At 45.8% G+C, this 71,888-nt stretch overlaps 3 protein-coding genes across 7 annotated transcripts; all 3 read right to left on the bottom strand.

Moving 5' to 3' along the window:
* Positions 1-18,361: 18,361 nt before the first annotated feature.
* On the bottom strand, positions 18,362-19,590 carry LOC144509754 (E3 ubiquitin-protein ligase RNF186-like). The gene has a single exon (XM_078238539.1). The coding sequence runs from the start codon at positions 19,581-19,583 to the stop codon at positions 18,948-18,950; it is 636 nt and encodes a 211-aa protein (XP_078094665.1). The 5' UTR covers positions 19,584-19,590; the 3' UTR covers positions 18,362-18,947.
* Positions 19,591-34,058: 14,468 nt separating this feature from the next.
* otud3 (OTU deubiquitinase 3) lies at positions 34,059-58,348 on the bottom strand. Of its 5 annotated transcripts, none has more exons than XM_078238925.1 (9): positions 57,967-58,348; positions 57,112-57,592; positions 51,533-51,681; positions 49,964-50,076; positions 46,728-46,850; positions 45,792-45,938; positions 39,911-40,007; positions 38,847-39,034; positions 34,059-35,574 (listed from the first exon to the last, which is right to left on the bottom strand). In XM_078238925.1, the coding sequence occupies exons 2-9, from the start codon at positions 57,312-57,314 to the stop codon at positions 35,398-35,400; spliced, it is 1,197 nt and encodes a 398-aa protein (XP_078095051.1). In that variant the 5' UTR covers positions 57,315-57,592; positions 57,967-58,348; the 3' UTR covers positions 34,059-35,397. The 5 variants fall into 5 exon arrangements, with proteins under 5 accessions (XP_078095051.1, XP_078095054.1, XP_078095050.1 ...); XM_078238928.1 differs by having other exon boundaries at positions 45,816-45,938; XM_078238924.1 differs by lacking the exon at positions 57,967-58,348 and adding an exon at positions 57,809-57,933.
* A 12,548-nt stretch (positions 58,349-70,896) lies between these two features.
* On the bottom strand, positions 70,897-71,823 carry LOC144510258 (olfactory receptor class A-like protein 4). Its single transcript, XM_078239752.1, has one exon. The coding sequence runs from the start codon at positions 71,821-71,823 to the stop codon at positions 70,897-70,899; it is 927 nt and encodes a 308-aa protein (XP_078095878.1).
* Between the last annotated feature and the right edge of the window lie 65 nt (positions 71,824-71,888).

Here is a 71,888-nt window from a genome sequence, read left to right as displayed (position 1 = left end):
CCTATCCTCATAACCACATTTATTTACCCTGCTAACCTCTGACACTAAGGGGTATTTGAGCATGGCCAATCAACTTAACCCACACACCTTCGGACTGGGGAGGAAACCGGAGCACCCAGAGGAAACCCATGTGGACACGGGGAAAACGTGCAAACTCCACACAGACAGTGACCCAAGCCGGGAATTGAACCCAGTTCCCTGGCGCTGTGAGGCAGCACTGCTAACCACTGTGCCACTGTGCGCCCGAAATTCTAGAGCATGGATGATGATCGAAATCATTACTTTTTAAAAACAGATTCCACCTGTGGGGGAAGTTAAAGGCACTTAAAGAATGACAGTCACTTCACCCTGGGGCGGTTTTGAGCCCGTACTCTCCATCGGTGGGAAAGTCTTTCAGAAAAATCCTGAAAGCATGATTTGTGCCAGTGAGTTTCTGAGTTTCGATCTTCCTGATCCTTAGCCGGCGGAGTAATGCGAAACACACCACGGGACACCAGGAAGCTGATTTTGATACATTAGCATGTCATTAATGAGCACTCCCTCCGGGACCTCACCCCTCACCGGATATTCAGTGAGCGCCGATATGACATCACGGTGGCGTCATTTACAACAGGTTCACCGAGCCGGGAACTTGTCGTGGGGGTCGCCCTGGGGGGTGTAAGGGTGAGCATAGCCCCCCAGGGGAGAGGGACGTGGCCAAGCAGTGGTCTGGCAGTGACCCCTGGCACTGCCCCTTGACACAAGTTGCCACTGTCAGGTTAGCACCATGCCCATACCACCTGGCAGTGCCAACCTGGAAGTGCCAACCTGTGCCATGGAGGGGGGCATTGGGAGCCTCATGGAGGTGGGGGGAGGGGATTCATTCAGGTTTGGTTATGAGCTGGGAGCAGACGGAAGAGCAGGTGATGTTGGCCTTTTGTGGGGGGAGGAGGGGTAGATTTCAGCTCTAACTGCGGGGGGGAGGGGAGGCGGGGGGGGAGGCAATGATCAGGGGCCGATGATCGGGGAAAGCAGGGGGAGAAGTGTCAACTCTGATCGGGGGTGGGAAGGAGAGCCTCTTAAACCTCTGTGGTGGGCAGTGGGGCAGGTTTATTCCTGTTCTGATTGGGTGCCCGTTAAAGATGGCGCCCCGTTCTCAATGCAGTCGGGTTTTGCTGGTGTGTTTAGACCCCGACCCCCTGCATGATGGCGTGAAACTCACTGCCTTGATTTTTTTAGACAGAGTGTCGTATGATCTGGAGAGAAAATAGGTATGTTTCTCTCAATAGTCTGCCACTCTTTGGTAAGGTTTTCAATCGCAGTCACTTTACCCTGTGGAGAGAGTCATAGTCGTATCCAGTCTGCTGTGACTTACATGGTATAAGAATTCTTACCGGCAGGGTTACCACTTACCTGGCCTTTTGGCTAAGATCAAGCACAGGATCAGGGTACACTGCTTGCTCTTGTCAGCTTGGCTCTTGGGGCAGCACGGTGGCCCAGTGATTAGCGCTTCTGCCTCACAGCGCCAGGGTCCCGGGTTCGGTTCCCGGCTTGGGTCACTGTCTGTGCGGAGTTTGCACGTTCTCCCCGTGACTGCATGGATTTCCTCCGGATGCTCCGGTTTCCTCCCCCAGTCCAAAGATGTGCTGGTTAGGAGCATTGGCCGTGCTAAATTCTTCCTCAGTGTACCCGAACAGGTGCCAGAGTGTGGCGACTAGGGGATTTTCACAGTAACTTCATTGCAGTGTTAATGTAAGCCTGCTTGTGACTAATAAATAAACTTTAACCGTGTGTGTCTCTCTGGTGGACGTAAATTGGATTTAATTTGAATTTGAATTGTTTTTTGGAGTAAGCAAGGAGATGGAGTTAGGTTTGCTTCTCCACTCCAAGCGTTGGCTTTGAGAATGGAGTAAACTTAGAAAAACAGAGATTTTAGTCGGATACACGGGCGGTTCTTTGAATGCAACATGATCTATGTGGCAAACTTGAATATTATTACACTTTCCATAAGAACCATTTTGAGGTGTTCCTTCGATGTTATTGAAGTACTTCTGTATGCAATATGATTTGTGTAGAAAACTTAAATATCCTTGCACTTCTTGTGATGATTATTTTGAAATGTTTTGTCATGATTTTTCAGAGATTTTATGAATTAAGTATATTTGTGCTAAAATAAATTCGGTGTAACTCACATGTCATATTAGCCAGAAATCACAATCAGGGTCTTTTGTTCAGTGTGACTGGAATAAGTCTGCGGAGTCGGAGGTCCCTTCACTAAAATCCCTTTATTTACAAACTCTAACAGCAGTACACAGAGTGCTAGCAGTCAGCAGTCTACCTCCGGGGGTGTCGGAGGAACTGACACTCCCAAGTAAGTACAAGGCAAAGACTCCCTGATTGGCCCATCAATTGGATCCTTAATCAGGGAGCTCATACTCCAATAGGCCAACCTCAATGGTCTGACTGAAGTCATTACAGTGACTGTAAAGTCAATGCTGTTTTTATTAGATGGAATTCTGGGTTCTTTGCCAATATTTTGGGATCACCCTCTGCGATTTTATTTGTTTCCTTCAAGCAAATTAGGAACCAGTAACCTGGTTGGTCATCCTTTGACACTCCAATAGCTCGCTGTTTTGGAATGGAGTTTGTACATAATTGAGCGGATTGGACGTTCCCTCCAATTGCTTGAATCTATAGTTTATATGATGACTGAGGTGCCATCAGTTCTTGAAGTGCCACTTGCTGAAAGCACAGGGACACCAAAGACAGCTCAGAACCATTATTTCTGTCTTAGCCAAATGTTTGATGCAACTGTCGCCCCTTACTGGGTTAACATGGACCAGATTCCAGCCCCAGCCCCATTCTTATCACCAACTCTCTCCCAACCAGACCCTTGCCGTGTTATGTGGGTGTCTTATTTCATTTGTTCATGGGATGTAGTTATTGTTGACTGGGCCAGCATTTATTGCTGAGGGCATTTAAGTGTCAACCACATTGCTATAGGTCTGGAGTCACATATAGGCCAAACTAGATAAGGACGGCAGATCTCCTTCCCTAAAGGACATTAGTGATGGGCTTTTCCGACAATCAACAATGGTTTCATGGTCATCAGTAGATTCTTAATTCCAGATTTTTAAAATTGAATTCAAATTTCACCATCTGCCGTGGTGGGATTTGAACTCGGGTCCCCAGAGCACTGCCCTGTGTTTCATGGATTACTAATCCAGTGATAATACCACCATGTCACTGCCACTGTTAGTGTGCTAAGGCAGTTCCCAGGTCAGGTCAGAACAAGGAACTGTTGTATAGAAACCCTGATCACTTGGAACCTGAGGCACAATAAAACCACTGGATGTTTGGCAGCAACTCCATTCCCGTCATCTTCACAAGCCTCTCAATCTATCCTCAGGACTCAGGCTGGCTCCCCGTTCTGGTGTGAGCAACTGGGGTGGTAGCAGAAGCTCAGAAACGCCTCCTGGAAATTGTTTCTGTAAATATTCTATCAAAGTCTCCCAACAAGGGAACCACAAGGAGACACCTGCATGGGCATTGGACAACCCAACAATCTTTTATGACCATTATGTTCAGTCAAAAGTCACAGAATAATGACGGCAAGTCAAAAACACAGGTCTTTGAACAAGTCCATCGTATAGACTGAAGGAAAAATTAAAGCCAGCACCAACTAGAAACCCCTCAGGAACACTCCCTTTCCCCAATTCAGGAGAGACCCTTGAATCTTATCAAGAGGCTTCAGAACAAAATGAAGAGCAAATTAAAAGCATTGTTGAGAAGCTAACACTCTGGGCTTTGTAGTCAATTCTTCTGAAACTGCACTTTCTCAGCCAAGAGATCCAGGACACGTGTGTTAGTTAAGTTACCTGAGGTCAGTCAGGTTAATGATTAAGCGGAAATTATTGCATTTTGCGCATGTTTCCATTGAGAATATCTGTAAACAACTAGAGCTTGGTGACTGTTGCTGTAATCATGGGGAGGACTGCACATTGGCACAGTGGTTAGCACTGCTGCCCAACAGCGCTAGGGACCCAGGTTCGATTCCCGGATTGGATCACTGTCTGTGCAGAGTCTGCACGTTTTCCACGTGTCTGCATGGGTTTCCTCCCACAGTCCAAAAGACGTGCTGATTAAGGTGCTTGGCTTTGCTAAATTCTCCCTCAGTGTATCAGAGTGTGGCGACTAGGGGATTTTCACAGTAATTTCATTGCAGTGTAAGCCTATTTGCGATAGTAACTTTAAAACAGTGGACAGCTCAAAGCATTTGGAACTGGTATTGTTTATCAGGGAACATTGCAACATGAGGATAAAGGCAAAATACTGCAGATTTTTTAAAAATTCATTCGTGGGACATGAGTGTTGCTGGCTGGTCAGCATTTACTGCCCATCCCTAGTTCCTATTGTTCAGAGGGCAGTTGAGAGTCAACCACATTGCTGTGGCTTTGGAGTCACATGTAGGCCAGACCGGGTAAGGACAGCAGATTTCCTTCCCTTAAGGACATTAGTGAACCAGATGGATTTTTATGACAATTGTTGATTGCCTTGATTCATGGTCATCGGTAGGTTCTTAATTCCAGGCTCTTTCTGTCTAATTCAAATTCCACCATCTGCCGCAGCGGGATTTGAACCTGGGTCCGCAGAACATTCGCTGAGTTTCTGGGTTAATAGTCTAGCGATAATACCACCAGGCCATTGCCTCCCCTAAATGCTGGAATCTGAAACAAAAACAGAAAATGCTGGAAAGTCTCAGCAGGTCTGACAGCACCTGTGGAGAGAGAATAGAGGCAACGTTTTCGAGTCTGGATGACCCTTCGAGATGTTGGCAACGTGAGGAGATGACGACAGTGAGGCTCATTCTTAACCTTCCAATTTCTGATAACAACCATTCTGGCTGTATAAAGTCAATCAGTAATGGTTTAAATCATCTGTGTCTCTTTCATGCGTCAGGTATCAATGCCATTGAGATACGGATTAATAAATAACCCGCACTCTGTAACGCACCCAGATCACATCGTAATCAGTCGTCAAAAACTGAACGCAGTCCAAATACCAATCTGATAAGTCCTTTATTTACCAAAAGTGTTCTCTGAGCCAGTGTTGCTACTCCCCATTCCTGATATGTTTGGCTGGCAAGCTCAACAGGAAACAGAAATAAAACATCTAGATCTTCCTGGTTTGTGGGGCTCAGTAGATGGCACATTTACAAACTAATTCATGGTGGGCAGCTTTTGAAATCTCAAACCAATGCCCCTTTACTTCAATCCTCTGGTATCTCAGACCCCATTGTTTTTTCATTCGTTCATAGGATCATAGAATCATAGAAACCCTACAGTACAGAAAGAGGCCATTCGGTCCATCGAGTCTGCACCGACCACAATCCCACCCAGGCCCTACCCCCTTATCCCTACACATTTACCTGCTAATCCCTCTAACCTACGCATCTCAGGACACTAAGGGGCAATTTTAGCATGGCCAATCAACCTAACCCGCACATCTTTAGACTGTGGGAGGAAACCGGAGCACCCAGAGGAAACCCACGCAGACACGAGGTGAATGCGCAAACTCCACACAGACAGTGACCCAAGCCGGGAATCGAACCCAGGTCCCTGGAGCTGTGAAGCAGCAGTGCTAACCACTGTGCTACTGTGCCGCCTACGTGGGTGTTACTGACTGGGCCAGCATCTGTTGCCCTTGAAGTTAATGGCTTGCATTTCAGAGGGCATTTAAGAGTCCACCACATTGCTGTGGGTCTGGAGTCACATATAGACCAGGCTACAACAACTTTACAAATGGATATAGATAGATTAGGAGAGTGCGCCAAAATATGGCAGATGGAGTTTAACATGGATAAGTGTGAGGTTATGCATTTTGGTCAGAAAAATGGGAAGACGACTTATCTAAATGGGAAGAGACTTTGGGGTGCTCCAGGTCAGAGGGATCTGCAAACTCCACACAGCCACCCAAGGCCGGAATTGAACCTGGGTCCCTGGCGTTGTGTGGCAGCAGAGCTAATAACTGTGCTACCATGCCATCCCAAACTTTAGCCCTGTCTTCTGACTTGGCTGGAAGTTAAAGTTCCACTCACGCTTTCGGAAAATGGGCAGGACGACATCCTGATCACCATTCCTCCCTCAGCCAAAACATACTCAGTTCAATTATAGAGGGATCAAGGTTCCATCAGAAAGAGAGGAATAAAAGAAAGAAGTATTTATATCGCACGTTACATCACACTGGGGTGGCACGGTGGCCCAGTGGTTAGCACTGCTGCCTGTCAGTACCAGGGACCCGGGTTCGATTCCCGGCTTGGGTCACTGTCTGTGTGGAGTCGGTACATTCTCCCTGTGTCTGTGTGGGTTTCCTTTGGGTGCTCCCGTTTCCTCCCACAGTCCAAAGATGTGCGGGTTAGGCTGATTGGCCATGCTAAATTGCCCCTTAGTGTCCTGGGATGTGTAGGGATAGGGCCTCGGGTGGGATTGCGGTCGGTGCAGACCTGATGGGCTGAATGGCCTGCTCCTGCACTGTAGGGTTATTATGGTTTATCACTGGATGACAGCCAATATCACACTCTCATTCAAGAAGAGAGAGTTAACTATATGGACCAATTAACCTCGCTTGATTATATTCAGAAACCCAGAACCTGTACTTTGAGATTGAATTAGTGAGCATTTATAGACACATGGCTATGGACATATGACATGGATTGGGGCATGAAGAATGCAGGAAAGTTGCTGATGATGCAAGTAGAGAGTTTGGCAAAAAATCAAGGATTGTAAACGTCTTCAGGAGGACAAAGGAAGGTTCTCAGATTTTGCAGACAGGTGCCAGATGTAATTTAATAAAGGGAAGAAGCACCTTGGGATGAGCGGCCATGACTGGGAGCCTCTCCTGTGGGTTTTCAGGGGTGCTGTAAATGCAAGTTTTTAAAACTTCTTTCATGGGATGTGGGCCTTGTTGGTAAGGGCAACATTTGTTGCCCATCCCTATTTCCTTCTGAACTCAGTGCTTGTTACACCATTTCAGAGGTCAGTCAATATCTGTTTTAGGTTTTGCAGTACAAATAAGTTCAAAGCAAGGGATTTATCAGAATACTGTTTCCAAGGTGTTGCTTTGGCTCAGTTGGAGCAATCTCACCTCTAAGTGTGTTCAAAAGGGTGTGCGAAAGAAATGATGGTTAGGTGCTTTGACCGTGCTAAATTCTCCCTCAGTGTATCTGAACAGGCGCCGGAGTGTGGCAACTAGGGGGATTTTCACAGTAATTTCATTGCAGTGTTAATGTAAGCCTACTTGTGACACTAATAAATTAACTTTAAAAAAAAAACTTTAAAACCTGACTCCAAGACTGCAACACATAATCTCCAGACTGACACTCCAGCCCCCGTACTGAAGCAGTGCTGCATTGCTAAATTCCTAGGTCAGGAGGTTAGTGAACAGTCAACCACAATTGCTGTGGCTCTGGAGTCACATGTAGGCCAGACCGGGTAAGGACGGCAGATTTCCTTCCCTAAAGGACATTAGTGAACCAGATGGGTTTTTATGACAATTGTTGCTAGCCTCACGGTCATCGTTACTGAGGCTAGCTTTCAATTCCAGTGTCTTATTAATTGAATTCAAATTCCACCAGCTGCCACGTTGGGATTTGAACCCTTGTGCCCAGAATATTAGCCTGGGCCTCTGGATTGGTAGTCCTGTGACATTCCCACCACACCACCGTTCCCCCCGACCCATTTCTTATGGACTTGATGGGGGAAAGCTGAAAGGTATAGAGGAATACGGGGATAATCTATGTGCTTAAATGTATTTCTCGGAAAGTGTGAGTAAGTGTTTATGTCTTGAAAAGGTCAATAGCATCTCAGATTTTATGAATGGGGGTGAAAGGGTACCGATACCAAAGTTAAGTTTGTACAAGACAACGTTTTGGCTACAGTTGATGGTGATGTATGTATGTTGGAGGTTTGCAGTGCATTCTCCCCCTTTCAGAGTGTTGGTCATGCGACCCCTGAGGTGGGGTTAGCTCCTCCCAGTGGGGGAACCCGGTTAAGCAGTCTAGGATCTGATTGTAAGACAGTGCACACTCGTTATAAAGAGTTCCCAGTGTTTAAGTTACGAGGCCTACTTTGTGCACCATACTTTCATAAGTACATACATAAAAGTTAAAGTACGAAAGTTTTAGGTGTCTCATTTAAAAAGTACTTTTTTTTATTCATTCAAGAGACATGGGCATCGCTGGCTGGGCCAGCATTTATTGTCCATTCCCAGATGCCCTTGGAGGGCAGCTCAGAGTCAACCACATTTGCTATGGCTCTAGAGTCACATATAGGCCAGCCCAGGTAAGGCCAGTAGATTTCCTTCCCTTGAGGACATTAGTGACCTAGATGGGTTTTTCCTGACAATCGGCAATGGTTTCATGGTCATCAGTAGGTTCTGAATTCCAGATATTTAAAAAAAAAATTGAATCCAAATTCCACCAGCTGCTGTGGCAGGATTCAAACCCGGGTCCCCAGAACATTTGCTGAGTTTCTGGATTGATAGTCTAGCAATAATACCACTAGGTCAGCGCCTCAGAGAATGCACAGCATAAATTTACCGGGATACACTAACATAACAATGCACCCCCCTTGGTAGTTTGAGAATTTCAATTCATTTTTAAGAAGACTTTGAATGCATAAGCTGTCGAAAGTAGCCATGAACGGTCATCGTTGAAGCGCTAAGTTAGTTTCTCTCGCCACAGATGCTGCCTGGCCTGCTGAATATTTCAAGCCTTCTCTGTTTGTTTAAGTTTATTTATTGGTGTCACAAGGAGGCTTACATTAACACTGCAATGCAGTTACTGTGAAATTCCCCTAGTTGCCACACTCCGGCGCCTGTTTGGGTATACTGAGGGAGAATTTAGCACGGCCAATGCACCTAACCAGCACATCTTTTGGAGTGTGGGAGGAAACCGGAGGAAACCCATGCAGACACAGGGAGAATGTGCAAACTCCGCACAAACAGTGATCCAAGGCTGGAATTGAACCCGGGTCCTTGGTGCTGTGAGGCAGCAGTGCTAACCACTGTGCCACCGTGTGTTTGTCTTGTCTGACTTTAAGGTCTCATCCAAGAAATGGCCCTTTAACAATGCTTCAAGGCAGGGGCTGGAGACATCGTGCTGCAGTCCTAGAGTAAGGTTTGAACACACTTCTGATTTTGAGGTGAGATTCCTCCAACTGAACCAGACCAACATCTTGGAAACAGTAATTCTGATACTTCCTTGCCTTGAACATATTTGTACTGCAAACTTTAAAACAGATATTTATGAATCGCTTGCTTACAGTGTACAGTAGTAAAGTACAGTGGGTAATAATTGCAGTCTCAGAGCTCCAATTAGGGACATTCCTGTTGAGAGCGACACATAATACTCACCTCATCAATCTGAGCAAAGTCTCCCATCAATCACTGCAAAGTAAATTGGACTGATTAAACGCAGACTTTGCACTCGAACAAGAGGAACAGTTTCTAAGATGGCAAGTTGCACCATTTGGCTGTGGCGTGTGAAATAGGAAAACATACAGAGCGGGAAGTGAACAACTTGCTGGGTATGACCTGCAACTGATTACCCGCAGCTTGTAAATCACTCTGCCCTGTCAGCCTGCATGGCGCAGCGGGCAGACGCCAGCCTTTCACAACAAGGAGAAATCATAAGTACTGTGGATGCTGGAGATCGGAAATAAAAACAGAAAGTGTCGGGTAAAACTCAGCAGGTCTGGCAGCATCTGTGGAGAGAGAAACAGAGTTAACGTTTGGAGTCCAATATCTTACTGTTCTTCAGTTCCAAAGAAGACTCACAATGGGCTCGAAGCGCTAACTCTATTTCTCTCTCCACAGATGCTGCCAGACCTGCTGAATCTTCCCAGCACCGCCTGTTTTTATTTCACTACTAAGCCTTAGAAGGGACAGGGTCTTGTTTTTTTAAAATTCATTTTTACGGGACATGGGGCATCGATGGCTGGGCCAGCATTTATTGCCCATCCCTAACAAGGTGGCACAGTGGTTAGCGCTGCTGCCTCACAGCTCCAGGGACCTAGGTTCGATCGTCAGCTTGGGTCACTGTCTGTGTGGAGTTTGCACGTTCTCCCCATGTCTGCGTGGGTTTCCTCCAGGTGCTCCAGTTTCCTCCCACAGTCCGAAAGATGTGCTGGTTAGGTGCGTTGGCCATGCTAAATTCTCCGTCAGTGTATCCGAACAGGCACCAGAGTGTGGCGACAAGGGGATTTTCACAGTAACTTCACTGCAGTGTTAATGTAAATCTACCTGTGACACTTATACGTAAAACAAAAACTAACTGCCCTCCATTTCAGACTCAATCGTTGCTGTGGATCAGGAGTCACATGTAGGCTAGAACAGGTAAAGGACGTCAGTGAATTTATAACAATCGACAATGGCTTCATGGTCATCATTAGAAACTTTTCAATTCCAGATTTTTTATTGAATTCACATTTCACCATCTGCCATGGTGGGATTTGAACCCTAGTCTCCCAGATACTGTCCTTGTTAATCCAGTGATAACACCACACCACATCACACCACCACCTCCCAGTTATGTTAACATAGTCCAACAATGGTAGAGTCAGGGTCCTACCCAGTAACAGGTGAGACTGAGGAACCAGGGCCCTGCATTCCAGCAACACCATTCTGACAGCAAGAACTTACATTTAGATAGAACGTTTTACATAATAAAACTTTGCAAGGCACATCACAGGAGCATTAAGCATTATAAAACATAACACTGAGCCACACAGAATTTAGGTCAGATTGCCAGATTACCTTAGTCAAAGTTTAAGGATCCTGTGAAATGAGGAAAGCAAGCGGGAGAGACGGAGTGGGCGGGCCGGGGGGAGTGGGGGGGGGGGGGTGGTTTCAGGAGGGAACCCCAGAGTTTACAGCCTAGGCAACTAAAGGGGCGGCTGCCAATGGTGGAAGAATTAAAAATGGGGATGCCCAAGGGAGCAGAATTAGAGGAACCGAGATATCTCTGATTTAATATCTCTGTAATATCCTTCAATCCCCACAACTCTGGGAGGGTTGTGGGGATTGAAGGATATTACAGAGATATTAAATCAGATTACAGTGCCAGCAATCATATTAGACGTGATATCGTGAACAAAACCTATAGATCCAAACTAAAATTCAAACAATTAGTCTGCTCTCTTACGCAATCCCAGGAATGGATTAAAAATGTTGGGTAGCGATCTCAAATTTAAACAATAGCAACTTGATTGCTCAGGGGAGGTAGCGGTGCACTAGTCCAGTGACATTGTCTCTGGGCTAGTAGTCTAATGACCCAGCGTAATGCTCTGGGGGCAGGTTCAAATCCCATCACAGCAGATGGTGAAATCTGACTTCAGTAAAAATGACCATGAAACCATTGTTGTAAAAACCCATTTTGTTCCTCAGGGAAGGAAATCTGCTATCCTTACCCAGCCTGACCTACATGCAATGTGGATAATTTTTCATCTGCTCAGTCCAAAGGAAACAAGGGATGGGCAATAAAAGCTGGCTTACCTCCCATGAATGAATAAAAACGATGTTTAAATATTTTTATGTAACCTTCATAACTACTTAGACCAGGAATTTTCCGTTTTTCAACTGTTCTTTTCGACAATAACAGTTATTTTCTCTCATCACCTCCTGAAGGAGCTGTCCCCAAGCATCATAGAATTCCTACTGTACAGAAGTGGCCATTCGGCCCATCAAGTCTACACCGACTCTTTGACAGAGTATCCTACCCAGGTCCTCTCCCCCGCCCTATCCCCGTAACCCCACACATTTAGCACGGCTAATCCATCTAACCTGGACATCTTTGGACACTAAGGGTGGAATTTTCCTGTCCCATCCGCCAGGGGAATTGTAGTGGGCGGGTCAGGATCATGCAAAGGTTCGTTGACCTTGGGCAGGATTTTCCGGTCTTGGGGCGAGCGCGGCTGGAAAATCCGAAGCTTCGCTCACCCCGAAACTGTAAGATCCTGCCCGAGGTGAACGGACCTTCTCATGATCCGCCCCTCTCTTGCTCCGATTCCCGAGGCGGACAGTAAAATCCCAGCATCAGGGTCAATTTAGTATGGACAATCTACCTAATAAGAAGAGGCCTGTATTGGTAGAGTATTCAAATGTGGGGTCATCCCAGCCCAGCAGTAGATCAAGAATGCAGTTCTCCTTATTCTGAATAATATCAGAACAAAGTTGGATTGTGCATGTTTGGAAAGATGTAGAACACACTGGAATTATCACACTGCTAGTGACTCCAGAAATAGCAAACAGCGCCATCAAGTGAGAGGATGTGAAAAACTGTTTCATTCATCATCCAACCAAACATACTCTGACGATTCCAGGCAACGTTATCAGCACCAAGGTAAAAGATGCTGGAATCTGAAACAAAAAAACTGAAAATGCCTGTTAGTGTCCCGGGATGTGTAGGCTAGAGAGACAATGCAGGGTAAATTTGTGGGGATAGGGCCTGGCGTGGGATTGTTGTCAGTGCAGACTTGATGGGCCGAATTCTGCACTGTAGGAATTCTATAATTTAAAAAAAAGATCCACTTCTGAGCTGCAAAGGTGTGACCTTTAGTCTTTTATTTCATAATACCCGCACAGGTACGGCAGGCAGTAAAGAAGGCAAATGGTATGTTGGCCTTCATAGCGAGAGGATTTGAGTAAAGAGATAAGGATGTTTTGCTGCAATTGTATAGGGCGTTGGTGAGGCCACACCTAGGATATTGTGTGCAGTTTTGGTGCCCTTATCTGAGGAAGGATGTCCTTGCTATAGAGGGAGTGCAGTGAAGGTTTACCAGGCTGATTCCTGGGATGGCAGGTCTGTCATATGCGGAGAGACTAAATCGGTTAGGATTATATTCACTGGAGTTTAGAAGAGTGAGAGGGGATCTCATAGAAACTTTAAAAATTCTAACAGGGTTAGACAGGGTATTTTCAGAAAGAATGTTTCCAATGGTGGGGGAGCCCAGAACGAGGGGTCATAGTTTGAGGATAAGGTTTTTAGAACTGAGGTGAGGAGAAATTTCTTCACCTAGAGCAGTGGTCCCCAAAGGGTGCGGCGCGCCACGCTGGTGCGGCGAGAGAGGATGGCAAGTGTGGCGGGAAGATTCAAGGACAATCAAAGAAACATTTAAACATGGTTTAAACAAGCATTGTTTTATACTTTCTGGATGTCCCATGATCATATTATAAAGTAGTTGTGTTCTATGTTATGAATCAAGCACTGCTAGTTGTTTTTTTTGTTTTTGAATGTATTATCAATAAAAAATTTGGTGTGACGCGAGCAAATTTTTATTCCGAAAGTGCGGCCCAGTGAAAAAAGTTTGGGAACCACTGACCTAGAGGGTGGTGAATGTGTGGAATTCACTACCACAGAATGTAGCTGAGGCCAAAATGTTGTCTGATTTCCAGAAGAAATTAGATATAGCTCTTGTGGCTAAAGAGATCAAGGGATATGAGAGAAAGTGGGGATCAGGATATTGAATTTGATGATCAGCCATGATCAAGATGAATGGTGGAGCAGGCTTGAAGGGCCAAATGGCCTACTTCTGCTTCTGGTTTCCATATTTCTATGTGTCATTATCTTCTTTAGCCAACACTAAAACTCCTGTATCCCCATTGCTAAAAAGGCTACCAAAATGTTTGGTTTCCTCTTTAAATCTTTTCTGCTCAGTAACTCCTAACTCTCCTCGGCTCGAGCCTATCCCAAAACTTGAATATTGATCCTATGTCTAGAAGACTCTGCTGCCTGTCTCTCTCTCCTATGTAGGATACCAGAAAAAGGTCAACATCTGACAATCTCTCTCACCTCTGGACTGTAGTTTCTCTGACTTAGATTCATTGAATCCCTACAGTGCGGAAGGAGGCCATTCGACCCATCAAGTCTACAACGACTCTCCGACAAAACATGTTACCCAAGCCCGAGATTTCAGAGGGTTGTAGGGCTAAAGGAGGCGACAGAAATAGGGAGGGTGAGGCTGTGGAGGAATTCAAAAATAAGGAGGATAATTTTGAGATCAAAATGCTGCTGCGTTAAGAGCCAATGTCAGTCAGTGATAGCGGGGGCAACACGGGTGAATGGGACTCAGTGCAAGTTAGGACATGGGCAGCAGACTATTGAATGAGCTCAGGTTAATGGAAGATGGACGATGGGTAGTGAGGAGATCACTGGAATGGCCTCGTCTCGAAGTAACAAATACATGGATGAGGAGGGTTTCAGCAGCTGATGAACAGAGGCAGAAACTTATCTGCAAATTTAATCCAAACTGTTACTTAAAAAACAAATCAGAAATCTTGTGATTCATTAAAAAGCACAGAGCATTGTGCCCACACTGAATCCATCTGAAAATTGTCTGGAATTTAACACATGGCACATTGAGATGTTTAGTGGGATGTTTACATAGATAGCCCATCAAGTCTCTGACAGAGCATCTTACCCAGGCCCACCCCTCCTATCCGCATAACCTCACACATCTACCCCTAGCCTACACATCTTGGGACGCTTAGGGGCAATTTAAGCATGACCAATCCACCTAACTGCACATCTTTAGACTGTGGGAGGAAACCGGAGCACCCGGAGGAAACCCACGCAGACACGGGGAGAATGTGCAGACTCCACACAGACAATCACCTGAGGCCAAAAGTGAACCCGGATCCCTGGCACTGTGAGGTGACAGTGCTAACCACTGTGCCACCATGTAAACAGGTTAAATTTTACTGGAAAATCTCACAGGAGTTGTAATTGTTAGATTTCACATGACTACTTGCTGAAACGGAGACAAATCTAAACTTAACCCCTGAAACAATGGACCGAAGTGTTTTAAGTAAAAGCAAAATACCTCAGATGCTGGAAATCTGAAATAAAAACCGAAAAAGCTGGATAAACTCAACAGGTCTGGTGGGACCTGTGGAGAGAGAAACAAGAGTTAAAGTTTCGAGTCCGTATGCACCTTTCACAGAATGATCCAATATTTTGTTTTTATTATGAAGTGTTTTAAATCACAGGTTTGAATTTTAAACTTCAGACACTCACAAACAAGAGCTGCATGGTTGAGTCTCATATCCACAATTAGGATATATTTAACTGGAAAAGGCAGTAATAATGTGGAACCCAGTAACACAAGGAATAGCTGAGATGAATAGCATCGGTGTATTTAAGAGGAAGCTCGAGTTAAACACAGGATGGAAGAAGGAGTGAGAGGCTATGCTGTTAGTGTTAGATGCGGAGGGGTGAAAGGAGGTTGGTATGTGGTCTAAATGTTGGTATAGATCAGTCAGACTGAAGATCAATTCCTGTGATGTAGATCACAGAATTGTTACAATGCAGAAGAAACCAAAGATGTGCGGGTTAGGTTGATTGGCTAGGTTAAAAATTGCCCCTTAGACTCCTGAGATGTGTAGGTTAGAGGGATTAGTGGGTAAATATGTGGGGGTAGGGCCTGGGTGGGATTGTGGTCGGTGCAGACTCGATGGGCCGAATGGCCTCCTTCTGCACTGTAGGGTTTCTATGATTTCTATGATTTGGCCCATCATCTCTGCACCAGCCCTCCGAATTAACCACTCACTTGGTTCCATTCTCCCGTCTGCTTCCCATAGCCCTGCACATTCTTCCTTCTCAGATAAGTCTAATTCCCTTTAGAATGCCTCGCTTGAACCTACCTCCACCACACCGTCAGGTAGAGCGTTCCAAACTCTAACCACTTGCTGCATAAAGAATTTTCTCTTCAAATCGCATTTCCTTCTTTTGCCAATTACTTTAAATCTGTGCCCTCTTGTTCTTGATCCTTTCACAAGTGGGAACAGTTTCCTCTCATCTACTCTGTCCAGACTACTCATGATTTTGAACACCTTTATCGAATCTCCTCTCAACCTCCTCTTTTCTGAGGAAAACAGTCCTAACTTCTCCACTCTATCTTTATCACTGAAGTTCCTCATCCCTGGAAACATTCCTGTGAATTTTTCCTGCATTCTCCAATGCCTTCATGCCCTTCCTAAAGTGTGGCACGCAGAACTGGACACAATACTCTAGCTGAAGCCAAACTAGTAACTTAAACAAATTTAACATAGCCTCCTTGTTCTTGTACTCTATGCCCCCATTAATATAACCTCGGGTACTGTATGCTTTATTAACTGCTACCTTAACCTGTCCTTTAATGATTAATGTACATATACACCAAGGTCCCTCTGCTTCTGCATCCCTTTTAGAATTATACCCTTTATTTTTTATTACCTCTCCATGTTCTTCCTGCCAAAATAAACCTGCACTGAACTTCATCTTTTTTTATTCATTCATGGGACATGGGTGTTGCAACATTTATTGCCCATCCTCAGTTGCCCTTGGAGAGCAGTTGAGAGTCAACCACATTGCTGTGGCTCTGGAGTCACATGTAGGCCAGACCAGGTAAGGATGGCAGATTTCCTTCCCCAAAGGGCATTAATGAACCAGGCTGTCTTGTCTGGAGACAATACACATCTTTTTAGCCTGTCTTGATGCTCTCTCCACTCCCATTGTTTTGTTTCTTAAAGACTGGATTAGTTGTAAGTATTCGCATTCCAACCATTATTCATGTAAATTGAGTCTGTGTCTTTATAAGTTCTGTTTGTGAACAGAATTCCCACTCACCTGAAGAAGGGGCTTAGAGCCTCGAAGGCTTGTGTGGCTTTTGCTACCAAATAAACCTGTTGGACTTTAACCTGGTGTTGTTAAACTTCTTACTGTGTTTACCCCAGTCCAACGCCGGCATCTCCACCTTTGAAGTTTGACACTATCCTCCTCACAGTTCACAATGCTTCCAAGTTTTGTTTCATCCACAAACTTTGAAATCAGGCCCTGTGCACCAAGGTCTAGGTCATTAATATTTGTCATGGAAAGCAAGGGTCCCAACACTGACCCTTGGGGAACTCTACTACAAATCTTCCTTCATCATGAAAAACATCCACTTACCTTTACCTCTGCTACCTATCACTCAGCCAGTTCCGTATCCTGTCCCCTTTATTCCATGGGCCATAATTGTGTTCGCAAGTCTGCTGTGTGGCATTGTATCAAACACCTTCTGAAAGTCCATGTACACCACGTCAACAACATTACCCTCATCAACCCTCTCTGTTACCTCCTCAAAACAACTCCGACAAGTTAGTCAAACATGATTTTCCCTCAAGGAATTCATTCCTCAGTTAACCCGCATTTGTTCACGTGACAATTACCTTTGCCCCGAATGATTGCTTCTAGAAGTTTCCCAACCACTGAAGTTAAACTGACTGGCCTGTAGTTGCTGGGCTTATCTTTACACCCTTTTTTGAACAAGGGTATAACATTTACAACCCACCATTCCTCTGGCACTACCTCTGAGTCTCGGAAAGACTGAAAAATGATCTCCAGTGCCTCCACAATTTCCACTCTCACTACCCTCCATATCCTTGGATGCATCTCATCCAGTCTCCCAAGTACAGATAACCTATCCAATACCTCTTTCTTTCAATTTTAAATCCATCTAGATTAATCTATCTTTTACCCTGGCCTGGATAGCATCTTCCTTCATAAAGACAAATGCAAAGCTAGACCCTCTGCCTCCATGTCCAAATCCCGTTTTTGTTGATAATGGACCTTACTCCTCCTTTTACCTCCCTTTCACTATGTATATGCCTGTAGAAGACTTTGGGATTCCCTTTTAATGCGAGTTGCCAGTCTTCTTTCATACGCCCTCTTTGCTTCTCCTACATTTAGCTTGGTTTTCAATTGTATTTTCTGCTTAACATCTGTAATAAGCACACTTTATATAGTTTATTTATTAGTATCACAGGTAGTCTTACATTAACACTGCAATGAAGTTACTGTAAAAATCCCCTAGTCGCCACACTCCGGCATCTGTTCGGGAACACTGAGGGACAATTTAATATGGCCAATGCACTTAACCAGCATGCCTTTCGGAGGAAACCGGAGCAAACCCATGCAGATACGGGGAGAGCATGCAGACTCCGCACAAGCGGTGACCCAAGCCAGGAATCAAACCCAGGTCCCTGGCACCGAGGGAGAAATATTAACCACTCTGCCGCCATGCCACCCTAAGAAGCAGCTCTGCATTGGCCAGGAATCGAACCCGGGTCCCCTGTGTGGCAGGCGAGAAATCTACCACTGAACCACCAATGCACATAACGTATCATTTCTTTCTTAATTTCTTCTGTCATCCAGGGAGCTCTGGTTTTGTTACGGTTCTAAGTAAAAAGAGTGTTGGATTGTTCAACTGTTATAATTTAAGATACCCTCACATGAATAGTCAGGTTGCTTGATGTTTTCTAGGAAAAACCTAAGTTGCGATGTAAACAATTTGAAGACATGGATAGAAAAAGTTCCGTTTATTTGGTATTTCTCAGAAGTGGCAACATTTTAAATACAGAGCAATCACACAGAGGCAAAGTCTTGCATCGACCCAGCTGCCTCCTCCTGTTGTTCCTGGGTATACATTCCATATCATGGAATGTGAAATGGGTTTTGACCAAAGTTCACACTGTTTACTGTGGAACGGAAAAACAGGTGCAGTCTTTGATTAGAATCTCTTTTTCCCCACCGACCTTCAAGGTGCTGAGTAAACACGGATCCCAGGTCAGCTATTTTGCTGAGACCAGCGACTGGTGGGTCCCACCACAACTAACGAAAAGCACTCCACAACCCCCTTTTAAAGGTAGGGCTCACGACTATAAAACTCAGAGCCGGTCCAAACTAACATAACTCTACACGGTTCAAATGACAATATTCATACCAAGTTCAGTGAAAATTTGAACTCTCTTGGCTCAGTTCCCACGAGTGACAGGAGGCGCACTTGCAACCCCAAGCAAGCTCCTGTTTATTATTGCGTACGGTGTGATTTCCAAAGCACTAAAGTTTGACTTGCGATCCAATTCCGGTGTGAGCGATGAAGTTATTGCATTTGGTGTTAAAGATTGAAGAAAGGCGGGCAGTTGCAACCCCTGGTGAGCTGCCAGCGTCTGTCACCCTGACAGGTGATGTAGAGAAGGACCAGCCCCGTCAGTGCACACAGGATAGTCAGGATAATCAGAATCCAGGTCAGGGCCCAGTTTCTGAAGAAATACTGCAGGCCAAACATGAGGATGGAGAAGAAGACCAGAGTAAGGAGGAAACGCCTGATGGCGGCCGCTGTCACCCTGTCCCGGAAGCGTTCCTCCTGCGGGTCCGGACGGCTGTTGGTCTCAGCGATGAGGGTGAAGGTGCTGGCTTGGCTCTGCAGCAGGCGTTGGGGACACAGCAGCACCTCGGGCACAGGCTCGGTCAAAGCGGACATCCTCCTGGACAGTCCGGCCATCAGGCCCGGGTGGTCAGGGAGATTGCTGATCTGCGCACCAATCACCGGCGTGGAGTGTCGGCAGAGAGGGCAGGTGACAACCCAGGAGCCACCTTTACCGTCTGACATGATGATCTTCAAACAGATTGCACAGAAACAGTGCTGGCACGCCAGTTGCTTGGGTTTGCGAATGAAGTAATCGTACTTGCTGAAGCAAATGGGGCAGTCATGCTCTGGTACCGAGGCATTTCCAACAGCCGCTTTCTCCATCCTGACTCAAACTGACACTCAAGAGGCAGAGTGTAAGCTCCGTCTGGACTGCTCCGTCTGGGCATTTGCTGTATTTATAGCTTTACAGCAGGTCATTCACATGCACTTCCAACTCAAACATTTTATTGTACAATTCACTCGAGGGGTGTATCAGGTGCAATGTGTAACTAGTTTAATGGGTTTATAGTTTGACTTGATAAGATTTAACTGACTCAGTTCAGCAGAGGCCGGTGCTGTGAACTGAAGTTCTTTCTGTGTCAATGACACACACTCGATGGAGGGCTGGATCTGTGCTGGAGAGGGCTTGCCGTCCACTGCCAGGGTCTCCTAACCAACTCTCATCCAGATTTCAAATAAAAGTGGGCGGCACGGTGGCACAGTGGGTTAGCACTGCTGCCTCACAGTGCCAGGGACCTGGGTTCGATTCCCGGCCTTGGGTCACTGTCTGTGTGGAGTCAGCTGGAATACTGTGTGCAGTATTGGTCCCCTTATATGAGGAAGGATATATTGGCATTGGAGGGAGTGCAGAGAAGGTTCACCAGGTTGATACCGGAGATGAGGGGTTTGGATTATGAGGAGAGGCTGAGGAGATTGGGTTTGTACTCGTTGGAGTTTAGAAGGATGAGGGGGGATCTTATGGAGACTTATAAGATAATGCGGGGGCTGGATAGGGTGGAGGCGGAGAGATTCTTTTCACGTAGTAAGGAAGTTAAAACTAGAGGACACAGCCTCAAAATAAAGGGGGGTCGGTTTAAGACAGAGCTGAGGAGGAACTTCTTCTCCCAGAGGGTGGTGAATCTCTGGAATTCTCTGCCCACTGAGGTGGTGGAGGCTACCTCGCTGAATATGTTTAAAGCGCGGATGGATGGATTCCTGATCGGTAAGGGAATTAAGGGTTATGGGGATCAGGCGGGTAAGTGGTACTGATCCACGTCAGATCAGCCATGATCTTATTGAATGGCGGGGCAGGCTCGAGGGGCTAGATGGCCTACTCCTGCTCCTATTTCTTATGTTCTTATGTTCTTATGTTTGCACGTTCTCCCCGTGTCTGCGTGGGTTTCCTCCGGATGCCTTCCACATGTCCAAAGATGTGCGGGTTAGGTGGATCGGCCATGCGAAATTGCCCCTCAGCATCAGGGGGACTAGCTAGGGTAAATGCATGGGGATAGGGCCTGGGTGGGATTGTAGTCGGTGCTGACTCGATGGGCCAAATGGCCTCCTTCTGCACTGTACGATTCTGTGATTCTACGAAAAGCAAATTAATACAGATGCTGAAAATCTGAAATAAAAACAGAAAATGCTAGATAAACGCAACAGGCCTGGCAGCATCTGTGGAGAGAGAAACAGAGTTAACGTTCTGAGTCTATATGGCTCTTCTTCAGAACTGGAGCATAAACTTAATGTATTATATTTCTGGGGGTGCGGGAGAGGAGAACAATGGTCGGTGCTCAGTGAAAGCAAAGCATTGAGTTCAACAACTTTAGACTGTGAACTTTCCCTTCCATCTTCACCCCCCCCTTTTGTTCTTCATTTATTGGTTTGTCCCAATGCAAACACGCCGCCTCTCCTATTAACACATTCTGCTCTTTTACCTTTATGCCACTATCTGCACCTTCTTTAGTCCTTAATGCTACCATTAACACTCCCTTTGTCTTGTGTCCATGACATTTGATTTGGTGTCAAACTTTGTTTAATAAGAGACACTGGCCTTGGGATGGTAAGGGTGTGATACAAATGAAAGTTGTCGCTGTTGTCCTTCACTGTCAGAGCTCGGAGTGAGAGATGATGAAATGACAGACACAAGAGTGTGTTGCTGGAATGCAGGTTTCTGACCATCAGCCCAATGGCTATGAAGCTCCATTTCTAATTACCAAAGAAATGAGCCAAAATCCTGGAACTCCCTCCCCAGGTTAGGCTGAATGAACTAGGATTGTTTTCACTGGAAAAAGGGAGGCTGAGGGGAGACCTGATAGAGGTCTACAAGATTATGAGAGGCATAGACAGGGTAAATAGTCAGAGGCTTTTTCCCAGGATGGAAGTGTCAATTACCAGGGGGCACAGGTTCAAGGTGAGAGGGGACAAGTTTAAGGGAGATGTGCGGGGGAGGTTTTTCACACAGAGAGTGGTGGGTACCTGGAACGTGGTGCCAGAGGAGGTGGTGGAAGCACGCACAATAGCAACATTTAAGAGGCAGGTGGATGGGTACATGAACAGGGAGGGAATGGAGGGATATGGACCGAGTAAGGACAGAAGATGGTTTAGTCAGGGCATCATGATCGACACAGGCTTGGAGGGCCGAAGGGCCTGTTCCTGTGCTGTACTTTCCTTTGTTCTTTGTTCTAACAACGCAGTGAGAGCACCTTCACCACACGGGCTGCAGAGGTTTGAGAAGGTGCCTTACCAGCAGCCTCTCAAAGAAACAGGCAATAAAAACCACTGGCGTTTGTGTGATGCCCAGATCCCCATGAATGAATTTTTGAGAAGGGAGTTCTTACTTCTGCTGATAAATTCTTGATTGAACATTATCCCACTCTTATCAGCTGTTTCACATTGTGCACAATAAGAAAGTGACCTCAAGAATAAATACAAGGCAGGTTTCCCAGTGGCGATGGCTCCACTACCTGCTAAAGCTCCACTTTCTCATAGAATAGAATCCCTACAGTGCAGGAGGAGGCCATTTGGCCCATCGAGTCTGCACCGACCACAATCCCACCCAGGCCCTATCCCCATAACCCCATATATTTACCCTAACTAGTCCCGCTGACACTAGGGTCAATTTACGATGGCCAATCCACCTAACCCGCACATCTTTGGACTGTGGGAGAAACCGGAGCACCCAGAAGAAACCCACGCAGACACGGGGAGAATGTGCAAACTCCACACAGACAGACAGTGATCCAAGACCGGAACTGAACCTGGGTCCCCGGCGCTGTGAGGCAGCAGTGCTAGCCACTGTGCCGCCCCAAAGATTTGAGTCAGTAGTTAGAAAGATGTGTGGGTTAGGTTGATTGGCATTGCCAAATTGCCCCTTAGTGTCGGGGGATCGGCGGGGTAAATACGTGGGGTTACGGGGATAGGGCCTGGGTGGGATTATTGTCGGTACAGGCTTGATGGGATGAATGGCCTCCTTCTGCACTGTAGGGATTCTATGATTCTAATGTCAATACAGCAGCTGAAGGTAAATTACGGCTGGAATCTGAAACAAAAACAGATAATGCTGGAAAATCCGACAGCAAATCTGACAGCACCTGTGGAGAGAGAATGGAGCCTAATATTTTAAGTCAGGATGACCCTTCATCAGAGCTGCAATACAGCATCAATAAAGCAGCTGGCAGAATCTGTGCTGCACCTTCTTGGCGTTGGAAAATTTTGAACACTCTCGGTACTTCCCTGAATTTCAAAGATTCTAGATTAAATGTTGATTTTAAATATATTTTCCTTTGTATTTTATTCTCTCTTTGTTAGTAACTGCATATGTATAAAATTGTAGATATCTTGGAGTATTTGGGCCCTCCCAAATGCTCCAAGGTATCTACAATTTTATACATCTATGGGACATCTGGGCCCTCCCGGTGGATCTGCCTGCCTGACTCCCGACACGACCCCCAATCATGACCCCCTTCATGCTCCACCCCTGCACGATCCCCCCCCCACCCCACCCCCCCGCCCCGCCCCACCCCTGCAACACCAAACGGTTTGCCATCTGAACTTCTTTGATGGATTACTGCATCAGTTACAGTAGACCCCTGTATAAGAGGACGTAACAGCAAAACCTTGTGGAAATGAATGTGGGGACATTGACATCAGAACCTTGCCTCATAATTACAGAATCAGAAAAGACATTTTTCCCCATCAAACTCAATCTTCCCGAAAGGAGATGGAAATATTTCCTAAAATACTGTTGTGCAACATTTTACTGATAACATCAAGGTTAGGTGCCGAGCTGAGTCTCAGGGAGAAGAATGGAATACTCAAAGCAATCACACATTTACTGGGTGAGCTAAAAGGTAGTTTTCAAGGCTAAATTTAAGATAGTGTAACTGGGAAATATGTGAGCAATGCGATATTCGGTTAGGCCAGTGGTAATTACCAGTGTTTTCACACTGCTTGACCTGGATTGAACCAAAGTTTCCTCCAATTAAATACTGGGATGGTTGAAGCCAAAATCTTCAGTCCCCACCTCAATATCCTAACCCCTGATCTGTCCCTCTCCCTGGCTACTGTTGCAGTCCAAAGCAGATGGTTTGTGACCTCAATGGCCTAGCTGGCCCTGAACCGATGGTCCACCTCCATAACCATGGAACTGTAGAAAAGTTGCAGCACAGAAAGAGGCCATTTGGCCCATCTTGTCCATGCCAGCCCGAGGACATCCTGGTGCCTTTTTCACCTAATTCCATTTTCCTGCACCTGATCCACATCCCTGTAGCTTACAGCATTAAGGTGCAGATCCAGGTCCTTTTAAAAAGATGTGGAGATGCCGGCATTGGACTGGGGTGGGGCACAGTAAGAAGTCTCACATCACCAGGTTAAAGTCCAACAGGTTTATTTGGAATCACAAGCTTTCGAAGCGCTCCTCCTTCATCAGGTGAGTGCAATAAACCTGCTGAAGGAGCAGCGCTCCAAAAGCTCGTGATTCCAAATAAACCTGTTGGACTTTAACCTGGTGTTGTGAGACTTCTTACTTTTAAAAAGAGTTTGGAGTCTCTGCCTCCACCACCAACTCGGGCAGCGAATCCCAGACACCCACCACCCTTTGCGTAAAAAAAGTTCTTCTTCACGTCTCCTCAACACCCACTGCCACTCACCTTGAATCTATGCCCTGGTTCTAGAATTCCCCACCAAGGGAAATAATTTTATCCTGTCTACTCTATCACTTCCCCTCATAATTTTGTACAGCTCTAGCAAGTCACCACTCAGCTTTCTTCGTTGCAAAGAAAATAACCCCAACCTATCCATTCTCTCCTCATAGCTACACTATTTTAGCCCAGGCAGCATTCTTGTAAACCTCCTCTGCATTCTCTCCAGAGCAATTACGTCCTCTCCACCACAAAGATTGCCTGCTTTGCAACATTGCCAATCTTCACTCCCTGCCTCAGCCAACAGAAATCAATATCTATGCTTTTGCTATCTCCAGGCCTGACCCATCCCATTGCTCCCTTGGCCAATCTCCCATCAACCATTGCTATCTCCAGGCCTGACCCATCCCATTGCTCCCTTGGCCAATCTCCCATCAACCACTCTCCAAAAGTACAAGCCCATCAAATCTTCACTGCCCTCGCCCTAACTCGCACCAGTCTCATTGACCCCATCACCCCTGAGCTCGTTGACCCACAATGGCTCCCAGTTCGACAATGCCTTTGAGATTAAAATTCTCACCCTCATGTTTAAATCAGCAATGTTATTAAAATTTCAGGGCGCACAAGCTACTTTCAAACGGAACAGAACAATGAGGAAGAAAAGCAGAACGGCTGAGTATTGATAAGAGTTGGATCACATTACTTGGACCTCCTTCCTTTGTGTCAATTATTAATAAGGTAAAGAGGGGATGAGATCACTAGCTTCTAGTGGGCCTGGGTAAGATGCTCTTTCGGAGAGTCGGTGCAGACTTGATAGGCCAAAAGGCCTTCTTCTGCACTGTCGGGATTTTATGCTTCTAGAGAAAAGTAAAAGTTTATTTATTAGTCACAAGTAAGGCTTACATTAACACTGTAATGAAGTTACTGTGAAATCCTCCTAGTTGCCACACTCTGGCGCCTGTTCGGGCCAATGCATTTAACCAGCACGTCTTTCAGACTGTGGGAGGAAACTGGAGCACCCGGAGGAAACCCACACAGACACGGGGAGAACATGCAAACTCCACGCAGACAGTGACCCACGCCAGGAATGGAACCCGGGTCCCTGGTGCTGTGAGGCAGCAGTGCTAACCACTGTACCACTGTGCCGCCCCAGACTGCTGGTTACAGGGAATTTTCTGACTACTGATCTCAAAGGGAGCCTCATTTCCTTTCAATTGTTTTTGCTTTATTATATGCCAGGCCATGTTTGGTTATTAGTTTTGTCAGCATTATTCACTTTTAAATTTTCAACCACAGTGCTGGGTTAGTTCATCCCAGTTAGATCATTACAGTTGGCTGACACCCAAGCTGGAAGTGAAGGACTTAAAAAAAAAACAGCAACCAGGCTTCCAGCTCCTGATTGTTATATAATGTGGTCCAGAGGGAAGTGTTTAAAAAATATTGAGATATGAACATCACTAACTTAGGCATCATTAGTTACCCATCTCTAATTGTTCTCGGGAAAGTAGTGACTACTGCAGTCCGTATGGTGCAGGTACACCCACAGTGCTTTTTTCTGTAGCCTTTTGAAGAAATTAAGTAGTAAAAGTTTAATGTTTATTTATTATTGTTACAGGTAGACTTACATACACACCGCAATGAAGTTACTGTGAAAATTCCCTAGTCGCCATGCTCACCACGGTGCCCATTTGGGTGCACTGAGAGAGAATTTAGCATGGCCAATGCACCTCACCAGCACGTCTTTTGGACAGTGGGAGGAAACCGGAGCACCCGGAGGAAACCCACGCAGACACGGGGAGAACGTGCAGACTCTGCACAGACAGTGGCCCAAGCCAGGAATCGAACCCGGGGCCCTGGTGCTGTGAGGCAGCAGTGCTAACCACTTCAGAAAAAAGCACTGTGGGTGTACCTGCACCATATGGGCTGCAGTAGTCACTACTTTCCCGAGAACCCTGCCAGCCCATGCTAAATCATAGGGAGGAGGTGGTGTGGTGTTGTTGTGTTGTCACTGGATTAGTAATGCATAGACCAAGGGTAATACTCAGGGTTCAAATCCCATCACAGCTGATGGTGAAATTTGAATTTCAGAATATCTGGATGACTGCAAAATGATGGTTGTAAAAATCTCTCTGGTTTACGAATATCCTTTGTTGAAGGGAAAGCATTGCACATTCTTTCTTTTCCGATAGCAATACCTCAATCAAACCTCTCACCCCCCTTTCAGGAGGGGAGGCGCTGGCATAATGGTATTATCACTGGACTAGTAATCCAGAGACCCAGGGTAATAAAACTCATAATAAAACTCATCGCAATGTTCCCAGTTTCAAAACCAAATTTAGAAACTCTGCTGGTGCTTAAGTCTGAGTTGTATTCTTGGGCAGTTTTTGTCAGTGGGGAATTGCCATTGCTTCTACTCTCAGGGGCAGGGCAAGAAGGCAGACCCCAAGGGACAGCACAGTGGCACATGGGCAGCTTGATGGCACAGTGGTTAGCACAGCTGCCTTACATGACCAGGGACCCAGGTTTGGTTTCCAGCCTCGGGTCACTGTCTGTGTGGAGTTTGCACATTCTCCCCGTGTCTGCGTGGGTTTCCTCCGGGTGTTCCGGTTTCCTCCCACAGTCCAAAGATGTGCGGGTTAGGTGGATTGGCCATTCTAAATTGTCCCTTAGTATCAGGGGGATTAGCTAGGGTAAATGCGTGGGGTTATGGGGATAGGGTGTGGGTGGGATTGTGGTCGGTGCAGACTCGATGGGCCAAATGGCCTCCTTCTGCACTGTAGGATTCTATGATTCTAAATAACCTTAACAGAAACAGAAATCAAACCCACACTACTGACATTACTCTGGACCACACGCTAGCCAACTGAGCTAACTCGCCCCCCACATTACATGCACCAAGTCCAAAAAAGGGCTTAGGCACAATTGTTGGGATTGCCAAGTGTATACAGACATCGCAATGGGGTTTAGCCAACTAACACCATGCAGCTAACCAGCAACATTAGACTTCCTGCTGCTTGTCCAGTAACCCACTGGGGCTTTAGTTTGCAGGACATTTGATTGTTGATTTGATTTGATTTGATTTATTATTGTCGCATGTATTGGGATGCAGTGAAAAGTATTGTTTCTTGCGCGCTATACAAAGCATACTGTTCATAAAGTACATAGGGGAGAAGAAAAGGATAGGGTGCAGAATATAATGTTGCAGTTACAGTAGGGTGAAGAGAAAGATCAACTTAATATGTGACAGGACCATTCAAAAGTCTGATGACAGCAGGGAAGAAGCAGTTCTTGATTCGGTTGGTACATGTTTTCAGACTTTGTATCTTATTCCTGAAGGAAAAAGGTGGAAGAGAGTATGTCCGGGGTGCTTGGGGTCCTTGATCATGCTGGTTGCTTTTCCGAGGCAGCAGGAAGTGTAGATGGAGTCAACGGATGGGAGGCTGGTTTTGGACTGGGTTACATTCACAACCCTTTGCAGTTTCTTGCGGTCTTGGGCAGAGCAGCAGCCATATCAAGCTGTGATACATCCAGAAAAGATGCTTTCTATGATGCATCTGTAAAAATTAGTGAGAGTCGTAGCGGACAGGCTGAATTTCCTTAGCCTCCTGAGAAAGTAGAGGTGTTGGTGGGCTTTCTTAACTATAGCGTTGGCATGGAGGGACCACGACAGGATGTTGGTGATCTGGACACCTAGAAACTGAAAGCTCTTGACCATTTCCACTTCATCACCATTGATGTAGACAGGGACATGACCTCCACTATGTTTATTGAAGTCGATGATTAGCTGTTTTGTTTTAGTGATATTGAAGGAGAGATTATTGGCACCATTTCACCAGATTCTCTATCTGTCCAGTCCCTGGTGACAGGTCTTTCCCTTCAAGTTCTGTTGCTGAACCAGGTTAGCTGATCGATCGTCAACAATGCTTTCCATCAGTGTTGACCTGCCTGGTTCAGGGATTCAATTCTTCATGCTGCCAGAGAGAGTTAATTTGGTTCCCATCATCCGTCACCAAGTGTGTCACCTTAAAATTCACCCTAAATAGAACTTACTACAGACAACATGCCAAATCTCGCAAATCCATCAGAGAAGTGAATTCTAACTTTTAATCCAGACTGATGATTTCACAATAGATCTCTGAAATCACAAGGTATTTCACAGGTATTCTTGTGAACGTGCCTTTCCACATCCAGCCTCTGCCCCAGGTGGCACAGGAGAAAGGACCGTGCCCGGGTACATGCTGAGGTCTCCAGCAACTGCAGCAACAGGGCCTGACGTGGCTGAAATTGAGTGGCCAATGGAGACATGATGCAAACAGTGCCAACATTACCCATATGCCAGTGACTGCCACTTCTGGCCATGACCAAACAACCACTCCGGCCTAAACCGGGATGTTGGATTTATGTCACATTATCAGTAACCCCCACAGCTTGCCCCCTGGACTTGCAGAATCTCACTAGCTGTTCTGTCTGGAGACAATACACATCTCTTTAACCTGTATTTAATGCTCCCTCCACCCACATTGTCTGTACCTTTAAGACCTGGCTGGTTGTAGGGATTCGCATTCTAATCAGTATTCTGTAACTTGATTTTTTGTGTCTCTGTGCACTGTTTGAGAGCACATTTCCACTCCATCTGACGAAGGAGCAGCGCTCCGAAAGCTTATGGTATTTGCTACCAAATAAACCTGTTGGACTTTAACCTGGTGTTGTGAGACTTCTTACTATGTGTAATTTGATCCAGTCCTTGTCAATTACCAGTTCCAGCACTCCCAGTGTTACTGGCCTTTTGGCTAAGATCAAGTGTAGTATGGGTCGCCTGCACTTGGTTGAGGTCATTAGGTTACACTGAAGCTTCATATGTTTCATATGAAGCAATTTTTTAAAGTGGCATCTCGGCCTTTTGGCTAAGATGCAAATGAGCTCAAGCCTTGGAGGAGGAACCTCCCCCTTCTCCAATCAGCTTGGCTCATGTAGATCAGGCCCAGGACAGGGTGGTTTGGTCGCTTGCCCTGTCTTGTCAGCCTGGATCCGAAATGTCTCAACTTGTTGAGACTCTGAATTGGATTTGATTTGATTGAATTGGAAAAGTATTTTTAAAAAAAAATTGTACAGTATTGTACATGTCTGAGGTGCATGGGGTCTTTATTATGCTGGCTGCTTTGTCAAGACAACGGGAAGTGTAGACAGAGTCAATGGATGGGAGGCTGGTTTGCATGATAGATTGGGCTACATTCATGACCTTTTGTAGTTCCTTGCGGTCTTGGGCAGAGCAGGAGCCATACCAAGCTGTGATACAACCAGAAAGAATGCTTTCTATGGTGCATCTGTAAAGGTTGGTGAGAGTTGTAACTGACATGCCAAATTTCCTTAGTCTTCTGAGAAAGTAGAGGCGTTGGTGGACTTTCTTAACTATAGTGTCGGCTTGGGGGGACCAGGACAGGTTGTTGGTGATCTGGACACCTAAAAACTTGAAGCTCTCGACCCTTTCTACTTCGTCCCCATTGTTGTAGACAGGGGCATGTTCTCCTTTACGCTTCCTGAAGTCGATGACAATCTCCTTCGTTTTGTTGACATTGAGGGAGAGATTATTGTTGCCGCACCAGTTCACCAGATTCTCTATCTCATTCCTGTACTCTGTCTCGTCATTGTTTGAGATCTGACCCACTACGGTAGTGTCGTCAGCAAACTTGAAAATCGAATTGGAGGGGAATTTGGCTGCACTGTCATAGGTGTATAAGTACAGTAGGGAGCTGAGAACACAGCCCTGTGGGGCACCGGTGTTGAGGATTATCGTGGAGGAGGTGTTGTTGCCTATCCTTACTGATTGTGGTCTGTGAGTTAGGAAGTTCAGGATCCAGTCGCAGAGGGAGGTGCCGAGGCACAGGCCACGGAGTTTGGAGATGGGTTTCGTGGGAATAATAGTGTTGAAGGCTGAGCTGTAGTCAATAAATAGGAGTCTGACATAGGTGTCCTTGTTATCTAGGTGTCCCAGGGTTGAGTGCAGGGCCAGGGAAATGGCGTCTGCTGTGGACCTGTTGCGGTGGTAGGCAAACTGTAGTGGATCCAGGTCGTCCGGGAGGCTGGAATTGATTCGTGCCATGACTAACCTTTTGAAGCACTTCATAATGATGGATATCAGAGCCACCGGCTGATAGTCATTAAGGCACGCTGCTTGGTTTTTCTTAGGTACTGGGATGATGGTCGTCTTCTTGAAGCAGATAGGGACCTCAGATTACTGTAAAGAGAGGTTGAAGATGTCTGTGAATACCTCTGCCAGCTGAGCCGCGCAGGATCTGAGTGCACGTCCGGGTACCCCATCCGGGCCAGTAGCTTTCCATGGGTTGACCTTCAAGAAAGCTGCTCTGACATCTGCAATGGTGACCCCAGATACAGGTTCATCCAGGGCTTCCAGGGTGGAGGGCATGTTCTCGCTGTCCTCTTGCTCAAAACGGGTGCAGAATGCATTGAGCTCATCAGGGAGGGGTGCGTTGGAGCCGGCGATTTTACATGCCTTCATCTTGTAGTCTGTTACATCTTGCAGACCGTGCCAGTCGGCGGGGGGGTCAGTGTGGCTAGCCTAGGACTCTAGCTTGGTCTGGTATTGTCTTTTGGCATCTTTGATGGATCTCCTTAGATCGTATCTGGCTTTCTTGTATAGGTCAGTGTCGCCTGACTTGAACTCCTCAGACCTGGACTTCAGCAAGCAGTGGATATCCCTGTTCATCCATGGTTTCCGGTTGGGGAACACAAGGATTTGCTTCTTTGGCACTCAGTCTTCTACACACTTACTAATGAAGTCAGTTACTGCAGTGGCTCACTCGTTCAGGCTGGCCGCAGAGTTTTTAAAATACTGACCAGTCCACTAACTCCAAGCAGCCCCACAGGAGATCATCCGATTCCTCAGACCAACATTGCACGACTCTCTTTGATGGATTCCCCTGCTTCAGTTTTTGCTTGTAAGCTGGGAGTAGGAGCACAGCCTTGTGGTCTGATTTGTCGAAGTGTGGGTGGGCGATAGAGCGATAGGCATGTTTGATATTTGTGTAGCAGTGGTCTAGGATGTATGGGCCTCTGGTGGAACAGGAGACGTGTTGGCGGTAACTTGGTAATACGCTCTTGAGCTTGGCCTGATTGAAATCCCCGACCACGATGAACAAGGCCTCGGGATGTTTCATCTCACTTTTAATGTTAATTGAAGTCCAGCCACATCAGCAAATGGCCCTTCTGGGACAGCACAGTGGTTAGCACTGCTGCCCGGGTTCAATTCTCACCTTGGGTGATTGTGTGGAGTTTGCACGTTCGCCCTGTGCCTGTGTGAGCTTCCTCCGGGTGCTCCATATGGGCAAGTGACCCTTGAAATGGGACAGCTGTAGCAAGGTTATCACCTGCTTGGATTCACGCTGCAAGAGTGTGGCAGATATTCACTATGGTCGACCTTGGAAGTCCAGCGTCAGCACACAACCACCTGAACCAGGCAGCAAACAGCTCCAGGCTTGTGTTGTAGCTTTATAGGGTCCATGTGCAATCCCGATCTTCAGGCTCTCCCTTACCGGAGTAACAGAGATCTGACAGCAAGTCGTACAGAGAGAACAGAAGGCCAGGATGGAGTTACAAACAGTTATAAATTCCTGGCAGTGAGTTACATAATGAGGCAGCATGGAGGCACAGTGGTTAGCATTGCTGTCCCACAGCAACAGAGACCCGGGTTCAATTCCAACCTTGGGTGACTGTGTGGAGTTTGCATGTTCTCTCCGTGTCCGTGTGGGTTTCCTCCGGGTGCCCCGGTTTCCTCCCACTGTCTAAAAATGTAAAGGTTAGGTGGATTGGCTGTGCTAAATTGCTCCTTAGTGTACAAAGATGTGCAGGTTAGGTGGATTAGCCATGGGAAATGCTTGAGGTTATGGGGATAGGGCAGAGGGGAGGGCCTGGGCGGGATGCTCTTTGGGAGAGTCGGTGAGGACTTCATAGAATCCCGACAGTGCAGAAGGAGGCCATTTGGCCCATCAAGTCTGCACTGGCCACAATCTCACCCAGCCCCTATTCTGGAAACCCCACATATTTACCCTGCTAATCCCTGACAGTAAGGGTCAATTTAGCATGGCCAATCAACCTAACCAGCACATCTTTGGACTGTGGGAGGAAACTGGAGCACCCGGAGGAAACCCACATAGACATGGGGAGAATGAGCAAACTCCACATAGACAGTGACCCGAGGCTGGGATTGAACCCGGATCCCTGGCGCTGTGAGGCAGCAGTGCTAACCACTGTGTTGCTATGCCGGGCTGAATTGCCTCTTCCTGAACTGTAGGGATTCTATGAATCTACAAATGGTAAAAGAGAGTTGATTATGAGTTTGAGAGTAATTGAGGGCCAGTGGTAAGCTATACAGAGGATGAGAGGGATGATAATGAGTCATATCAGAAATAATATGCCAATTTGAATGATCATCCCAAACCCACTGAAGAGTTGGGATTTCAGATCATTTTAAATTTTGGTTGGTCTCAGTCCAGATCAGATCTGCTTTTTAATTTGGAGTCGGCTGTGATTAAATCAGACAGCAAGAGTGGGGTCCTCACCGATCATAGCCTCTGCACCCTAGAAACTTCAGCCTTATTTTCGCACTTTCACTGTCACCATCAACAAGCTCCCCAAAAAACATTTCCCCGTGTGTATTCCCCTGTCTAAACTCGAACATCTCATCCCTACGGCAGAGGTGGAAATCAGTGGCTGTTGTTTATGGACTGGCTCTACACTTTGAAGCTCTGCTCAGGGTTAAATCACATCCTAAAAGTGATCCCTCATGCTAAACCAGCATTGCTCAGTCATCCACCGGGGTTAGGAGTGGAATCAAATAAGCACCTCAAATATCATTCAGGCGCTGAGTCTATTATTTCTCAACATTCTTGCCTGAGAAACAAATTCTGACACTACAATGCATTCATTTTCAGAAAGACCAGAATTAAATCTTGTAATAAACAAATATTTTTGTCTGAAGTTTTTTCTGCACAAAGCTAAAACTTGAGATGGGCTGAGATTAAATTTCTTCCAAAGGCTTATAAACAAGGTAACTACTTATTTTTGCCAGTATTTATTCCCCATCTCTGGTTGCCCCTTGGGCAACAAGACTCAGACACATAGGCTAGACAAGGTTGGTTCACTTTCCTGAGGATATCAATCATAGAATCCCTGCAGTGCAGAAGGAGGCCATTCAGCCCATCGAGCCTGCACCGACAACAGTCCCACCCAGGCCCTATCCCTATAACCCCTATGTATTTACCCTGATAATCCCCCTGACACTAAGGGGCAATTTAGCATGGCCAATCAACCTAACCCACACATCTTTGGATTGAATGAATAAACCCATAGCGGTACTGCAAGGGGAAATTTGATGAACTTGCCAAAGCATATATCCAGTTTTAGCATGTTCTGCAGAAGGGACAATGGACCGGAAGCATTAACTCTTGTTTCTCTCTCCACAGATGCTACCAGACCTGCTGAGTTAATCCAGCATTCCCTGTTTTTATTTAGGAATGCTACTGAACAGCATTCGAACGAGAATAGCCCGTAGAATCCAGCTTCATTTGCCAACTCTACAAACCCGAGACTAGGCTGGTAAACCCAGAGGCAAGGCTGGTAAAGCCAGACCATCTGCGCCCAGGGAAGCAAGATGCACAACTGGTAACAGGTAGGGTGGTTTTATTTTCTTAAAATATCTTTGTAAAGCATTTTCAGTTACAGTAATGTAGTTTTGGTAAAGAATTGCTGGAGTGCATACATCAGATTGGTTGTGCTTGAAAACAAAATAGCAACTCAGAATCTTTAAGTTTGTCTCTTGATTCGTGTGCTCCTAATTTCAAATCATCGCGGCACGAAAAAAAATGTTTTTAGAAACTGTTTAACAAGCTTAGCTTCTCACCGAGGCGATCATATATTATCACTTTATGTACACAGCCAAAATATAGTAAACACAAGCAACCATTCAATAGCCAGCTGTCAAACTTAGCTGTCCATTAAGTGCCTATTCTCAACCACAGTCAAAATGGTTCCCTACATAGAAGCAAGGAAAAAAATCTCAAGAGGTAGAAATTCAACAAACAAATTCAGGAGTTTCTTTAACTTAAGTCACCTCTGGGTTGGGGGGGGGGGGGGCAGGGGGGGGGGGGGGTGGGGTGTTCAACCAAACTATCTCCGACAAAGCCTCGATGTGCAAGATGTAGCAACTTCTGGTGCCAGTCAGAAGTTGCAATGCTTCTATTTGCCTCATGCTGACTGAACAGCTGCTAAGCCGATTCACACGGTCTGTGTGGAAAGCATCCTTCGTTTTTGGTAGTTAGCAGCATATTTGTAACCTTTACTTAAAAAAATAATTCAAGTCCCGGAAAGGATTTTTTTAAAAAAAAGCTTATTTTCCTAAATGTCCATGGCCGTACCCCAAAATATACCTGCAGGTGAATACTACACCTCCTGGACACTGGTGTGTTCAGAAACATTTGCGTGCAAAAGCCATTCTATAATATAGTTTCCTCAGGGAGATGTGTAAATTCATGTTATAAAGAAAGGACCTCACATTTCACCTCCAATAATGAGTATTAACGCAGGTGTAAGAGGTAAGTGAAATTTGAAAATGTGACAATCTCTCTAACACATGCTCGCACACAGTTATCGAGGAGCATTCTTGCCTTGGGGAGTCCATTTACTGCTAACATTCATCTGCACGCACATTTCCCATTGCTCATTTTCAATTCTCACTTAGTACCATTTGAAGATTTATTGCATTTGTAAAATGTAAGTAATCCACCGCTTTCACCTTGAGACGTTTTCTTCCAGTTTGCCTATGTGCAAGTTTGCAAAGAAAAACAAGTTCTTTAGAAAAAGGAGTGAATCAAATATTTTCTTAATCTAAAGCAGCATCAGAAAACCTCTCCATCTCCCAAGATGATATTGCCCACCCAGGAGACTTGTATAACCCATTCAACGTCAGGCGATTGCCAGCTGAGAAGGGTGCTGCTGTCCACGGATCAAATATTTAAAGTTGTAAATGTTTTCACCAGGGTAACAGGTGCTTGCAAGTCCCTATTGGGTCCATTGTCTTCCATATTATTGCTCCTGCTGTCTAGGACTTTCTGTCGATGTCTTTCTTCCTGTCGTTTCTTCTTTTCTAACCGTTGATGTTCTTTCCGCTGCTTGTTTGTTACCTAGGATTTTAAAATGCAAATTAACCAGCAGAATCACAGTGGCACATTGTTAAATACTATCCATTTTAACAGCCAGTATGTAGAGATGCCGGCGTTGGACTGGGGTGGGCACAGTAAGAAGTCTCAACACCAGGTTAAAGTCCAACAGGTTTATTTGGTATCACGAGCTTTCGGAGCGCTGCTCCTTCATGAGGCCACTCACATAAGAACATCAGAAATAGGAGCAGGAGTAGGCCATCTAGCCCCTCGAGCCTGCCCCGCCATTCAACAAGATCATGGCTGAACTGAAGCGAATCAGTTCTACTTACTCGCCTGCTCCCCATATCCCTTAATTCCCTTATCGATCAGAAATCTATCTACCCGTGATTTAAACATATTCAACGAGGTAGCCTCCACTGCTTCAATGGGCAGAGAATTCCAGAGATTCACTACCCTCTAAGAGAAGAAGTTCCCCCTCAACTCTGTTCTGAACCAGCCCCCACTTATTTTGAGGCTGCGCCCTCTAGTTCTGGTTTCCCTTCTAAGTGGAAAGAATCTCTCTACCTCTACCCTATCCAGCCCCTTCATTATCTTAAATGTCTCTATAAGATCACCCCTCAGTCTTCTAAACTCCAACGAGTACAGACCCAATCTGTTCAATCTCTCCTCATAAGCTACACCCCTCATCTCCGGTATCACCTGATGAAGGAACAGCGCTCCGAAAGCTCGTGATACCAAATAAACCTGTTGGACTTTAACCTGGTGTTGTGAGGCTTCTTACAACAGCTAGTATACATAATGAATATTTCACTACATTGTGTCATGAGCATTTCAAGAAAATATCTGTACAATATTATAAAGCTAATTATTTCCATAAAAGCTTCTTCGTTAGACAGAGGGCAGCGAAGTCAGAGAATTTTGGGCCCCAGCCAAATGTCCGTTCAGTGTGGCGGGATGGAAAAATCCCAGTCATGAGCGAGGTCGGAGAATCCGGCCCAGTACGTCAGATGGTGTTAAACCTGTTAGCAGCTCAAGAGTCTCTCCAGCAAGTATCTCGAACCTGGAAAGATCCAGGTTTCGGCCCTGGTTTTTGCTGAGTAAACTGATTTCAGCTGGGGCAACAGTCAAAGTGCCTAATTGGCCTCTGCATTCCCGAAGAGAGGAAAAACAGAGCATTTCTTTCTACCACCTACAATCCATTACAATACAAGATCATTATTGCAAGCATAAGTATTTCATAAATGACCTGGATGAGGAAGTGGAGGGATGGGTTGGTAAGTTTGCCGACGACACGAAGGTTGGTGGGGTTGTGGATAGTCTGGAGGGATGTCAGAAGTTACAGAGGGACATAGATAGGATGCAAGACTGGGCGGAGAAGTGGCAGATGGACTTCAACCCAGATAAATGCGTAGTGGTCCATTTTGGCAGGTCAAATGGGATGAAGGAGTACAATATAAAGGGAAAGACCCTTAGTACTGTAGAGGATCAGAAGGACCTTGGGGTCCAGGTCCATAGGACTCTAAAATCGGCCCCGCAGGTGGAGGAGGTGGTTAAGAAGGCGTATGGTGTGTTGGCCTTTATCAATCGAGGGATTGAGTTTAGGAGTCCGGGGATAATGATGCAGCTATATACGACCCTCGTCAGACCCCACTTGGAGGACTGTGCTCAGTTCTGGTCGCCTCATTACAGGAAGGATGTGGAAAAGATTGAAAGGGTGCAGAGGCAATTTACAAGTTTGTTGCCTGGATTGAGTGGCATGCCTTATGAGGATAGGCTGAGGGAGCTCGGTCTTTTCTCCTTGGAGAGACGTAGGATGAGAGGAGACCTAATAGAGGTGTATAAGATGTTGAGAAGCATAGATCGGGTGGACTCAAGAGGCTTTTTCCCAGGGTGGAAATGGCTGCTACAAGAGGACACAGGTTTAAGGTGCTGGGGTGTAGGTACAGGGGAAATGTTAGGGGGAAGTTTTTCACACAGAGGGTGGTGGGCGAGTGGAATCGGCTGCCGTCAGTGGTGGTGGAGGCAAACTCAATAGGGTCTTTTAAGAGACTCCTGGATGAGTACATGGGACTTAATAGGATGGAGGGTTATAGGTAGGCCTAAAAGGTAGGGATATGTTCAGCACAACTTGTGGGGCCGAAGGGCCTGTTTTGTGCTGTAGTTTTCTATGTTTCTATGTTTATTCAGAGGTTAGGACAGGAAAGGGGTGGGCTTGACTGAAATGGCCTTGGCATTAGATAGATATCCCTGCCAATGTTTACCGTCAAGAATAACCCATAAATGTTGGAGCAATATATTTGAGTTAAAAACACCCTTTGCCTGTAGGACTGAACCTTAGCGTGGAATCAATGCCTTCAGAGGCGAATAATGAAGAAAGTATACATCGATAAAGTCATATTATTTCCATCTGTTTATCACACATTGGCCAATAGCAGCACTGACTTTGAAAGGTATGCCGGGGAGGCACAGTTGCATCCCATAAAAATGATGTGGTTTTCTGCCATTGACCCTTTATCATCCATTGTGGGAGGTCTGCTAGCCAGAAATGCTGCTGCAAACCAGGAATTTAAAGACTTGTATAGCAGACTGTGTGGTGTTGTGGAATCATAGAATCCCTCCAGTGCAGGAGACCATTCAGCCCATCGTGTCTGCACCCAATCTCCAACAAAGTATCTGTCCCAGGCCTACTCCCTGCCCTATCCCTGTAACCCCATGCCTTTACCCTACTAATCCCTCTAATCTAAAGTTTATTTATTAGTCACAAGTAAGACTTACATTAACACTGCAATGAACTTACTGTGAAATTCCCCTAGTCACCACATTCTGGCACCTGTTCGGGTCAATGCACCTAACCAGCACGTCTTTCAGTTCTTAGGAGGAAACTGGAGCACCTGGAGGAAATCCATGCAGACACGGGGAGAATGTGTAAACTCCACACAGACAGTGACCCAAGCCCGGGAATCGAACCCGGGTCTCTGGCGCTGTGAAGCAGCAGTGTTAACCACTGTGCCACCGTGCCGCCCACAATCTTGAGAAGCTCGGGGGCAATTTAGCATGCCAATCCGCTTAACCTAGCATGCCAATCCGCCTAACCTGCACATCTTTGGACTGTGGGAGGAAACTGGAGCACCCGGAGGAAACCCACGCAGACGCGGGGAGAACCTGCAAACTCCATGTTGCATTATAAGATTCCAGAATTCCACATCATTGAAATCGGTGGCCATTGTAGTCTTTGGTTTAACAAGGGGCTTTCTCTTTCGCACCTGTCCTCGGTCAGGCTGTCTAACACGTACCTTACACACCTTATTCTTAGTCCTTTTGTTTTCTTCCTTTTCATTCAGCCTCCTGTTGTTTTCAATTTCTTCAGTGTTGATGGTTTGATTTCCAAAGATCCTGTTGCCAGTTCCATTATCCATCCAGAGGGGTGATAAGTGCTGAGGGCTGCAATTCGAACTGGTTTGGTTGGACTCCTCATCGCTATCTAAATGAAAATTTAAATTAAATCCAACGTATGACGTACTCACAGGCCAGAAACTGGGTCACTCTACAGACTGCGGTTATACACCAGCGAACGTACAATGATTGAATCTCAAAACTGCATTATGTAAAAGGAGCCTGATATTCCAGACCTGCGTTATGTTTTTAAAAATCCTCAACTAAATCGGATACTGCTGTACCAGATAGTACATTTACCTAGTATACCATCAAGCAATACTCAATTCCCAAATCTATTGCAACTCATGGAATCCCTACATTGCAGAAGGAGGCCATTCAGCCCATCAAGTCTGCACTGACAACAATACCACCTAGGTCCTATACCCGTAACCCCACATATTTACCCTGTTAATCCTTGTAACATACCCATCCCAGGACACTAAGGGGCAATTTAGCATGGCCAATGCAGCTAACCCGCACATCTTTGGACTATGGGAGGAAACTGGAGCATCCGGAGGAAACCCATGCAGACACGGAGAGAATGTGTATTCTTTTAGTTTGATGATGGAGCTAGACAGCTTGTCAGGACAGTTTGAGGGAATATAAGCTAACATTGATCTGGGAGCTTGCATAAACTGCAGCACACACCCAAACACGAGTCAGAATTAGCTTTAAATGCTGTCCAGGGGAAGTCTCTGAACATTTACAGCAAAGTCTAGCCCCGGGACCCTCAACAAGTCAGATGTTTACGATGTAAAATCCTGTAACTGAGTCTGGAACACCAAAGGGCAAATCCTTCACAGAGAAACAATGAAAAGAGGAAGCCAGTCAGAAAGTCACTGCAGCTTAACATTTCTGCTTGAAGTGAACTTGCAATATGTTTGACACAGATAGTATTTGAATGTTCAGCTGCGGAACTCACTGCTATTCTTCAGTTCTTCCATCTGTAAGATGGTAAGTATCACAGACCCTATGTTGTAGTTTTCAGCTTCCAGATTTTGAACAATCACATCGGTATCCTATAGGAAAAACAAGGAGACCATCAACTGTTGCAACAAATCAGTTCACTTTCATAGAAATCACAGAATGCCGACAATGCAGATGGAGGCCATTCGGCCCATTGTGCCTACACCGACTTTCCAACAGAACATTTTACCCAGACTCCATCCCCACGTATTTACCCTGCGAATCCTCCTAATCTACACATCTTGGGACACCAAGGGGAAATTTACCATAGCCAATCCATCCAATTTTTCCTAGCTCCTCTCCTGTGAACACACAATTGGGCTCCAAGGGCACTCTTATCTCCTCTTGTACTTCACCCCTGTGGCCATTCTTCATGTAGGAGCCCCAACAGCTACTGGTTGTTTGACTGTGGTGGTTATGAGAACCAAAACTCACCATGTACTCAATGAAGACACACGCATGCTTTTCAGCAGGGATCATTGATTAGTACCCTTGTTCTGCCATTCACACATTCCCATCACTTAATGACAATCTTAACACCTTTCTCAGCTCTTATAGAATCAAAGAAACCCTCCAATATAGGAGGCCATTCGGCCCATCAAATCTGCACCGACAACAATCCTACCGAGGCCCTATCCCCGTAACTCCACATTTTTACCCAGCTAATCCCTCTAATCTACACATCCCGGGACACTATGGGGCAACTTAGCATGGCCAATGCACCTAACGAGCACGTCTTTCAGACTGTGGGAGGAAAGCAGAGCACCCGGAGGAAACCCATGCAGATACGGGGAGAATGTGCAAACTCCACACAGACAGTCACCCGAGGCCGGAATTGAACTCGGGTCCCTGGCGCTGTGAGGCAGCAGTGCTGACGGCTGTGCCGCCCCATCACCATTTACATTCCTTTTGTCCAATTACAGCCCCCCCCCCCCCCGCAACTTTCATAGTATAAATCTTGTCCAATTTTCTTTCTCTTCAGAAAAGGATGAGTGCTGTCCTACGGGCAGGGTGCTAAATTGGGGAAAGGCTAACTATAGCCAGATTAGGCAGGAATTGGTGGATGTTGATTGGGAGAGGATGTTCGAGGGTAAGTCCACGTCTGGCATGTGGGAGTCTTTTAAGGAACTATTGATAAGGCTGCAGGATAGGCATGTGCCTGTAAAAAGGAAAGATAGGAAAGGTAGGATTCGAGAGCCGTGGATAACCAGGGAAATTGAGGATCTGATTAAAATGAAAAGAGAGGCGTACGTTAGGTCCAGGCAACAGAAAACAGATGGAGCTCTGGAGGAATACAGAGACAGTAGGAAAGAACTCAAACGGGGAGTTAGAAGGGCAAAAAGAGGTCACGAGATGTCCTTGGCAGGCAGGATTAAGGAGAATCCTAAGGCATTCATTTCATACGTTAGGAACAAAAGAGTTGTCAGGGAGAAAATCGGACCTCTCAGGGACAAAGGAGGGGAATTATGCTTAGAACCCAATGGAATAGGGGAGATCCTAAATGAATACTTTGCATCGGTATTCACGAAGGAGAGGGGAGTGTTAACCGGGAGTGTCTCGGAGGGAGGTGTTGACCCGTTAGAGAAAATCTTCATTACAAGAGAGGAAGTGTTAGGTTTTTTAGGGAACATTAAAACTGACAAAGCCCCAGGGCCTGATGGCATCTATCCTCGACTGCTCAGGGAGACGAGAGATGAAATTGTTGGGCCTCTGACGGAAATCTTTGTCACTTCTTTGGACACGGGTGAGGTCCCTGAGGATTGGAGGATAGCGAATGTGGTCCCGTTGTTTAGAAGGGTAGCAGGGATAACCCAGGAAATTATAGGCCAGTGAGCTTGATGTCTGTGGTAGGGAAGTTGTTGGAGAGGATTCTTAGAGACAGGATGTATGTGCATTTAGAACGGAACAATCTCATTAGTGACAGACAGCATGGTTTTGTAAGAGGGAGGTCGCGCCTTACAAATTTGGTGGAGTTTTCTGAGGAAGTGACAAAAACGGTTGATGAAGGAAGGGCCGTGGATGTCGTCTATATGGATTTCAGTAAGGCATTTGACAAAGTCCCACATGGCAGGTTGGTTAAGAAGGTTAAGGCTCATGGGATACAAGGAGAAGTGGCTAGATGGGTGGAGAACTGGCTTGGCCATAGGAGACAGAGGGTAGTGGTCGAAGGGTCTTTTTCCGGCTGGAGGTCTGTGACCAGTGGTGTTCCGCAGGGCTCTGTACTGGGACCTCTGCTATTTGTGATATATATAAATGATTTGGAAGGTGTAACTGGTGTAATCAGCAAGTTTGCGGATGACACGAAGATGGCTGGAATTGCGGATAGCGAAGGGCATTGTCGGGCAATACAACAGGATATAGATAGGCTGGAAAATTGGGCGGAGAGGTGGCAGATGGAGTTTAATCTGGATAAATGCGAAGTGATGCATTTTGGAAGAAATAATGTAGGGAGGAGTTATACAATAAATGGCAGAGTCATCAGGAGTATAGAAACACAGAGGGACCTAGGTGTGCAAGTCCACAAATCTTTGAAGGTGGCAACACAGGTGGAGAAGGTGGTGAAGAAGGCATATGGTATGCTTGCCTTTATAGGACGGGGTATAGAGTATAAAAGCTGGAGTCTGATGATGCAGCTGTATAGAACGCTGGTTAGGCCACATTTGGAGTACTGCGTCCAGTTCTGGTCGCCGCACTACCAGAAGGACGTGGAGGCGTTAGAGAGAGTGCAGAGAAGGTTTACCAGGATGTTGCCTGGTATGGAGGGTCTTAGCTATGAGGGGAGATTGGGTAGACTGGGGTTGTTCTCCCTGGAAAGACGGAGAACGAGGGGAGATCTAATGGAGGTGTACAAGATTATGAAGGGGATAGATAGGGTGAACGGTGGGAAGCTTTTTCCCAGATCAGAAGTGACGTTCACGAGGGGTCACGGGCTCAAGCTGAGAGGGGCGAAGTATAACTCAGATATTAGAGGGATGTTTTTTACACAGAGGGTGGTGGGGGCCTGGAATGCGCTGCCAAGTAGGGTGGTGGAGGCAGGCACGCTGACATCGTTTAAGACTTACCTGGATAGTCACATGAGCAGCCTGGGAATGGAGGGATACAAACGATTGGTCTAGTTGGACCAAGGAGCGGCACAGGCTTGGAGGGCCGAAGGGCCTGTTTCCTGTGCTGTACTGTTCTTTGTTCAGCTCAGGTACCGCATGGTAGGTTGTTGCATAAGGATCCAGGGTGAGGTATCGAAATGGATACAAAATTAGCTTCTTGACAGAAGCCAGAGGGTGGTTGCAGAGGGTTGTTTTTCAAACTGGAGGCCTGTGACCAGCGGAGTGCCTCAGGGATCAGTGCTGGGTCCACTGTTATTTGTCATTTATATTAATGATTTGGATGAGAATATAGGAGGCATGATTAGTAAGTTTGCAGATGACACTAAGATTGGTGGCATAGTGGACATTGAAGAAAGTTAGCTCCAATTGCAACGGGATCTTGATCAATTGGGCCAGTGGGCTGATGGATGGCAGATGGAGTTTAATTTAGACAAGTGCGAGGTGATGCATTTTGATAGATTGAACAAGGGTAGGACTTACTCAGTTAATGGCAGGGCATTGGGGGGAGTTACAGAACAAAGATCTAGGGGTACATGTTCATAGATCCTTGAAAGTGGAGTCACAGGTGGACAGAGTGGTGAAGAAGGCATTCGGCATGCTTGGTTTCATCAGTCAGAACATTGAATACAGGAGTTGGAACGTCTTGTTGAAGTTGTACAAGATATTGGTAAGGCCACACTTGGAATACTGTGTGCAATTCTGGTCACCGTATTATAGAAAGGATATTATTAAACTAGAAAGAGTGCAGAAAAGACTTACTAGGATGCTACCGGGACTTGATGGATTGAGTTATAAGGAGAGGCTGGATAGACTGGGACTTTTTTCTCTGGAGCATAGGAGGCTGAGGGGTGATCTTATAGAGGTCTATAAAATAATGAGGGGCACAGATCAGCTAGATAGTCAATATATTTTCCCAAAGGTAGGGGAGTATAAAACTAGAGGGCATAGGTTTAAGGTGAGAGGGGAGGGATACAAAAGTGTCCAGAGGGGCAATTGTTTCACACAGAGGGTGGTGAGTGTCTGAAACAAGCTGCCAGAGGTAGTAGTAGAGGCGAGTACAATTTTGTCTTTTAAAAAGCATTTAGATAGTTACATGGATACGATGGGTATAGAGGGATATGGGCCAAATGCGGGCAATTGGGATTAGCTTAGGGGTTTAAAAAAAAAAATTGCGGCATGGACAAGTTGGGCCAAAGGGCCTGTTTCCATGCTGTAAACCTCTATGACTCTGAAGGATCATGATGTGGAGATGCTGGCGTTGGACTGGGGTCAACACAGTAAGAAGTTTAACAACACCAGGTTAAAGTCCAACAGGTTTATTTGGTAGCAAAAGCCACACAAGCTTTCGGAGCTCCAAGCCCCTTCTTCAGGTCTGAAGAAGGGGCTTGGAGCTCCGAAAGCTTGTGTGACTTTTGCTACCAAATAAACCTGTTGGACTTTAACCTGGTGTTGTTAAACTTCTTACTCTGAAGGATCATCCAGACTCGAAACGTGGCACTATTTTCTCTCCACAGATGCTGTCAGACCTGCTTAGTTTCTCCAGTATTTTGTTTTTGTTGTCACTGATTAGGAATAGATATCTTGGAAGGTTTTCCCCTCTCACTAACCAAAGGACACTGAGCCCTATTGTAGCACCACAACTGTTGCTGACCTAATCAAGCAACAGGCTCCTGGTCAGTGTGGCTGAGCACCATGCTTGATTCAGCAGTCTGTTTACTGTGGCTCAGTACTGCACCAGGTACTGCATTTAGCCACTGTACTGACATACCTCAATGTCATTTTCTTTTTAAACAACCACAATTAAATACACAATTCCAGCACCATAAATTCCAAATGAAAGACTCACAGTAAAACAAAGACTTGACAGTTGGAATGGAAACCACACAGCGTGGCCACAGCAAGCTCGAAGGTTTCAAATAAAACTTCTCAATAATTAAATTGTACTATAGACTGGTCATAATTTAAAAATCTAAAAACAATGTGCTTATGTACATGATAGCCAGCAGGCACCCTTTAAAGCTGTTTTACAGGAAACTACACTCTGGTTGAAAACAAATTTTCCTCGGGGTGGCACGATGACACAGTGGTTAGCACTGCTGCCTCACGGTGCCAGGGATCTGGATTCGATTCCCGGCTTGGGTCACTGCCTTGTGTGGAGTTGCCGGCATTGGACTGGGGTGGGCGCAGTAAGTAGTCTCACAATACCAGGTTAAAGTCCAACAGGTTTATTTGGTACCACTCACCTAAATGAAGGGGCAGCGCTCCGAAAGCTCGTGCTACCAAATAAACCTGTTGGACTTTAACCTGGTGTTGTGAGACTACTTACTGTGTGGAGCTTGCAGGTTCTCCCCGTGTCTGCATGGGTTTCTCCGGTTTCCTCCCACAGTCCAAAGACGTGCGGGTTAGGTGGGTTGGCCATGCTAAATTGCCCCTTAGTGTCCCGGGATGCGCAAGTTAGAGGGATTAGTGGGGTAAATATGTGGGGTTGCGTGGATAGGGCCTGGATGGGATTGTTGTCAGTGCAGACTCAATGGGCCGAATGGCCTCCTTCTGCACTGTAGAGATTCTATGATTTATTCTATGATCTAAGTTAGGTAGATAGATACAGAATATTTACAGTTCATTTAGAAAAAGTGTACTTGATAATAAAATACAGAGACTGATCCCAACATTACTTCCTAGCCAAGGGTCACGGAAGGTAGCTTGGGTCAATTCTGTTACCATGCTACTTACCATGCACCCTGTTGCGTTACGTACTTTCTGAACTGCATCATCCAAATCAGTCTTGGTCACTTCACATTCAAAATCTCGAATATCTTCCAGCTGGTAGTGACACATTTTGTTCCGATCTTTTTTCTTTGAATCATCTTTAATTAGCATCTGTAAGAGTCACATAATTAAACATCAACATTTGTGGATCTGGTGCTGTTCTGATCTCTTCACACACACAAAAAGAAGTGCTGCTATTTATACCAGGAGCTATACAAAACAAATGCAGAATGAGGAAGCAGCCCTACTCCTTTTGGCTCAAAATAAAGTTCGAAAGAACCTAGAAGCTTTTTAAACACACAAGAGAGCAACGTTTTTGGCAGCTGTTATCTGGTAAAGTTAAGTCGGATCAGATAGCGCCCCCTTCCACAGATGAAGGAAAAATTCTGTGTGGATGCTGGAATCTGAAACAAAAACAGCAAATGCTGGCGAAACTCAGCAAATCTGACAGCATCTGTGGGGAGGGAATAGAGACAATATTCTGAAGGGTCATCCAGACTCGAAACGTTGTCTCTATTCTCTCTCCACAGATGCTGTCAGACCTGCTGAGTTTCCTTAGCATTTCCTGCTTTTGTAGCCCCCTCCACATTCTGGTTGTGCTCAGAATTCATTTCACAGCCCGAGCGAGTGGTGATCATTAAAAGGAAATTAAACCTCCATGTCACAAGCTAGCTTACCCCCAGTAAACTGTTAAAACGTGTACCAAAATGGAGCTGCTTATTGACTTCTAGTTCTCGCCCTTTCCCTGTTGTAGGTGAACCGGAATGCATGTCACAGGCATTTCCAGTAACTCTGACTACGCAATATTAACATTGCACATTACCGAGGGGGAGAAATGACACTTGTGTAAATGGAGAGTGTGCAAAAGGGTTCAGGGCACAATCACATACATTTACCAACCTCTGTCTTTAGGTTTGCAGGCGCTTCTGAATTATCATTGAGCACGCGCACACTGTCATAGTGTTCCCCGTATCTGTAGGCAATATGCAATTCCACAGCATTGCTCTTGCGGGTTCCAAAAACCTGCAGATTTAAAATAATTTATCAACCATTAGTGTTCTGAATCATTCATGATAATTACAAAGAAACTTATGATATGTGGGGGTATGATTTTCATTGAAATGATTGTTTACATTTTTAAAATACAAACAAAAAAAAGAGAAAACTTTTCCCGACAGCAAGATCCATTGAAAACACTAGGAACCAGCTATGAGAGCCACCTACTCCACACAGTCACTAGGCCTTTACACACACAACGGCTACATTCAATTTGTACTGGCGGCGCGGTGGCACAGTGGTTAGCACTGCTGCCTCACAGCGCCCAGGGTTCAATTCCAGCCGCGGGTCACTGTCTGTGTGGAGTCTGCACGTTCTCCCCGTGTCTGCGTGGGTTTCCTCCGGGTGCTCCGGTTTCCTTCCACAGTCCAAAGATGTACAGGTTAGGTAGATTGACCATGCTAAATTGCCCCTTAGTATCAGGGGGACTAGCTAGGATAAATGCATGAGGTTACGGGGATAGGGCCTAGGTGGGATTGTGGTCGGTGCAGACTTGATGGGCCGAATGGCCTCCTTCTGCACTGTAGGGATTCTATGAAAGCTTGGGTACTTGCACTGTATAAATACCACAGAACCTGAAAGTGTAGAGTACAGACTTCAAGCACGAGCTGTGCAGGTCCCTTGGGTGAAAGCTATCCAGCATCTCGCAAGGAATGCCTATAATGGTGTATATGTGCTCCTAAATGGCTTACAAGTTTACACTAAACAGCTGAGTGTTTTAAACTCCCCTATTCATGTCACATGTTACACTGTATTATCTGAAACATTTAGGAGCCACAGTTTCTGAAGTTGATCCTGCACCATTTGCCACTGCTACCAGTACAAGTGATTCTCTGGAAAAGTGGATAGGACAAAAGACATTGACAAGAGGCTTTTAAACTCATGGGAAAAGACAACCAATGGCAGAGTAGGTGTTGCAGTGTACTGGACACTGTCCTCGCCTGTGCTTTGTCTGACCTGGGAAGGACTGATGCTGACAATGAGTTTTAAAGTTTATTTATTGGTGTCACAAGTAGGCTTACATTAACACTGCAATGAAGTTACTGTGAAAATCCCCTAGTGGCCACACTCCGGCACCTTTAGGTCCACTGAGGGAGAATTTAGCATGGCTAATGCACCTAACCAGCACATCTTTTGGACTCGCCTGGGTTTATGTTGGCTACACTTTCTATCCTTCCTGCTATTTTCTTCCTGCTCCTTTCCCTCTGAAAGTGCTGGTATCACTGATGATGGATCTACTTGTGTACCTTCCCCAATCCTCTCCTGTGTGAGGCCATACTCTGCAGGAATGGGATGATACAGACATTTTAGCCAAATCTTCATCTATTTGACCAACTCAACACCTTTTCCAATACCCCCACTCTAGGAGTTTTGCTGTTACTTCTTTGATGCAGTAGTGGAAGATGCCCAGAAAATTGGGGTTTAATTCACGTCCCATCGGGAGCAGCGAGATGCACCAGTAATTTATTTCACTCCTTGTACCCTCTGATGCTGCTGGTTAAATGGGTAGCGGGCGGGGCTGTGATCCTTCCCTGTCCTAATCCCTTCATTTCAAAGAGTGCCTCAGTGACCTTCTTATGTCACCCTCCAAGCTCTTATTCCACTGCGTTTGCAATTGCTGGACCTCAGGCAGTAAAGGTAATGCACCTCCATGGAAACAGTTTTGGAGCGAGAAAGTGAGAAGCTGCCTGATTTTAGTGGATTCCTATTCCCTGTTTGGTTTGACAGGGCACGTCTGTGGGATCAGCTGATGAGGGCGCCCTGTGAGTCATCAGCAGTTTCTAACCAGCTTTGGGCAAGTAACAGTTCCCAGTCCAAGCATCAAGACCACAAAAACACACGTACACTACATAACTGATCCAAAATAATACCCAGCGTATTATAAAAGCCATCAAATGATCATCTCCCAGCATGTCTCAATAAGCATAAGGAGGCCATTCGGCCCATCGAGTCGGCACCGACTCTCCGATAGAGTATCTTACCCAGGCCCACCACCCCGCTCTATCCCTGTAACCCCACACATATACCGTGGCTAATTCATCTAACTTACACATCTTGGGACTCTAAGGGGCAATTAGGACGGTCAATCCACCTAATCCATCTTTGGTCTGTGGGAGGAAACTGGAGCACCCGGAGGAAATCCACGCAGACACGGGGAGGGCGTGCAAACTCCACACAGACGGTGACCCAAGCGGGAATCGAACCTGAGTCCCTGGCGCTGTGATGCAGCAGTGCTAACCACTGTGCCACAGTGCCGCCCTTATAGGCTCAACTGATAATCTCATATCTTGTAATAATTACAAGGCAGTCAGAAACATTACTGGCTGGACATCGCACCACACAAAGAACACCAACCCCTCCATGTAGAAAAAGCACATGCATTAGGATGCTATTGGGACTTGATGGTTTGAGTTTTAAGAAGAGGCTGGATAGACTGGGACTTTTTTCTCTGGAGCGTAGAAGGCTGAGGGATGATCTTATAGAGGTCTATAAAATTATGAGGGGCATAGCTCAGCTAGTCAACATCTTTTCCCAAAGATAGGGGAGTCTAAAACTAGAGGGCATAGGTTTAAGGTGAGAGGGAAGAGATACAAAAGGCTCCAGCGGGGCAGTTTTTTTACACAGAGGGTGGTGAGTGTCTGGAACAAGCTGCCAGATGTAGTAGTAGAGGCTTTGTCTTTTAAAAAGCATTTAGACAATTACATGGGGTAAGATGGGTATAGAAGGGATATGGGCCAAATGCGGGCAATTGGGTCGAGCTTAAAAAAAAAGGGCGGCATGGACAAGTTGGGCGTTAGGGCCTGTTTCCACACTGTAAACCTCTATGACTCCACAAGTGCAAGACATTGCATCAGAACTCCACTGTTACGAAAAAATAAATTTGTATGTCTTTAACAGAGCATGCTACAGAATACTAAAGAGGAAGCTGCTGAGTACAAAACGTGAGAGCCTGGGGTTTTGGACAAATCATTCCGAAAAATGTTACTGATGTGTTATAGTGTCCAAAGCAGGATCCTCGATACACTCTTGGTATTATCTTGGCATTTCAACGTGAGGTGCGATGTGACACTGTATTTTACCTGCCAAAGTGGGGCATTAAGCTGGTGAATCACAATATTCACTTGGTTGTTCCTTGCAAAGGCGACTATTGCATCGTTGCCAACAAATGTACCCGGTTTTTCCAGATTTGCAACTGAAAAACAGAAATCGAAACCATCAGTGTCCTGATATCTGCCTCCATGTTCAGTGTTCACTAGTTGGAGGAGTAAGCAGATATTTTGGTCTCAATAGTTCCAGTTTAGAGATTTTTTGGAACAAAAACTAATATATTCCGCACCAACACAGCACACCCCATCACACAGTCCTCACTGATCTATTGTTGCTCCTGCGCAACCGACACCACAAATTTACATCTCTCCAGGGACCTGGGTTCGATTCCTGGCTTTGGTCACTATCTGTGTGGAGTTTGCACGTTCTCCTTGTGTCTGCGTGGGTTTCCTTCGGGTGCTCCAGTTTCCTGCCACGGTCCAAAGATGTGCAGGTTAGGTTGATTGGCCGTGCTAAATTGACTCTAGTGTCAGGGGAATTAGCAGGGTAAATGTATGGTGTTGTAAGAATAGGGCCTGGGTGGGATTGTGGTCGATGCAGACTTGATGGGCCGAATGGCCTCCTTCTGTACTGTAGTTATTCTATGATCCTAAAAATGGCTAGGATTTTGTACTTGTGTTCTTCTTGGCAGGTTTGGTGTTGGAAAATCGCTCTCTCTCTCTCTCTCTCGAGGGGCCCACATTGCATTTTACGTCAACGAGAAGTATCGCCACAGTGGTCCCCGCCTATGACTTAACGGGATCCTGATGTTCAATGCCGGGAACATCATTATAATACTTTTGAACCTCATTACAAGGTCTCTATGTCTGAATCATCTCCCTCCTGTAGGAAAATCCATTCACATCGGCGTAAGGGCAGACTGGCGTGAATCATAATTGATCCCCCATGGTGTGCACCTGGCGGACAGATCTCCCAGAGGAGCTCAGGTGGACTGAATCGCTTGGGGCATTCGGTGTGTGTGTGTGTGGGGGGGGGGGGGGGGGGGGGGGAGACGGAGGATCATGCCCAGGTACTGTTGGCGAGAGAAGGAATGGGAAGTCCAGATGAACTTTTGTGCACTGGGCCTTCAAAAATGACACCCCAATATTTTAAAAATAAAGTTGCTCGTGGGACCTACCCCCTTAGTTTTTCTTTGCTCCCAACAGTACAGGGAGGAAGCTGCTGTTAGTGCCAGCAGCTTCAATGCCACTTTTCGCACCCGCTGTTGCACTCTGCCAAATACACAGAAAATTCTGCTCTCTGCTCCTCAGCGTTGATGGCATATGTCCCCTAGGTGCGGGAATCTCATTGAATTGGGTATATGGAGGGGCATGCCAAGCAACAAGCCTGTTGACAACCACAGCTGAAGGAGGTTTCTAAGCACCCTCCGACTACACAATAAGTAGAACTGGTAGAAACCGGAGCAATGTTGATAACACAGTTTGTGCTACACTCATTCATACTATTTCCATGAAGTGTGCCCAACCTGCTAAACGTTTGCTATCAATTCTCAGCTTTTGCTTATGCTTCGGGGTTAGTGGGATATCCAGATTAAGACTCACCATATCGATCAAAAGGGACATCATCCTCGACAAATGGTTCAAAATCTTGCCGATGTTTTATCATGAAGTCCACGGTTTCCCTCCGGTGTTTTAGATGGTTTCGGGAGTGACCTTCCAGCTGATCGCCAAGAGCACGAAACAGGCAATTCCTTCAAAGAAAAAAACAGGACACTCTGTCACTCCAAATTAAAACAAGCAAAGACCATCAACTTCAGGGTCAAAGGGATGGTCACTGGATGGTGGCATCACGAGCACAGGCTCCCTTAGTGTTTCCAGGAATTAGGCACGTATGGGTTAGACCACTGGCAAATGAAATGAAGGGCAAAGTTTTCCCAACCCGCTCTCCACGGGAATCATAGCGGGCAGGACAGGACCATGCAAAGGTCCGTTGACCTCGGCCGGGACTATCCAGTCTTGGGGCGAGCACGGCCGGAAAATCCCACCCTAAAGGTTTTATTATCCAAGCAAAAATATTGAAGCTAAAAGGATTGGACTCCACTGTCATACACCATACTTCACTGTCACAATTCTGCAGCCATTTAAAAAGGAAGAGATAGACCAGTTTCTGGTTGGAGAAGACCTGTGGCCCACATCGACCAACAATCTACAGTACTTACTTGGTACATTTTAAAAAGCACTGAATTTTAAGGCAAGGATAGATGGATAGATAGATTTTTGAACAGTAAAGGAATTAAGGGTTATGGTGAGCTGGCGGGTAAGTGGAGCTGAGTCTATGAAAAGATCAGCCATGATCTTATTGAATGGCGGAGCAGGCTCGAGGGGCCAGATGGCCTACTCCTACTTCTTATGTTCTTATATCATTTTTGGCAAAAAAACACAGTCCAGCTTCTTCTTGAAACCCAATAAGATTTTTGCTCCACTAGCCATGCTGGTAATCTGTTCCATGTAATCATCGTCCTATTGAGAAGATAAACTTCAACCTGCATTTCTTTTTTTTTTTGCCCACCATTTGTTAAAAATGAATTTTGTGCTTAAATTCAGCCGGCAGCAGAAAAATTGCCCGGACCCAATTTGTTCAAACCTTTCATCATTATAACTACTGCTATCATACCCTCTTAGACACGCATCAAGAAAGAAATTTCTTTGTACAGAAACATAGAAACCGTACAGTGCAGAAGGAGGCCATTCGGCCCATCGAGTCTGCACCGACAACAATCCCACCCATAAACCCACACATTTGCCCGGCTAATCCCTCTAACCTATGCATCCCAGGACACGAAGGGGCAATTTAGCATGGCCAATCAACCTAACCCGCACATCTTTGGACTGTGGAAGGAAACCCAAGCACCCGGAGGAAACCCATGTAGACACGGGGAGAATGTGCAAACTCCACACAGACAGTCACCCAAACCGGGAATCGAACCCAGGTCCCTGGAGCTGTGATGCAGCAGTGCTAACCACTGAGCAGCATTTCTTCAAATTCTGGGATCAACCATGAAGCATTTCCCTAGCATCCCCATCCAATAACTGAATGTCCTGCTTAGAAATAGGAAGACCAAAATGGCATGCAATGCTCCAGATATGGTCTCACAGAACCAATACAGCTTTCTTAATTCTCTCTCAGGATTTATATGTTTATACCCCTTGCTATGCATCCCAACATTCCATTGCTTCCACAGGCTGGGAACATTGAGCGACAGATTTAGTACTCTGTCCACCCAGACCTCAAGATGTCTCACCTATTCCAACAATTCTTTTCAGTCCCATTTAGAACATAATCCATATCAAAGTTCCCACAGCCAAATCATACACTTCCATGCATTAAACCACATTTACCATTTATCTGCCAAATGTTAAATTTAAACAATTAATTATTGGAAAAAGAGGAAAATAAAAGGAGAGGGAAAGGTAGGGAAATGGGATAGCTGGCTGCAGCTAAAACATTATGGACTGAATGATCCTTTGTGCCCTACATTATGCAGTTCAAAATCTTAAGCGCTCTTCAAAAACAACAATACAGTTCTGTGAACTATGTTTGTTCAGCATTCACCAACTGGCATGTGTAGGGGTGAGGAGCTTCAGTTAATAGCTTGGAGAAGTTGGAACTGTTTCCCTTGGAGAAGAGAAGGTTGACAGAAGATTTGACACATAGAAATCATAGAAACCCTACAGTGCAGAAAGAGGCCATCTGGCCCATCGAGTCTGCACCGACCACAATCCCACCCAGGCCCTACCCCCTTATCCCTACATATTTACCCACTAATCCCTCTAACCTACGCATCTCAGGACACTAAGGGGCAATTTTAGCACGGCCAATCAACCTAACCCGCATATCTTTGGACTGTGGGAGGAAACCGGAGCACCCGGGAGGAAACCCACGCAGACACGAGGAGAACGTGCAAACTCCACACAGACAGTGACCCAAGCCGGGAATCGAACCCAGGTCCCTGGAGCTGTGAAGCAGCAGTGCTAACCACTGTGCTACCGTGCCGCCCCTAACCACTGTGCTACCATGCCGCCCCGAATAACACAGTTATTCAAAATCATGAGCGGTCTGGACAGGGGAAAAAATGTTCCTGTTGGTGGAAGGACTGAGAAGGAGACAGCATAGAATTAAGGCGATTGGCAATGGAAGAAATTGTGACATGAGAGGAAACTTTTTCACACAGCAACTATTTAGGATTGCTAATATCAAATGTTAGTATATGGAGGAATTACACAGTGGCTTGTCTTTTACCTTTGGCAAATTTATTCTGCATGCAACTCGGCGTAAGATACAAACTCCTTATGGTTCCCCAACCACAACTATTCCCGCTGTGTCCATTTATACTCTGAGGTTGAGCCATAAGCATCACGATTAACAATGTCACTCCCGAAGCATGCACTTGCTGATAGTTTGAGAGCTTCTGGAATGCACTGGCTGAGAGTGTACTGGAGGCAGATTCAATCAAGGAGTGCAGAGGCCAAAAATGAGATAAATGCCATAAAAACCAAAAATAGGAGAATGTGCAGGGCTATGGGGAGAAGATGGGGGAGTGGCACCTGGTAAATTGCTTTACAGAGAGCCAGCACAGACAAGTCGGACCAAATGGCCTCTTTCTGTGCTGTAACAATTCTGTGGCTTTAAGTTATTATTACAAGATGATAGAACTTTTTAAACAATATTTATCACAACAAATTGATACAATGCCCTCAAATTATGACAATAAAGTTTTGCCAGTTTATCTGTCACCATGACATTCAGGATGTAACACCCCCTTCAAAAGGTATGTTATTCTATATGAAGTTATTCTACGTGGCACTCATAGCCAGAATCTTCTGTATAATGTTTATAGATAGACAGTTTACAGTTAGGATCTATAGCTAGCACTTATACAGTGCCTTTAATGAAAAGAAACGTCTCAAGGCACTTTACAGAAGTGTAATCTTGATAAAAATGGATGCTGAACTAGAGATATTTAGACATATTGCCAAAAGCTTGATCAAGGAGCTGGGTTTTTAGGGATTTTAGGGTTTTTGGGGCAGCATGGTGGCACAGTAGTTAGTACTGCTGCCTCACGGCACCAGGAACCCTGGTTCGATTCCCACCTTGGGTCACTGTCTGTGTGGAGTTTGCATGTCCTCCCCCTGTCTGCGTGGGTTTCTCCGGGTACTCCGGTTTCCTCCCACAGTCCGAAAGACGTGCTGGTTAGTTGGATTGGCCATGCTAAATTCTCCCTCAGGTGCTGGAGTGTGGCGACTAGGGGATTTTCACAGTAACTTCATTGCAGTGTTAATGTAAGCCTACTTGTGACTAATAAAACAACTTTAAACTTTATCTTAAAGAGCGAAAGGGAAATAAAGAGGGAGGAAGGATTTAGCAAGGTTTTAGGAAGGATATCTAGAGTGTGAATCCTACCTCACTGAAGGCACAATCATCAATGGAGGAAAGGTTATGTAGGAGGCCAGAGTTAGAGAAATGGAGAGTTATTGGTGGTGCGAGGGTTATATGAATGAAGGAGGCTAAAGAGATGAGAAGGTCATGCCACAAAGGAATTTAAACACTGTTCTGTACAAAATATGAAGGAAGCATGGTCTGAATCTATTCTGTGTGACGCATACTAGCAACTCACGGCCCACATCCATTTTATTTAAATTTCAGCAAGGTTTGAACTTCACATGAAGCGTTTTTACCGAATGTTGCGATTCATTTGATGAGGCTCTCGCTCCCATGATTTCAACTGAAACAAGTGTTATATTTAACTTCATTTCAGCTCACATATAATTCATTATATAACAGTCTGAGCCCTCAGACAAAAATGTATCAGATAGCTTTACTCTGGAGATCCAGGATGTTGTACAATACTGTGTTTTTAAGCCTCATCACACACTCATCTACCCAAGCTTATATCTCGGCACGGTGATCAGAACCTGCAAATTGGCCTAGGTGAGATCATCATGTCCACTCTTAAAATGACAGTGTCAAATACCTCTCTGTTCTGTATTAACTTGTTAACAATTCAACTAAAATGGAAAGCAGAGGAACTCAATCTTGGCATGTGAAGTGTTCAATGGATACTGCATAGCTTAATTTATAGACCCTGGAACGTCAAAATGTAGAACACAAATCTTCAAAGTCACTTAAACGTGCTCTAGAGTTTTATCCATCTAACTGATCGTGCATTCAACACCTCACAACCAAGAGAGCTGCTACAACATTTTAAAATCAGACATTTTAACTAAAGCCAGGAGGAGAAAACATGACCTGGGCCAAGGGGCAGGGGAAAGTTGCAACAAGACAGAAAGTATCCAGCCTCAAACTCTCTCAGTCTTTATTCGACATAGGATTTATAACAAATGCTTGGGTGTGTACACCAGCTTCAGGTTCAAAGCAAACAAATTTCTATTGAAGTCCAGTGCCTAAACCCAAAGTCAGATCTGATTTTTCACCGTGCTGGCATTTACAAATGATATCTTCAGCAGCTGCAGGTTTTTAAACTCAAACTGTCAGCCACCAACTGTGGAGTAATCTCAGTCTCCCTACTCAGCAAATGAATAAGTGATGTACTCTGTGCAATATAAATGAGTTTAAGGACAAAAAGCCGAATTACTGCACTCTCAACTCTTCCAACGCATGACCTCCTACTGATGCTTGGCAAATGCCTTACATTTCATTTTAAAAGAAAGGAATTTAAAACACTCCCCTCACACCTTAGAGAAAGTTACGATTGGAATGCTTACATGGGTTTGAACCACCACTAGTTTTTCATAGAATCACTACAGTGCAAGAGGAGGCCATTTGGCCCATCGGGCCTGCAACAACAACAATCCCACCCAGGCCCTCTCTCCATAACCATATGTATTTACCCTACTAACCCCACCCCGACACAAAGGGGCAATTTATCATGGCCAATCAACCTAATCTGCACATCTATGGAGTGTGGGAGGAAACTGGAGCACCTGGAGGAAACCCACACAGACATGGGGAGAACGTGCAAACTCCACACAAGACAGACAATCGCCCAAGGCCAGAATTGAACCCAGGTCCCTGGCGCTGTGAGGGAGGAGTGTTAACCACTGTGCTGCCCACACAGGCAAAGTATCAGCAAAGCTGGGCGGTGTGACAACAGGCATCTTACCCATCACCGGGAACCTCCCGGAGTTTGAGTCCCAAGGCCAGCAGCTGGTTGGCGAAGCTCACAAACTCCTCGTCCTCTGCCCCCGCCTGGGCCCTGTTCTTCCTCTCCTTGGCCAGGGCCCGTCTCACTGCCTTCTCGTCCCTTTTCCTCTCCAAGTCGAGTTTCTTGTTGGTCCTGGTTTTGACAACTTGCTTCTTGGACATGGCTCAGGGAAGCCGGGAGTGCATGGGGGGGGGGGGGGGGGGAGTGGGGTTGGGGGAGAGCTACAAGGAAGAGGGTGAATGATGAACCAGGGATTGGGTGGGGGGGGATAAAATCAGAGAGGCAGAGGGCAGAGTGTCACCATGGCAACAGGGGCACAACCAGAGAGAAGATGCCCAAGAGCTTGGTGGGAGGTAAGAGCAAGAAATGAAATTTAAAACAAGGAGCCAGAGCTCTCACTCTGGTCTTCCACTCGACAGGAAGGAGGAATTCCCAAGTCCTGAAACAAAAAGGAAAATAAAAAGTTATTTATAGAGAGCAGGAGGTGGGCGCTGAGCAACTTATATTACATGATGTTTATGGAGAGAAGTCGGCTGAGCTCAGGCCCGCCACATTGTGAGATCCTTTTGACGCAACCAGAGCTGCCGCTACTGATCTTTATTCTTTCCCCAGCGGGGGAGGGGATGGAGGGGGAAAGAGAGAGGCCTACACTCACGTCTGAAGCCTCGGGCTTTCGTAGCAGCGCAGCGCCGCCCCGCCTGAGGTGACTGGCGCTCGGCGGTCCCGCCTCCCCGAGTGGAAGCGGGACGAGTCCAGCCCGCACTCCCTCCAATTGGGAAGGAGGGGGTGAAACAGACCTGAACCTGGAAGTACCTCCCCAAAGCTCAGCCGCCACGGCACCGCCGGATCTCATCTCTTCCCCGTCCTGGTCCCGCAGCGTCGATACTAACTTCAGCAAGCTAAATTGTGGAACTTGTAGTCAACCTGGACCTTTAATGCCACTTGCTTAAGCCCTTAAACTGCCCCAAGACCTCAACCTGCCCCTAGGCCTTCATCTGCCCCCTAGACTAACCCTAACCTGCCCCAAGTTCTTAACCTGCCCCCCCCCCCCCCCAGATCAACCTCACCCTGCCCCAAGACCTTATCCTGCCCCCCAGATACACCTCAACCTGCCCCAAGACCTTAACCTGCCCCCCAGATCAACCTCAACCTGCCCCAAAGACTAACCCTAACCTGCCCGTCCTTAACCTGCCCCCCAGATCAACCTCAACCTGCCCCAAGACCTTAACCTCCCCCCCAGATCAACCTCAACCTGCCCCAAGACCTTAACCTCCCCCCCAGATCAACCTCAACCTGCCCCAAAGACTAACCCTAACCTGCCCGTCCTTAACCTGCCCCCCAGATCAACCTCAACCTGCCCCAAGTCCTTAACCTGCCCCCCAGATCAACCTCAACCTGCCCCAAGACCTTAACCTCCCCCCCAGATCAACCTCAACCTGCCCCAAGACCTTAACCTGCCCCCCAAATCAACCTCAACCTGCCCCAAGACCTTATCCTGCCCCCCAGATCAACCTTATCCTGCCCCCTAGACTAACTCTAACCTGCCCCAAGATCTTATCCTGCCCCCTAGACTAACCCTAACCTGCCCCAAGTCCTTAACCTGCCCCCCAGATCAACCTCAACCTGCCCCAAGACCTTAACCTGCCCCCCCAGATCAACCTCAACCTGCCCCAAGACCTTAACCTGCCCCCCCAGATCAACCTCAACCTGCCCCAAGACCTTAACCTGCCCCCCAAATCAACCTCAACCTGCCCCAAGACCTTATCCTGCCCCCCAGATCAACCTTATCCTGCCCCCTAGACTAACCCTAACCTGCCCCAAGTCCTTAACCTGCCCCCCAGACCAAATTTAAACTGCCCCAAGTCCTTAGACCAACCTTATCTTGTCCTCAACCCAATCCCCCCCAGTCTCAACCTATCCTAAAATCCCAGGCTCTCCCAGTCACAATCCATTTTTATTCCCAACTCAAACCCATCAACATTTCTCTTAATTTATTCCAATTTAATTTGACCCTGTCCCATCATTACACCCCAGCCCTTTCCACACTTCATACCACTCTTCTGAATGAATTTTGCCATTTTCTATTGCCTCTTGTGAGTAAATCTATTTCTCATTTTGCTGCGCTGATACATACTGAGGGAAGGCTTTGGGTTTCAACCGTTTAAAAGTGTAGACACTGCAGCAAAATTCCTGCATGGAAACAAACCACAAGAATGTTTCTCTGGCACTTAGGTGCAAATGCAAGAGTTTTCTAGTTTTGTTTGAAATAACTCTACACACTTAATTTTTTGTAAAGGGTAAATGTATTGGTCAGCATGGGACTAAATCATGCAGACCCAATGATGTGTTGATTTCATCCTAGCTTGTAGTGAATTCATTATGGCACTGCAATATTTTATCAATAAAGTATATTTTGGTTGGGAAAGAAAGTTTATGACAATTGGTCATCTTGCTCCACAATTGGTTACACTGCCCCAGGCAAGGTCAGAGAATATTTAGTCAACATCTGTATCACCATTAGGTGATACAAAATTGAGCTTCACCTTGGTGCCCTGTAACAGTCAAATAACCTGCTGATTTTTCTAAATGGACACTAATAGATCAAGAGTGACTCGATGCAGCTTTAACTAGAAAGCATTTGTTACCAATAGAGTATTTATATACATGTACAACAAGGTAAGACTAGACTACAAGTGCAACTGGTCTTCTGGACTCGCGGGCTCCAACTGCCAGTCCCTCCTTGACCTGGGGTCCACTCCCTCCTGCTGATGGGCTCAGCTTCCCACCGGAGCGATCCATAGGGTTCTCACCGGTCACATGGCCCTTGGAACATGCCCCCCCCCCCTTCAAGGGCCACTACACTCCTTCCCCCCCCCTAAAATCCAAAACACTCCTAAGGAGAAACAAGGAACAACATTAGTGGGCATATCAGAGGCTCTTACACAAAAAAAACCTCTGGAAAACTCTTCAAATGTTCCAACGGTCAGGGGCCTTCCGGGCTCTGTTAGAGTGCCTCAGTTTGGTGGCAGGTTCATCTGCATTTAAAGGGCAAGATGAGACAGACAAGAATGGCAGGCTCGTTAATCCTGGAACCAGTGGCTCTTTGGCAGTGTTGTGGGAAATTACCACTGGAGTCAGACTGGAGGTTCAATAACACAGTTTTATTTCGGACACGAAGTTTCGGGGAGAAAGCACTGGTACTCCGCAGTACTTGGCAGCTACCTTCTCAATCATACAATAGCAGTTGATCATTTTTATACCTTTTAGACAATGGATAGTCCAGACATTAGCCATTTAACACATCGTTATAGTTGAGTAGACAGATCGTGGTGATCGATAGTTAACACATCGTTACTGACATGGACATTTAACATTGCATTGTTCATAGAATGGATACATTTCCTCTATCAATGACTATCAATGACTGGTTTCGGTCTATTCATACAGTGATTGGTTTTGCTGCATTTATGTATTTATGTTCCCATCTATGGCTGATCTTATTATCAGACCTTATTGTCTAGGGTCTGCCCTTATCTTTAAAGTGCCTCAAGCTCTTACTAGCTTTCTGCAGTATTTGGTTCCTGCATGTTTAACTTTAAATAACTGTCTGTGCTGCATGTTTTAACTTTAAGTAGCTGTCTGTGCTAAAAGCCAGTGCCTGCTAATGTCTCTTTCCCAGGTAACCATTTTGTGTGTCAGGTAACCATTTATAATTTTCCCCACTTCAGCAGCTTCAGGCTCCATCATCACCTCATCCATTGGTTGCTCAGGCCCCACATTCTCCACTGAAATTCCAGTCGCCAGAGTTTGCAGCCTCAAACTAACTGGAGGGATCGCCTGGGTATCCCCTATGTCCATTATGCTTTCTTCCTCAGGTTTAATATTTCCAGCTAGTTTAGCCGGATCTGTCTTAACCATTCACGTCCCATTAAATAAGGCCTGTGATCCTTCATTACCAATCCTCGCAGCTTTCATAGAATCATATAGTGCAGAAGAGGCCCTTTAGCCCATTGAGTCTGCACTGACACATTAGAAACACCTGAACTCCCACCTAATCCCATCCGTCAGAACTTGGCCCATAGCCCTGATTGTTATGATGTGCCAAGTGCTCATCCACGTACTTTTTAAAGGATGTGAGGCAACCCGCCTCCACCACCCTCCCAGGCAGCACATTCCAGATGTCCACCACCCTCTGGGTAAAAAAGTTTTTCCTCACTTCCCCCTAAACCTCCTGCCCCTCACCTTGAACCTATGCCCCCTCGTGACTGACCCTTCAACTAAGGGGAACAGCTGCTCCTTATCCACTCTGCCCATGTCTCTCATAATCCTGTACACCTCGATCACGTCACCCCTCAGTCTTCTCTGCTCAAACGAAAACAATCCAAGCCTATCCAACCTCTCTTCATAACTTAAATGTTTCATCCCAGGCAGCATCCTGGTGACCCTCCTCTGCATCCCTCCAGTGCAATCACATCCTTCCTATAATGTAGGAATACATTAGTTGGAGCTGTGGCCTCACTAAAATTCTATACAACTCCAACATGACTTCCTTGCTTTTGTAATTTATGCCTCGATTGATAAAGGCAAGTGTCTTTTTCGCCACCCTACTAACATGCCCTTCCGCTTTTGGAGATCTGTGGACAAACACACCAAGGTCCTTTTGTTCCACAGAACTTCTTAGTGTCCTACCATTCATTGAATACTTCCTTGTCAAATTACTCCTTCCAAAGTGTATCACCACAGACTTTACAGGGTTAAATTCTTTCTGCCACTTATCTGCCCATTTGACCATTCCGTCTATATCTTCTTCTAGCCCAGGACACTCGGCCAAGCTTTGTCTTCTGTTACTGTTGCTGCACCTAAAGTCTGCAGTGCCTCTCCAGTATATGTGGACAAAACAACACCCAATTCGCTTAGTCTTATGGTTGGAGATGGTGAAATGCCTGTTCCCCGATGACTGTAACAGCTGCTCCGTGTCCACTTCCATTTTCAGTGCTTTGCCGTTTCCCTGCAAAGTTATCTCTATTGGGGGCACTTTGTTTAGTGGGAACGAGTTTAGACTTGGATCCCTTGCTGGGCTCCTCCTCCTGATTGTTTACAGGAGTTAAACTAGCAGTCACTGATTTTTTTTCTTTGTAAGTGACAATTCCTGATTGATTTTCTCTGCCACCATGACTTTAAGTGACCTTTCCTGTTACACTTGAAGAACAGTAAGAAGTTTAACAACACCAGGTTAAAGTCCAACAGGTTTATTTGGTAGCAAAAGCCACACAAGCTTTCGGAGCTGCAAGCCCCTTCTTCAGGTGAGTCCAACGCCGGCATCTCCACATCATGACACTTGAAGAACACATAGTTCTTAAATTGACAAACTTCTTGGGAGTGCTCTCCCCTGCATTGAAAGCACTTTTCAGCACTCAATGTTGCACCTCTTTTACCGGGCAAAGTTGCATCCATTTCTGGGCTGATTTGCACCACAGCCATTTCCCGCCACAAACGATTTACCTTGTTTGGCACTCTTTGCAAAACTTGCAACTCTGTTTCTCCCTGCTCCGCGGATTCAGTTGCCTGGGCCAGCTTCACAGCTTTTTCAAAGGTGATTTTGGTCTCCGCCAGTCACCTTTTCTGAATTATTGAGCTGTTTATACCACAGACTATTCTGTCCCTTAACATTTCAGTTAATGCTGGACCGAATTCGCAGTGTTCTGTTAATCCCCTAAATCTTGCCACGAAATCCAAAACGGTCTTCCCTGGCTCACGGATTGCCCCGTGAAATTAGAATCTCAGCATAATGGCCAAGGGGCAGGGATTAATATGATTTTTGACCAACTACAATCTGGTCAAATGACTTTGTGTCTGGAGCATTTGGCAATGTTAATGCTCTAAGCTGTAAGTCTGTGAGCCCCACACTGTTGACAAAATAACCTTCCTCTTGTCTTCTGCAGTTGTTTCATTTGCAGCAAAGTAATATCGCAGCCTTTCTATATATTGTTCATAGTCATCGACCTCTTGGTTGAATGGCTCGATCTTTCCTATCATTGGCATTGCAAAATGAGTATACTATATTTCTTGTTACTCTCGATGCTCAAGTTTTCTCCCCTTCTAGCTGGACACTGCGGGACCCGACAACTTTGATATTTGTCTCATCGCCAATGTCATAGCTTGAGGGTGACTCAATGCAGCTTTAACTATAAAGACTTTATTGCCAACAGAGTATTTATATACATGTATAACAAGGTAAAACTAGACTACCAACTGCTTTTCAGCTCTCCCCAGCTTAAACTGCTGGTCCCTCCTTGATCGGTGATTCACATCCTCCTGCCGATTGGCTCAGCTACCCGTCAGAGCGATCCATAGGGTCCTCGCAGATCATGTGACCCTTGGAACATGGGAAGTGCTTGAGTTTCACTGAGCAAGAGTGAGCGGCACGGTGGCACAATGATTAGCATTGCTGCCTCACAGCGCCATGGACCTGGGTTCGATTCCCGGCTTGGGTCACTGTCTGTGTGGAGGCTGCACGTTCTCCCCGTCTCTGTGTGGGTTTCCTCCGGGTGTTCCGGTTTCCTCCCACAGTCCGAAAGATGTAGTCGTTGGGTGCATTGGCCATGCTAAATTTTCCCTCAATATATCCGAACAGGTGTTGGAGTGTGGCGACTTGGGGATTTTCACAGTAGCTTCATTGCAGTGTTAATGAAAGCCTAACACTAATAAATAAGCTTAAAAAAACTAAACTTAAAAAAATGTCAACCTTGCATTGGAAGAAAGGGGAAAATGTGATTTTTAAAAAAAATGTGCATGTATGCCCTTGTTACCTCCAGACGTGAATTTTCCAATGCTCGCCCAGCTGGCCTCTCACCTTCCACCCTCCATAAGTTTGAGTTCATCCAAAGCTCAACTTGTACCAAGTCACCATCGTTCTTCACCTCTTTACTCGCTGATCTACATCGGCTCCTGGTTTGGCAACACATCAATTTTAACATTCTTGCCTGCATCTCAACCTCTCTTTCCTCATGAAAGTAACCCGTTTGGCCAAGCTTTCACCCATCTGTCTCCACATCACTGTACATGATTCAATGTCAAATTTTGTTTGTTAATCCGCCTATGAAGCACCTTTTGCCATTTTATTACATTAATGGTCCTTTTTAAATGCAATTTGTTCTTCTTAATATTTTCCTCCTCTTATAAGCATTCCATACAGCAAAAACTTGCACAGCTCACTAGTTCATAGCACGCTGCCTATTCTATGCTGCTCTGGTAAGTAAGTAGGTGTGTAAGATGATGACCATAGTTCTGATACCACAGTTCAGTTGTTGGTGAAGTATGGTCAATTTCTGAATCGTCTTTCTACTTTGTATCAACACCCACGTTACAAAGCGATCTCACTGAACTACTCATGTGACCTGTGAATTCACAGCATGCAATGGGCAAAAGCTTATCTTCTGGAATGTTTCCAAATTTTCTCTGGATCGGGAGACATTCCAGAAGGGGCTCAAGGGGTTGAATGTTCCAATTCTCAGGAAGGAAGGATATCACATAGTTAATCCTCCCTATTCTTAGAACACTGAGAACTGGGCAGCAATGTTCCCTCAATGTTTCAACAACCTTGAGTTACATTTTGTGCTCTTTGGTTGGATTGATGTGGTAACTAATTGTAAGGATAGGCTGATCTGCAACTATTCCTTTCTCTTTGTGTGGAAGGCTCTCATGACCACTTGGCATCTTAATGACAATGGCTCACTTGATCAAGAGTTCATTGTGTGCAATAACTTCATGAACTAGTAGTGAACCTCCCTGAATACAGCACAATGATGCACAGAGACAGTGTGTTTTGTATTGAGTTACTTTCAGCAAATGATGCTTCAAAAGTTGCCTGGTTGGCAATTGGTTGGTTGAATGGATCAGTTCATTTTTTCTTATTCATTCAGGGGTTATGGACATCGCTGGTTGAGCCAGCATTCATCGCCCATTCCTAACAGCCTTTGAACTGAGTGGTTAGCTCAGAGGGGCAGTTAAGAGTCAACCACATTGCTGTGGGTCTGGAGGCCATGTAGGCCAGATGAGGTAAGGATGGCAGGTTTCCTTCCCTAAAAGACATTAGTGAACCAGATGGGTTTTTACGACAATGGTTTCATTGTTATCATTTGACTTTTAATTCCAAAATTTTACTGGATTCAAATTTCACCATTTGCTGTGGTGAGATTCGAACCCGGATCCTTGGAGCATTACCCTGGGTCTCTGGATTACTAGCCCAGTTACAATACCACCAGGTTGATACCGGAGAACCAGGTTGATACCGGAGATGAGGGGTGTAGCTTATGAGGAGAGATTAAACAGATTGGGTCTGTACTCGTTGGAGTTTAGAAGGATGAGGGGTGATCTTATAGAGACATATAAGATAATGAAGGGGCTGGATAGGGTAGAGGTGGAGAGATTCTTTCCACTTAGAAGGGAAACCAGAACTAGAGGGCACAGCCTCAAAATAAGGGGGGGCCGGTTCAGAACAGAGTTGAGGGGAACTTCTTCCCTCAGAGGGTAGTGAATCTCTGGAATTCTCTGCCCATTGAAGTGGTGGAGGCTTCCTCGTTGAATATGTTTAAATCACGGGTAGATAGTTTTCTGATCGATAAGGGAATTAGGGGATATGGGGAGCAGGCGGGTAAGTGGAACTGATTCGCTTCAGATCAGCCATGATCTTGTTGAATGGTGGGGCAGGCTCGAAGGGCCAGATGGCCTACTCCTGCTCCTATTTCTTATGTTCTTATGTTCTATGCCACCACCTCCCCCACGCCTGTGATAGAGCCTTTTCTTTTGGCATTACAAATAAAAGATTGATTTCCAGATAAGAAGCTGGTGTATGGGATTCCCTAAACCACTTGGAAACAAGGGAACGGTCAAGAGGGGCCCGCCAGGAGGGCATTGGAATATTCACTTTTAGAACATAGAAACATAGAACATAGAAAAAACTACAGCACAAACAGGCCCTTCAGCCCACAAGTTGCGCCGGTCATGTCCCTACCTACCTAGGCCTATATATAGGCTTACCTATACCCCTCAATCCTATTACGTCCCATGTACTCATCCAGAAGTCTCTTAAAAGACCCTATCGAGTTTGCCTCCACCACCATTGACGGCAGCCGATTCCACTTACCCACCACCCTCTGAGTGAAAAACTTACCCCTGACACCTCCTCTGTACCTACTCCTACTTTTGATAGTGAAAATTATATTTAAATATGTAAATATACTTAAGATGTGTGAGTCTGATCACTAGTGGAATAAAGCCTTAAATGCCAAAATATGCAGGTTTAAGTTTGTCTGATGTTTCCATAATAATGAGCTTCAGGGGAGTTCTTAATTGACTTTCGATAAATTGTGTTAAAAGTGGTTTTTGGATCTGTGCAGTGATGTGAAATTTAGGAGCAAGATTGCTGGTGATCACGTGTCGATGATTAAATGATAATCTCCTGGATGATGTGAAAATCGGTTCCAACACAACTCAGTGCAGATGTCACAGGCACGCAGTCAGTAATAGAAACTCTTGAAGTAATGCAAAAGCACACGAAGAGCAACGTACAGATTTTATTCATCATAGCAACATAGGTAAAATCACAAGATAAGTATGGATGATGGAACGATGTTAGCTCATCCAGCAGAATAAAACACAGACATATAGGCCGGAAATCTACCGTCTCGCTCACCACAGAATCGACGCGGGCGAGGGTCTGACAACGGAAATCTCCGTTGACCTCAGGCAGGAATTTCCAGTCTCACCCGAGCGAGGCCGTAAAATCCCGCCTATAGAATCATAGAATCCTACAGTGCAGAAGGAGGCCATTCAGCCCAACGAACCCACGCCAACAACAATCCCACCCAGGCCCTATCCCCGTAACCTTCCGTGTTTACCGTACTAATTGTCCTGACACTGCCCTGACACTAAGGAGCAATGCAGCATGGCCAATCAACCTAATCACACACCTATACTGTTATTTTATTGTGTATTGAAGCGTTCCAGCTTTCTTTTTTGATTGCTCATTGCATAGTTCCTGATATCTGTCCTCAATGCTCCTTACACCAATACCCTCTTGTTTAAAACTTAAACTTACTTGTATCCTGACATTTCCTGAAGTTAATGCTAATATATTGCATACTTCTGCATGGTTTCATCTTCATTCTAGGGTGAAGAGTTCCACTTGCTCCAATCCTTATTCAAAATCAATCCTCTTTCACTAAAGACCAGTCTTGTGGCTGTTCTCTTCATATTTCTTAGGAATTGAAAGTTTCCCTTATGTCCTTCTGACCAAAACTACTGTATAATTTTAGTGTAATATCTTCTGGCTTCTACTCAACTGATCTAGCAATGTCATTCAGCATTCTATGCGTTTTGTTAATTACTATTCCAGTGATCTGGTATGTTCATTTTAAAATACATAATAAACTATTAATGGCAATAAATGCTGTAATTGACTCTGTTTCATTCATTGACAGACTATTTAGCTTTTGCAATATTGATTTTTTTGTAATTGGCTTTTTTATCACATTGAGAGCTATGGAAAGGTAGCAGCAAAACTACACCATCGCAGAGCAGCTGAACACGGATAAAACACAAGATGGAGCTACTGAACTATGAGTATCTGGAGAGGTCAGTGGAACAGCAAGCAGAATGAAATATCTCCCTGTCAGGAAAGGATCATCAATGCCATGTTGATATCAGCACATGTTCTTCATTCTTCAAAAGAAAATTGAATAATTATCCGAAGAGAGAATAGGGGCTGAGGATAGGGCCTGGATAAGATGCTCTGTCAGAGAGTCGGTGCGGACTCGATGGGCTGAATGCCTTCTTTCTGTACTGTAGGGAATGTGATGTGCAGGGCTAAAAGGTGGACAAGATGAGTTGATCTTGCAGAGAGCCAGCATGGTCACAGTGAGCTCAATGGTCTTCTGTGCTGCCGTCTTCTAAACATCTTTGTATTTCTCAAAGACAAAGGGCTATCTTCTGCTTGATCTATCAGGAGACCTGATTGTCTTATTTCAATAAGCTGCCGATACTTTCTGGCAAAGTCCAGTGTTTGAGGGCGATTCGATGTGAGAAGGGAGCCATCCACTCTTTAACCTCAGAGAGGAAGTGAATGCTTTATACAATGCTTCCCTCTGCCCACATCTGATTGCTAAGTACAGTATCTTGGGCATTGACAACCCACAGATTCCTCATTCAAGGGGTTATTTTTCAAGTTGGGAGTGGGAGACAGTCAATGTTCAGGCATGGGGATGTCACAGCTGTGCCTGTTTCTGGCACCACCCACTATTGGCTTGTGTGTTTTCCAGCACTGAATTGTGATCAGGGGGTAGGAGGAATTCTAGTTGTTTTCAATTTCCTGACCCAGGGACACTAAAGCCAATTGTAACACTACAAAAAAACTTACATTTATATAGCACCTTTCATAATATCAGCAGCCAACACACTTTATATCCAATGATGTACTTTTGAAATGTAAGAGACATGGTGACCAGTTTGTGATAACAAGATGCCACAGACATCAATATGATAATGGCCTTGTAATCTATTTCAGCATAATTGTGTGAGGAATAAATATTGACCAGGACACGGAGGAGAACTCTCTTGTCCTCCATTGATATGGTGTCACCTTTACATCCATCTGAGCGAGAAAGAGGCATAATCTTGTTGAGATGTCGGAGAGGCCAGCAGCTCTTGAGCTCAGCAACGCTACTGGAGAGACTGTGGCCGCTGCCAGAAGGACAGGCACCAGAATCCCAGGATCGTGGACCGACCCGGGCCACAGGTAAATAATGTGGGGATCGTGGGTAGAAGGATTCAGGGGGGTTGACAGCGAGAACAGTGAGGTGGCTCTCAGTGGACACTCCCCTATTCCTGATGCCCAGTTCCTTGATCAGTCCCTTAAGGGCGGCACAATGGTTAGCACTGCTGCCTCACAGCGTCAGGGACCTGGGTTCGATTCCCGACGTGGGTTACTGTCTGTATGGAATCTGCACATTCTCCCTGTGTCTGCATGGGTTTCCACCGGGTGCTCCAGTTTCCTCCCAGTCCGAAAGATGTACTGGTTAGGTGCATTGGCCATGCTAAATTCTCCCTCAGTGTACCCGAACAGGTCCGGAGTGTGGTGACTAGGGATTTTCACAGTAACTTCAATGCGGTGTTAAGGAAGCCTATTTGTGACATTAATAAATAAACTTCAAACTTTAGTACCTGATGGAGAGACTCTCGTCCAAAGGTGGCAAGCAGCCTACACAGGTTCACCTGTTGTGAACACCGCGTGATGACAGGCTGACCTACCACGGAGTTAACACCAGTGGCAGAAGGATGAGGCCTTTAGGTGGGTCATTGATTGGCCACTTAGGGGTCTCCATTTAACATCTGATCTGAAAGAGGATGCCTCCAACTCTACAACATTGCTTCAGTACTGTACGAGCATGTCAGCCTGGATTACCTGCTCAAGCCTCTGGACAGGGCCCTAGGATTCATAATCTTCTGAGCACCACCCAAGCTGACATCTGTTCACTCAGCATACTGACTGGGTATCCAAACTTGGAATCTTCCTGAATGTTATGTCTCAGTACACTTGGCTCGGTTAGAAAATCTGAAGAACATTAAGGGGATCAGCTACTGAATTATAAGGACGGAAAAGTAGAGACAGTTCTTTCACCGTCACTGGGTCAAAATCCTGGAACTCCCTCCCTAAAAGGACAAAGCACCTCCCTACAACACATGGTGTTGTCCATGTACCTACACCACATGGACTACAACAGTTGAAGAAGGCAGCTCACTGCCATCTTTTCAAGGGCAATTAGGGATGGGCAATAGATGCTAAGCCAGTGATGCTCACATCGCACAAACGAATAAAAGAAAGCTGATGTAAAAAGGGTGACAAATCCATTGGAGATGGAAGCACAAATTTTTGGGTGAGGAAAAATTGGTCACAACAGTAGGAGCTTAAACTGAAGGCTGATTAACAGGACAGAGGGCAGGAGGTTTAGGGGGATTTGAGGAATAACCTTTTTATCCAGAGGGTGGTGACGGTCTGGAATGCGCTGCCTGGGAGGGTGGTGGAGGCGGGTTACATCACATCCTTTAAAAAGTACCTGGATGAGCACTTAGCACATCATAACATTCAGGGTTAAGAACATAAAAACATGAGAAATAGGAGCAGGAGTAGGCCATCTAGCCCCTCGAGCCTGCCCCGCCATTCAACAAGATCATGGCTGATCTGAAGCGAATCAGTTCCACTTACCCGCCTGCTCCCCATATCCCTTAATTCCCTTAGCGATCAGAAATCTATCTACCCGTGATTTAAACATATTCAACGAGGTAGCCTCCACCACTTCAATGGGCAGAGAATTCCAGAGATTCACTACCCTCTGAGAGAAGAAGTTCCCCCTCAACTCTGTTCTGAACCGGCCCCCAATTATTTTGAGGCTGTGCCCTCTAGTTCTGGTTTCCCTTCTAAGTGGAAAGAAACTCTCTACCTCTACCCTATCCAGCCCCTTCATTATCTTTAATGGGTTATGGCCCAGGTGCTGGCAGATGGGATTAGGTGGGAATGCAGGTGTGTCCAATGTGTCGGTGCAGACTCGATGGGCCGAAGGGCCTCTTCTGCACTGTAAGGTTCTGTGATTCTAAGGTGGTTTCAAATTTCAGTGTATGATTATCAGCCTTCAGATAGCTAACCTCGACACAATTTGTTAAGCACCGTGATGCTTTTTAAAAAAAAAATTAAAACATTTTAATGTGTAACGTTTTGCAAACTTTATGTCGCAACTTGCTGTGTCCTGCAGCTATCAACAGAGGACTGAAGCCTATAAATACCGTGGCGCAGTACTTGGCCAAAGTCAACAGAAAGGCAGTGGCGGGGCCCCCATTGTGATTGTAGTAACTGACAGCCAACAAGTGGGTGCCCGTACACAGGACAAACAGTGTCACCAGTGCCATGATCAACTTGGCTGCCACCCTCTCGACCTGCACACTGTGCAAGTGCTCGTCCGCGATCGCTCTGATGTGTTTGTTGAGATAATACACGGTGCTGAGATTAGTGCACACCATGAATATAATGGGCATGAGTTCATGAAGGATGAGAGAGAAGACTGCAAATATTATGCCGCTTTCCTGAGTGGGGAACTTCCAGACACAGCCCAGGAAAGGCTCCATGGTTGTGCTGACCACCATCAGAATCTTGGTCTCGTTCCCACTGGCAGTCCAGCCGTAAATAAAAGCCGGGATTGCGTAGAGAAAATTGACAAACCAGACCAGAAACAATATCGCCAACACGTACATAATCTCCTTCATCTTTGTGCTCAGGTGGAAGTGCTGCTTTATCTTGAGAAAGTGGAAATAACTCAGACAGAAAGTGACCCACACACTCACCGCCTTCAACCACACCCAGAGGAACATGAAGACTCGGCACCAATTCAGGGTCAGCATGATCTTCACCCTCGACTCGGTGATGATCAGGAGGACGTTGCGGAAGATTGAAATGAGCAGGTTGACGGCTGCCAGGTTGGTTAGGATGATGTCGGAAGCAGCGAGGCCGTGGCTTTCCACCGTCGTGGCTAATATTGTCACTAAGACCAAGATATTCCCCAAAATCCCCAGAAGCACCAGCAGCCCGTAAAAGATCAGCTGAGCAGTAGACTCAAATTCCATCGTCTTGTTTCCTCACTCCTTTAAAACCCCTTATCTCCAGGTTAGCAGCCTGAAAAACGAGATGT

The sequence above is a fragment of the Mustelus asterias genome, chromosome 22 (assembly GCF_964213995.1).
Source record: "Mustelus asterias chromosome 22, sMusAst1.hap1.1, whole genome shotgun sequence".
Lineage (NCBI taxonomy): Eukaryota > Metazoa > Chordata > Chondrichthyes > Carcharhiniformes > Triakidae > Mustelus > Mustelus asterias.
The sequence above is the reverse complement of the archived record's forward strand: the minus strand, read 5'-3'. Positions and strand labels throughout refer to the sequence as shown.

What these genes read in the sequence shown, in the direction of transcription:
- LOC144509754 (XM_078238539.1), bottom strand. Translation starts at nt 19,583, where the DNA reads ATGGAGAAAGCGGCTGTTGGAAATGCCTCGGTACCAGAGCATGACTGC.
- otud3 (XM_078238925.1), bottom strand. Translation starts at nt 57,314, where the DNA reads ATGTCCAAGAAGCAAGTTGTCAAAACCAGGACCAACAAGAAACTCGAC. An exon ending in TTAATGCCCCACTTTGGCAG is followed by an intron (nt 46,851 to 49,963) that starts GTAAAATACAGT and finishes TTAAATCTGCAG; the next exon opens with GTTTTTGGAACCCGCAAGAG. An exon ending in GGAAGAACTGAAGAATAGCA is followed by an intron (nt 39,035 to 39,910) that starts GTGAGTTCCGCA and finishes ATTTTCATTTAG; the next exon opens with ATAGCGATGAGGAGTCCAAC.
- LOC144510258 (XM_078239752.1), bottom strand. Translation starts at nt 71,823, where the DNA reads ATGGAATTTGAGTCTACTGCTCAGCTGATCTTTTACGGGCTGCTGGTG.